The 72,089-nt window shown below is 41.7% G+C and overlaps 5 protein-coding genes across 5 annotated transcripts; 2 read left to right on the top strand and 3 right to left on the bottom strand.

Moving 5' to 3' along the window:
• Positions 1-2,523: 2,523 nt before the first annotated feature.
• rad21l1 (RAD21 cohesin complex component like 1) lies at positions 2,524-11,826 on the top strand (the record flags this gene model as incomplete). Its single annotated transcript, XM_080732961.1, has 11 exons — positions 2,524-2,670; positions 3,493-3,622; positions 4,109-4,208; positions 4,364-4,467; positions 4,602-4,706; positions 5,400-5,561; positions 6,380-6,585; positions 7,112-7,181; positions 7,963-8,111; positions 10,461-10,535; positions 11,635-11,826. The coding sequence occupies 11 exons, from the start codon at positions 2,524-2,526 to the stop codon at positions 11,824-11,826; spliced, it is 1,440 nt and encodes a 479-aa protein (XP_080589087.1).
• A 6,801-nt stretch (positions 11,827-18,627) lies between these two features.
• snpha (syntaphilin a) lies at positions 18,628-24,581 on the top strand (the record flags this gene model as incomplete). Its single annotated transcript, XM_080732957.1, has 5 exons — positions 18,628-18,671; positions 19,294-19,425; positions 21,533-21,682; positions 22,364-22,697; positions 23,586-24,581. The coding sequence occupies 5 exons, from the start codon at positions 18,628-18,630 to the stop codon at positions 24,579-24,581; spliced, it is 1,656 nt and encodes a 551-aa protein (XP_080589083.1).
• A 4,029-nt stretch (positions 24,582-28,610) lies between these two features.
• Positions 28,611-37,843, bottom strand: LOC308291985 (peptidyl-prolyl cis-trans isomerase FKBP1B-like). The gene is made up of 5 exons (XM_080734167.1): positions 37,762-37,843; positions 37,606-37,653; positions 34,677-34,789; positions 32,908-33,082; positions 28,611-29,215 (listed from the first exon to the last, which is right to left on the bottom strand). Exons 1-4 carry the CDS (start codon positions 37,796-37,798, stop codon positions 32,951-32,953), a joined length of 330 nt encoding a protein of 109 aa, XP_080590293.1. The 5' UTR covers positions 37,799-37,843; the 3' UTR covers positions 28,611-29,215; positions 32,908-32,950.
• A 3,189-nt stretch (positions 37,844-41,032) lies between these two features.
• On the bottom strand, positions 41,033-62,459 carry mfsd2al2 (major facilitator superfamily domain containing 2a-like 2; the record flags this gene model as incomplete). The annotated part of the gene is made up of 13 exons (XM_080732956.1): positions 41,033-41,207; positions 41,782-41,925; positions 45,132-45,244; positions 46,704-46,787; positions 46,920-47,003; positions 50,836-50,957; positions 52,171-52,261; positions 54,853-55,034; positions 56,223-56,301; positions 58,728-58,860; positions 59,682-59,806; positions 62,065-62,184; positions 62,373-62,459. 13 exons carry the CDS (start codon positions 62,457-62,459, stop codon positions 41,033-41,035), a joined length of 1,539 nt encoding a protein of 512 aa, XP_080589082.1.
• A 1,833-nt stretch (positions 62,460-64,292) lies between these two features.
• On the bottom strand, positions 64,293-66,158 carry fam110a (family with sequence similarity 110 member A; the record flags this gene model as incomplete). Its single annotated transcript, XM_080732955.1, has 2 exons — positions 64,293-65,079; positions 65,607-66,158. 2 exons carry the CDS (start codon positions 66,156-66,158, stop codon positions 64,306-64,308), a joined length of 1,326 nt encoding a protein of 441 aa, XP_080589081.1. The 3' UTR covers positions 64,293-64,305.
• Positions 66,159-72,089: the final 5,931 nt, after the last annotated feature.

Here is a 72,089-nt window from a genome sequence, read left to right as displayed (position 1 = left end):
AGAAACACTTATTTGTCTTATTCTTTTGTAATTGTTTTGAAGAAAAATACTGTAAATACATCATAGTCATTGAAGTCAAATAAAAAGATAAGTAAGTTTTCAGCTTGATACAGTACCATTTACAAAACAGTGTTTTTCTCAGATTTATTTCCTCAGATTTCCTCAAATTGATTCTGAGCCAATCATTTGCTTCTTCCAGACTAGAGACGACCTTTCAACAGTAGAGGGCGCCAAAAGCTTGTGTACTTTGTAACTTAGGCTATATAAGGAAAATTTCCCCTTCATGCAGTTTGTTGGATAAATTAATGATAACGTATCGGAATGATACTAGAGTACATTATTATTATTATTATAAGTCAGAAATACATTTTATTGTGTTTCTGTATTAGGGTTAGGAGAAGGCTTTGTTTAAGGTCTTGTGTGCCTATGTGTACTTTGGAAAAAGAGTACTACTGATGCCTGATCAATGGTTGTGAATGTGATAATCGTTTTGAGCTGGGTGCCCCTTGGGTTGCGGCCAATGTGGCCCCTGAAGAATTCAGTTGAATAACCTTGATCTGGTCTACAGTATCTAGCCTATCAATGTATGTCTAAGAAAGATAATGTTTGTTTCACCCATCAAGTTCAGCACCTTCATCGTATAGGCTTACAGCAGTGGTTCTCAAACTGTTTCATGTCAAGGACCCCCGCTCTCGAATTGACACTTATTGACTGCCATTTGAAGATATTCCAGGGACCCCCAAGAGTTGTATGGCTCTAGCAGTGATTCCCAACCATTTTAATTTCAAGTACCCCCAGTTTGACATACATTAGGCTACAGACCTAGCCTACTACAGACCCCCATTTAATGGCATTTCTATCTTTGAGACCCCACTTTATATTGTAAAATCAATGTTGAACCGGGTCCATTTGGTTACATTTGTACACTCTTTGAGTTACATACCCAAAAGGGTCCATTTGGTTCCTAACTAATATTTAGCTGGGGAGTAGGGACCCCCTGGAGCTCCCTCAATGACCCCTGGGGGTCCCCGGACCCCAGTTTGAGAACCAATGATGTACAGCACCTGAAAATTGATGAGGAAATAATGAATGGAATTGTAGTTGTTATTAGGAGCATTATTGTGGAGCACTATACAATTAATGCCATGAATATCGTTATGTTATTTAAGTTTAAAAGAGTTGGTTATGGGCAGTGTGTGGACCACCAGCTTCGCGCAAGATCAAAGAACTATGACCTAATTGATTCTCCGTAGCAGTGCCAAAAAAAAGAACAGATCTACAAGCTTCACACGTCTTTCGTTGCCGTGCGTTGATAGCTTGTAGATCTGTCCTTTTGGCACGTGACCTTGGCTCGCGACGGAGTGCGCATTAAACGCGGCAATTTGAATCCAGGAGGTAGGCTATTATTGGCTATTATTTATTGTCATCATTGTCCAGCTGGCCAACATTAAAAGGTGAATTGGGATTCATAGTTGTTAAATTTGACAAGTTAGTGTAATATGAGGATAAATGCCAGGTGTCGGAACAACAGGGACGACATTAGCGTATGTAAAGAAACATTGTGTGTCAAATAAACGTAGCTAGTTCATTTCATTTTAGCAAGACAATATGCGGCAGCCATATTTAGCATTATGTACTATGGTGAACTACAACAATGAACACACCGTGTCTGCCGACGGTACTTTTAATAAGAAGTGAATTAGTACATATTGCTATAGTAATATAGCTTCTGTAGCCACAAAGGACTCCCAAATGAATTCAAAGGACGGGTTTTAAACATTACTATTGACTTTACTGTACGACGCTTGCCGAAAATGGCAAGCTCACAAACATGTAAGCTAAGCTTGTACACCTGCTGTAAATCAAGCAGTGATGGAAAATTACTCACATTTTTTACTTGAATAACATTATCAATACTGCTATATAGAAATATACTCTACTGTTACAAGTAAAAGTCCGGAATTAAAAATGTACTTGAGTAAAAGTACAAAAGTAGTCCTACTGGTATCAAAATGTACTTAAAGTACCAAAAGTAAAAGTACTCATTATGCAGAATGTCTCATTTCAAGTTTTCAAATGAATACAAAATATTTTCAAAATAGCAGATCTACAAGCTCGTTACAAGTAAAAGTCCGGAATAAAAAATGTACTTGAGTAAAAGTACAAAAGTTCTGGTTCTTAAAGTACCAAAAGTAAAAGTACTCATTATGCAGAATGTCCCATTGTGAGCTTGTAGATCTGCTATTTTCAAATGGCTGAAATGTATAGAGAGGTGAAGTGGTTAATGTATGTTTTGTAATAATAATCAATAATCAAAATGGAGTAAAAGTACAATATTTGTCTCTGAGATGTAGTGGAGTAGAAGTAAAAGTATTGGAAATTGGAAATACTCCAGTATAAAGTACAAATACCTATGAATAAGTACAATACTTGAGTAAATGTTACTTTACACCACTGATCAAGCATTATCCTGTTGTCACAGAACCGGACTGAACAGAGTCGTAAACATCTGGAGGGTTCAACATGATGTTCTACACACAGCTGTTTGCGTCCAAACGTGGACCTTTAGCCAAAATCTGGCTGGCAGCTCACTGGGAACGTAAAATCACTAAGGCCCAGGTGTTTGAATGCAACCTGGAAACCACCATTGAAGACATCATCTCCCCACTGGTAAAATACTTCAATAGGCCTACATAGTACATACTAGTAATATCACAGTGATTGATTGAAACATTGGTAGTTATTATGCAATTTATGTAAATTGGTTAACACATTTGTTGTTGTGCGGTACACAACATGGGGTGGCCCACCTCAAAGACCCCCTCTAATCATTGAGGGGTTTGAGGGGGTCCCCAGCAAAAGATTGATGGTTAAACAATTTGTATAGGCTAATGTACAAGTAAATACAACTGGAGAACATACAAGATGTCTATTTATTTAGAGTCTAGACCAGGGGTTTTCAAAGTGGGTGACGGGGCACCCTGGGGTGCCGTGACGGCAGTCTAGGTGTGCCGCAAGATCATTTGATAATATTTGAGATTTATTTGGACACTTAAGTGTCGCAACATAATTGCTAAAATATGCTATAAATATAAGGTGCTGGGAGTGAAAATTATGAATATAATGTAGGGGTGCCTCGGATAAAAAGAAAATATTTATAGGGGTGCCCCGAGCCAAAAACTTTTGGGAACCCCTGTTCTAGACAGTAAAGGAATTCTGGACCAAACGACAGACCGTATTTATTGGACCGAGTCAATGTTATTAGATTGGGGTCCTGGGTCCCTGTGCATAACAAGAGTAATGCATATATCAACCTGTGGGGGTGCTTGAAATTAAAGAGGTTGAGAATTATAGATGTACCAGTGGTGCTAAATTTCATTTTTACCTGGTATCCATCCTAGTTATGTTGTAGCACTTTGTTTTTTTTCTTTGCACTCTACTTATTTGACCAGAATGACCACTTACCCTGTCATTTTCGGTGTATTTCTATAGATGAGAATCGGCTTGCGGACATCTAGTCATCTACTCCTGGGAGTGGTACGGATCTACTCAAGGAAAGCCAAGTATCTCCTTGCAGACTGCAATGATGCTCTGGTCAAGATTAAAGTGGCATTCAGGCCAGGTAACTTATCTTTGTCTTGTCGTCACTGTCACTGTCAACATTAGCATGTTTGGAAATGTACACAAGTAGGCTAATAGTTGTGTGCTCATTCAAACCTACTTACCGTAGTTCAGGTGTTGTGTGAAAGAATCTGTTTGTGAAAAGATAAAAAATTATCCATACACCGAAGCTTGGTTAAGATAGTTACTCATCTTTTCATGTACAATACCAGCCAATCCTGGCATTTTGTTTTTATATTCATCTTATGGTAATTTCCTGCACTAGCTGGAAGTATGCGTTGTGATATTATATTTAGAGTGTTAGCCTATCTAAGTATCACAGCACACAACTGAATAACCATTTTGAGTTCGGTGTTCGGATTTTGGGTGTCGTAGTTTCCTGAGCTGGTTCTATAAAAATACAAGTTATTGAATATTGACTGCTGTCTTTCTATGACTGCCTCCATCCTCCCCCCAAACTATGCACCTCCCAATGTCAACACACCAGGACAAACTCAAACTGATATGCCTGCCGAGGCGCTTGAGGCCACAACAAAAGCCATCACCTTGGTTGAGGAATTCACTGACTTTGACACTCTGCTGCCAAGGTACTATTCTCTTTCATTTTTATCTTTTGTTCATGCCATGTCTTCTTTAATTATACAATCTGTGTAGTGTTTTTACATTGATAGTGTAAAGATGTCAAAGACTAGTACACATTTCTATGCCCCTTACAACTGTTCTTTCTTCATGTGGACACAAGTAACATCGACCTGTTGGAGAACTATGCACTCAACCAGTCTCGAAAGGAGGAGATCACTCTCAAAGAGGATTTTGGAAACAGCTTTCTAGTACTGCAGGATTTTGGTAAGAACGAATGTTCCTGTTTGTTGTTTTTTATTTGATTCTGGCAGTAAACTTCTAGGGGTGCCGGTCTTGTGTGTCAAAGTAGTCCCTGATGATATTGATTCTATAATTGTGCTTTCCTCTGTGTGCTTTAGGAGGTGAATCACATCGCCCGCTTGGACTGCTGGATATGACCTTCCAAAGCCTGGCTGACCCTCAAGATAATTTTGGGGATGAAGACATCGGCATGGACGTGCTTGGTAGTGGACAGACTAGAGCGTGACAGTGGACACTACAGTTGGGCAATGGACTGACTAGAGTTTAGCGGTGGCTAGACTAGAACTCCGCAGTGGACTGACTAGAGTTCAGTAGTGGATGGACTAGAGTTGAGTCTTAGGGAACTATAAATTTGGGATATTATTATTATTTAATTTGGCAGTGGACTGACTAGAGTTCGGTACTGTATGGACTACAGCTCGGCAGTGGACTGATTAGGGCTCGGTAGTAGACTAACTAGATCTTTGAGTTTGAAGAAATAATGTTTATTCAAAACAGTTACTATTGCCATACCCATAATATACAGTAGTCCTCATGGTTATTTTGCTGTCACTGCTAATTGACCATATCTCATACAAAATGGCTGCGTGTGAATATGATACCCACCTCAACTCATCTAAAAGAGGAATGACCTAATTGGATCTTTTTTATTTGAATGACTACAGATTGGATAACAAGCTCCAGTGATAATGCTTTTCAAGAGGATAACATCACAGAGGAGCCACCACATGAACTGCTAGATACCTCCACTAACATTATCAATGAGGGTAACGTCTCTTGAATATTTTACTCAAATTGCTCCCATAATTACAGCTGCATTTGCCTGTCATTGGTGTTAGTATTAAATGGACAGCTAAGTTGGTGATTAGGACTGAGACGGTTCTTGTGTATTCCAGAACCTATGGAGGTAGATGCCCCCAGACCAGATCCTATGGAGGCAGACCTTTCAACAATGAGTGAGACCACCCTGGTTGCCAACGAGGAGGAAGGCATGAGTGAGACCACCCTGGTTGCCAACGAGGAGGAAGGCTTTGCCCTGGAGCCTGTGACTATGACTCGTAAGCTTAAATCACTCCCCCTTTAATTGTTGTTCCTTAATTGTATAATTGAGAGACATTGTTATCTAGCATACTTTGGAAGATTTAGAGGAGTGTGGAATGGGAGATAGAAGACAAGTTTGCTAGTGAGTAAGCCTTGCCGAGCCATGTGGCCCATAGGGCAGGAGCCTATCTCCTGTTCATGTTGTGTGAGGCGGATGCACGTCCCTTAGCCATGATGTGCAAGTACACCCCCTGGACATGATGTCGCAACGTACCCCAATCCAACCCTTGATGCTGAGTGCCAAGCAGCGAAGCATTGGGTGACATTTTAGTCTTAACACTTTGGCTCCCAGACGTCTTACCTGGTTACCATGGTTACCAGGTAAACAGGTGCTGCCGCTGGTGAGCGAAAAAACGACATATCCCATGATGCTGGTGCTCTCAGGTGTTTGGGGATGGCGTTCCACAGACATGGGGCTGTATAGCAGAAGACCTGGTCGCCCATGATGCGGAGGTTGGTGTCGGGGATAAGGAGAAGGTTGGTGCTTGAAGAGGGTTAGGGTTAGGTTTGCGTGTCCGGTTTTGGTTTGAGAAGTTCTTTGAGGTAGGGGGGTAGTGCCGTAGATCAGATGCAGGTTGAGGGAGATGGTGGTGGCTGGTTTGCGTCTTTGGCATGGCCTGGCTGGGGATTAGAACCCCGACCTCACAATCTCTAAAATGCACAAGGTCCTATTTGACAAGTGTGCCTGTCAATATTCTCTGAGAAACCCACTCAGAGAAACTATTAATAATTAATAGAGAAACAAGCAAATGTCCTACATTTTCTCCCCCCGCAGCGACCTCTGACAGAAAGAGGTTAAGGAGGAAAAGGAAGCTGGTGGTGGACCAGGACAAGGAGTTGTCCAACGAGGCCATCAGAAAGCACATTGCCGACTACTCTGACCTGATCGGCCCTTTGGACATGGCGCCCCCTACCTACAAGCTCATGAAGTGGAAGGAGACCGGTCAAGCAGACAAACTCCTCAGCCGCTTCACCGCGGATGTCATACATCCACAGCTAATGAAGGTCCAAACATAGTGTAGTTTATTTGTTAACATGGTCGCCACTCTTCTGGAAAACGTACTAAAGTAATGGAATTTCATTTCACGCATTTCCCTATTCTGGTCAAGTTAGGCAAAATAAAAAAAATATTTTGGATCCTTTGTCAATCAGCATTCATTCAAAAATGTCTTTGTCGAATAGCAAATGCCCCTCAATCGTCTACATGCTAAACTGATCATGAACATTTCAATGCGGGTAAAGTTTTGGATAATTATATTAATGAGAGAGAGTGGGAAGCCTGAGTTAAACCTCCCAACTTACAATCATATGCTCATAGATGCACAATGTGATCCTATCATATCAGCAGCACGTGTAAGTCAGCATTAGCCTCTATCCTGAAAGCCTTTGAAGCTATATTCATTGTTATTTTTATAATGCAGCAGTAGTTATAATAGCAATGAAGTATTCATGTAAGTGCAGTATTTATTTTTTTATTTTTTTGTATTTACCCATTTTGCATTTGCAGCTCTTTCCCAGTATCATTTCGGGAGCGAGGGTCATCAGAGTGAGTGATGAAGACGAGCACAGAGCAGGAGGTATGAAGGTGTTAAATGTTAGAGCAGTGGTTTTCATATCAAGGTTAATTATTTATTCAGCACTTGAGCCACGGATGTGCTACCATAGGAGCATAGATAACAGTCAAACGTTCATCAAAATAACAATTATTATACTAATCTAATTGTGTATGTAGACTTCTTGTAAATTAAGTAATGCAAATGTTTGACAATAAATTAACTCTTGAGAGCGGTAAAATGAACTATAAGGGTCCATTTGGTTAATAAAATTCCATCATTTAGCTGAGGACCTCCTGGAACCTCCTCCCGGACCACTGGTTGAGAACCACTGCGTAGTTGGAGCTTATGAATCGGCATAAGATTCACTGTGTCTTAATATTTATAGTGCTGTCGTGTATTTTATTATTATTTTGTATTATTACATTATCGTCGTTGTCTGGCGAAAACGTTGTGTCTCCAAGTTTCAAATGTGTACGTTCTTTCGCGAAGTAAAGCCCTGCTTCATCATACAAGGCCGTCGCACAAAAGTAGTGAAAACAGCAGATCTACAAGCACACAACGCCTCGCAGTGTGTGCTTGTAGATCGGCTGTTTTCACTAGTTTAAATCATTTTTAAAATGATAAATGCAAACGAACGGTTTTTTGACATACAAGGTTTCCACCCGACAACGACGTTATGTTTTTGCTGATTTTATTTATCTCAATTGTACTGCAATTTTTCAGCATCTGTTGAACTTGTTTTTAAATGTGCTTTATGAATCAAATTGACTGGAGTGACACGACGTGTATTTGTACACTGTAGGTCAGAAAGAGGGGAGCCTCCATACTGCAGAGCTCAGTGCTCTGGATCAGACTGTGGATAGTGAGAGAGAGAGACTGAGGCCCAGTGCTGAGCTGACTCCCCCTGAGCACGTGAGCGACCCACCCGAGAACTGCATTGAGCCAGCACAAGTAAGCTTTAGTAAGCATGTCTGTCTGTGCACTGACAGTCAACAAACACTAAGGCTAGGGCTCCACCAAAATGACGGCGTCGTGCCGGCGTCGGACGCCGTCAAAAAATGAACCGGGGCGAATTTGAGCGTCCGACGCGGACGTTGACGTCGGCAGTGGAGCACCCTTCATTGATTAAAACGGGAGCGTTCCCTGCGTTGACGTTGACTCGACGCTCGACGCGCTCGGTGGAGCCGGGGGCTAAGCAGATGCAACATCCCCAGTTCCATTCTGAACTGTGCTGCATGCACCCCCCCCCCCCCCCCCCACACACACACACACACACACACACACACACACGTGGGGGGGGAACATACTGTTCTCTTGGTGTATACAGTACCACACACACAGCACCATACAAAGGCAACTCATTGTAGATGAGTCAACTCATTGCTATGATTATTGCACATATTTCTTGAATCTTGAATGTACACAGTCTGTGCACAGACAGGTGACAAATAGAACTACATAAAAGTGTCTCATGAAGGTCACCACAAGCCACCAGAACAGCTTCAATGCACCTTAGCATAGATTGTGCAAGTCTCTGGAATCGAGGAATAGAACACAAACTTAACTTCCCTCATTTATGTTGATGGTGTTGTGGAGCGCTGTCAGATATTCCATAGGGCAGGGGTCTTCAACAGGGGGTCCGGGACCCCTAGGGGGTCCTCAGAGTTACTACAGGGGTCCTCCAAATCTTTGTATGATAGAAAGTTTTTTTCTCCACTTTTATATGAACCCTAGTGTCCTCACTCTGAGAACTTAAGCCAAAAATAGCAGATCTACAAGCTCACAACGCCTCGCAGCGCGTTGTGAGCTTGTAGATCGGTTATTTTTGTCAAAGAGTTTTGGTGTAGAGGGGGAAAAGAGCAGACTAATTACAGAGTGAAAGGTCAAGTGTATTGTATTGATGGTTCAAGTGGTTAAATATCTGAAAACACGCATTGACATGAATCCAAAATACTGATGATTGTGCAGTCAAACAAACTATACAGAATCTATGAACAGGTTGCTTCATCTCTCTCACAAGTAAGGGGTCCTTGGCCTGAAAACGTTCAAGACCCCTGCCATAGGGGTTCAATTGGGTTGAGGTCTTGTGACTGTGAAAGCCATAGTTACAGTAATACTCATCAAACCATTCAGCGAACATTTCTGGATAGGAGTATTCATTGTCATCCTGGAAAAGAAATCATAGGAATAGGATAAAGGTGATTACTCATTGATCTGCAGTGACCCTTCTCTCTAAGTGGACCTTATAAAAGTCTGGCTTTCCGAGGCTAAGTGGACCCAAACAATGCCAGGAAATGGCCCCTCAGCATAACAGACAGACTGTTCTTGCTGATACAGTCTGATCACATCCTGCATTTAGTCCCCTGACTAAATCTGCTTTCCTTGTCTAATGCAGTGGTTCTCAACCTTTTCAGGCCGTGACCCCCCAAATAATCATATTTTAACTGGGGACCCCCACCCTGAAAAGCACTAAGAGTTGAGGCATTACATTTTGTATAACACAGTTCTATTGTGAAAATAGCATCTACATGCTCACAACGCCTCGCTGTGCTAATATTTGACAATTTGGCCAATGTTTAATTTGTCATTTTACTTTCAATTGTCATTTTAGAAGCATGCATATACCCTCTGTACACTTAAACTTCATGTTGGTTTGTTTACTGTTGAGTGAGAAAACAATGATGCACATTAAGTTAATCATTTGGAGACCCCCCAAAATAATTTGGGGGCCCCCCTGTGGTTCCCGACCCACAGGTTGAGAACCACTGGTCTAATGCACAAGGTTTAAGGTCATTGAATGTGCATTTTTGAACAGAATTTCTATTTGCTAATGTCTTTCCCATAGATTGAAATGGAGATGTCACTTAAGTCAATGTTCCTATTGAAACACTAGATAGTTGAGCAGTCTTTGCGTCTAGATCTCCCGCCACAATAACGAAACTCTTCACTTCTTAATGGTGTCATGTCGTATGGAAGTATGGAAGCAGATTTGTTTGTTGTGTTTCTGCACTTATAATATTAATTTGTCACCCGATATGAACATGTGTGTATTACTGCTTATAAATATTATTTGTCTCCGCTTGTTGAGGATGAGAATGGGTTGGACTTCTCACACTCTGGCCTTCCATCAGAGGATTCCATGTTTGTCCATCCGTCTGGACGGAACAGGGAAAGTCAATCGACCATCATCCCCACTCAGGTGCTTACAGTAACACACACACACACACACACACACACACACACTGTGAGAAGTGCATACTTGTGACTGACTGCGTGATTTGATGTTTTCCTGCACTGCAGTCTGAGCTGGACAGCCAGGACCGTGAGGAGAGGAGGCTAACCCGAAAAACCCAGAAGCTACTAAACACTCTCAGAGTAAGATATCAAAATAATAAACACTCATGATACAGTCTACATGACCTTCGTATATGCAACAATAACAACTTCCAAACGATCTCCTCTGAAACAATGCACACTATGGTTAAATTGTTCTCCTTTGTATGAGGATTTCGCTTGCCAAAAATAGCAGATCTACAAGCTCATAACGCACTGCGTCAGCGATGCGTTGTGAGCTTGTAGATCGGCTAGATTGGCTATTTTCGGTTTGCGACACCGTCGTATGACGAAGTGTAAACCAGGCTTCATTTTACAATGAGGCAAAATATAAACACAGTTGTTGCTTGCCACCCAGTAGCATGCCAACAGTGATTGAGACCGCTTGACAGACAAAAATCCACAGTCACTGTCCGTATGGATTTGAAGAGTCAGAGTAGGATTAGAGCAGGGGTTTTCAAAGTGGGTGACGGGGCACCCTGGGGTGCCGTGACGGCAGTCCAGGGGTGCAGCGAGATAATATGATAATATTTGGAATTTATTTGGACACTTGAACAAATATTATTTAGTATAATTTTAAACTTGAAGTACAAAGTTATTTTCAGTCAGTTCTAACCAAAATGGCTATTATCTCAACGTTTTCCTTGCAACAGAATCACTAAAATATTGTCACTGTCGGGCAGAAACCTCGTATCTCCAAGTTTCTAATTTGTACATCTTTTGGTAAAGCAAAGTCCTGCTTCATCATACAAGACCGTCGCACAAAACTAGTGAAAACAGCAGATCTACAAGCACACAACGCCTCGCGATGCGAGGCGTTGTGTGCTTGTAGATCTGCTGTTTTCACTAGTTTAGTACATTTTATAGATGATAAATACAAAACAAACAGTTTTGGACATACAAGGTTTCCACCCGACAACGACGATATGCTATAAATATAAGGTGCTGGGAGTGAAAATTATAATGTAGGGGCAGATAAAAAGGTTTGGGAACCCCTGGATTAGAGAATGGTAGTTGGAAATTTAAATCTGTGTGTGTGTGTGTGTGTGTGTGTGTGTGTGTGTGTGTGTGTGTGTGTGTGTGTGTGTGTGTGTGTCTGTGTGTGTCTGTGTCTCTATCTCTGTCTCTGTCTCTCTCACAGAACCTGAGCAGTGGCAGCAACAACGCCACGGTCAGCTTCAAGTCGCTATGTGTGCGGAGCTCTCGCGCGCGGGCATCGTCCACCTTCTTCTACCTCCTGGTCCTGAAGAAACGGCAGGCCATCGAGCTGCACCAGAAGGCTCCCTACGAAGACGTCCTCGCCACGCCTGGCCCTAAATTCCATGAGTCATAGGATGCAGCAGTGTTACAGTACTGAGCCCTGGGCTTGGCTGCCAGAATGGTTTGGAAAATGAGTCAGAGAGACCCCCGGGTGAAATTAAGTTGACTTAAAGAGGTTTGTGGGTTGACAAAAAACAAAGAAATATTTGGACCTCCTCCTGGGATATCTGGATATATGTCTTGACTATGTGCTCCTCTTGCTTTTTTATTTTTTATTTTATTTGATATCAATTATTTTGTTGCCCACTGGCATTTGCCAAATAAAATAACAATTATTTAGTTTTTGTGTGGTGGTGGGGGTGTGTTACTATTTTATGTCTACCGTATGTACAGTTTGAAGTCGTGTTGAAGGCTGAATTTAGCCTATTTACGTTAAATTGTAGTTTGTGTATGGGATAAAGTATCTCCTCTCAAAAGAAGGTTAATAGACCTACTCATTGACCTAGCATTAATTATATGTTTTCATTTCATTTCATACAAAATTCTAAGAAGTTAGGAACTACATTTTCTGAAAAACGCATATTCCATTTCATCCATGGTGACTCTTTGCAAATAGTGATATTAATGGCTGCTGAAAACAATTCTATAAATACATACATTTCAGTATGCAGTTTTAGGTGAGGTGAGTTTTGAGAGGGGCTGCTATATTTCCACAAATAAATTAATATTAGCAGTATTATATTATATTGACATTTCTATACCTTGACATGTTGCTATTGTAATGTTAATCATTTTAAATGTTTTGCAATTGTGTTAATATGTTCTCAAGCTTAGAGGAATATCACTCAGGTTTGGGTAGGAGATCACATTTTAAGTTAAAATCCAGTTGCATTCCTCTTTAAATATAGGTAGGCTATTTATTGTATTTGTTTACATAAATTTTGTATTAATTAGATCTGGAGAGAAAAAGGTTTGATTTGAACACGTTTGTGGCTTTTCTAAATTCTGTAAATAGATATTGTGGGGTTGGGTTAGCTTACATTAGGCCTATACTGTATATAAAAATGATTAACAGTTAAAAAATGTTTACATGATATACAATTGTTATACATTGGGTATTGTTATAATAAAATAACACATTTGTTGATAAATTCATGTCATTTATTTCCCCTGAACAGTCAGTTATGTTTTTCAGCTATTTTGCTTAAATTCACTTTGCTGTCTAATGCACCTGACCTGATGAATCGTTCACACAGATGAGATGTACATTACATTGGCGTCGTGTACAGTATGTATGTAAGCCCACAGGCACAGCCCACCTGTTCATAATTTCCCAGTGATTACCAGACGCTGTCTCTTTAAGCGGAGCCACTAATGCAGCAGACGCAGTTACAACGTATCGTCTCATAGCTGCAGGAATGGAGCCTCATCAGCATCAGCACCGTTTTGTTCCATCTTTTCTTCCACATGTGACTGCATGCTCACAGCCACAACGATGCACAACTTCAGCGATCTGACCAAATGGTACTGTATAACATGTTTGATTTCATTTCCATTCGTAGGCTTGAAAGAGCATGATCTAGTTTTATATGTGCAGATGATGGTATATCCCGTTGAATACTCGTATGTAGGGCACAGCGAGGACTGAATTAGTTTGTCAGCTATTTCTGAAGATTCCTTAAAAACGGCAGTGTTTTACATGCAATTAGTCGTATAGGGGGGCAGTTTGTTGATTCACACACATATAGGCTACAGCTACACTTTTCGAAGCTACACTTTTTTTTCTCCCTCTGACTGTTCCGCCGATGGGCTCCCCTGACGACCAGTGTGGTCAACGTGAGGCTCGTAAAGACGGTAAAGTCCATCTCTTAGTGGAATACTGGTATTGATCGTTCAAAAGGCAAAGTGTATCATCTTCATCTCTCAGCGCTTTGATGTAAACAACAGACGGGTCCTCCAATTAAAGCATTTCAGATGTTGGCATCGGTGAGTTGCAGCTAATGGAGCGTATGGACGTGCGTTAACTCTCAGCTGTGTCCCTTGTGGCTCACTGATATTCACACTTACGTAAGATGACTGCGTATTATTGCGTATTTGCCACCTGTTGCGCAGAGGTGAAGGCACATTGCCTGTTGTGTCCCAAGAGAAACCGACATATAGGCCTATTAGGCTATGTATAATAAAGCCTATACAGGCTACTTTTCTTAATGTTATGAACGTAAATAATGCCTCTCTTTTAGTGGTTAAAATTATGTTTATCCTTTTTCTACTAACAATAAAGTAGGATTATCCACATAAATAATTATGTAATTTTCTCCAGCTGTGCACAACAGTGTGATCAGATCAACTTAATGACACATTACAGTAGGCTGTAGGCCTAGGCCTACTCTACTACAAGGATAACAAGATAGCCTAGGCCTACTTCCATTTGCACATTATCCATTTGACAGCACACATTATCTTATATTCTGTATATTCTAACTACAATAACAATATATCCTATATAGCCTAGTCCAACTATAACTAGTAAAGCCTCTATCAGAGTCCAGGGTGAAGAGCTATTCACTTCACTGTGTTGTAGTTTCCTAGCTATCACCTAGGCTTTGTTATGTATTTTTAGGTGATAGCTAGAAAACTACACCACGGTGAAGTGAATAGCTCTTCACCCTGGACTCTGATAGAGGCTTTAGACGCCTCAGGGCGACATGTGACCTCGGTCGCATGTAATGTATATCGGACCAGTTACCCAACCCATATCTAGACCCCTGGTACCCATATATGGAGATCCATGTACTGTTTAAGGAGATATATGCTGGGAGAGCACAAACATGCTTATCTCAGTTCTTCATTATGTGAAAGTCCTATGACGTCTATGACATCTGACATCATACCCTTTTATGCCCATACATGGAGCTCCCTGTCTACAAACAGATATGGGCTGTCTTGGCCATATTATGGATTCTGTTAGTGTGGTATGTGGCCGATGTGGCCTGCATATATGGGCATTCCCATATGAAGTCCTGTTAGATATGGGCGTATTATTGCATCAGAGAACTCCATAGGCCTATATGGGCATAAAAGGGATGCTGTTAGTGTGACATCACAGTGAAGCCAGAGTGTGATGTCAGAGCGGCAAACACATAGAACCACAGTGTCAGTAGCAAAAACAATAAATTGATGGCATTTAATCAAGCTAAAAATGTAATTTCTTCACTGTGTCTACAAGTTCTATCTACCTCATGTCTACACGGTCAAATCCTAATTTATCCTTTCAAAAATATCTTGAAAATGAGTTCATGTCAGCAAGTAACACCACCACAAGATGGAATATAAATTAAGCGTTAGTCTTTTTTAGCTTTAGTGAGCAACTGAAATATTCAATGCATAAATAACTTATACAGCAAACACATGGTGGTGAATTAATTACCAGCCACAAACATGTCAGTCTTGAACTGTCTGTCTAGTCTGGCTGCTCTGCAGTCAGACAGATAGAATCATTGTTTGAAGGTCCTATTATTCTTTATACAGATCCCCCATAGCTTCCACAGTCACTAGTCTTCCTGGGGTCCATATAAAACAACACAACATAAAACAACAACTGACACTCTTCAGTATAAAAAACATTACACTATTAAAATGCCAATGATAATTAACAATATATAGGAACATAGGTGAAACATCATGTACCAACATGTTGATCATTCCAGTTGTGTGGTCTCTCTCATTAATATTCCTTAAAGAGATTTTTGGAATAAGTATTTGCTTCTGATTTGTTTAATATAGGCCTATAAGGATAATAGGTTCCACTGGTGGGTGCACTGTAGATAACTGATTTTTATGCATGCATATACAGTATATCTACATTTGGAAAGTTCCTTTTATGAAATGTTTTGCCGCTACATTTCCCGAGAGATAGAAGAGCAGAACACAAACTCTGTTAGTCTGTGTACCGGTGCTGACTATCTAACTGTCATCCATATTGTTCATAATTTTACATATCATTTTAAACATGACTTCTTCTATAGCTTCCCGATGAGGTTCTCTAGTAATCACGCATTCACAGGAATGATAAGGTTTCGTGCAGGGCTTGGGGAGCTCAGATAGGCCATTAGACACACCTCCTCTCTGCTGCGTGAATGCCCTCAATATAACTCTGTTCTTTTCTGGGCTGGCAGGAGAAGAAATGGAGGCATCACACTGCATTAACATTAAAACTGTAAAAATCAATACATCACAGTAACACTGTTACATCAGTGACATACAAACTACTCATGCAATGACGGGTATAAAGTTAAAGGAGTAGTTCACCCCCAACATGATTTTTTTCCGCTATTTATTACTCACGCCACAGAGACTTGAGTTCAATAATATTTATTTGTATTTGTCGCATTCCTAAGACAAAGATTTGATTATAGTAAATAGGTCCCCATCCGGAATCAATGGGGGAACATTTATTGTAATCAAACCAGTAAGACTCCCTAATCGGGAGATAAGCGACCGTCAGGTCGCAGCGTGATTTTAGGGCAAAATGTGTAGGAGCAGTGTACAAAAAGCAGTGTAAAAAAATCAGCCTGATGGTGGCGCTATATGGGACAGATCCATGTTGATGGCATGAGTGTAGACATACTGTGTACTGATTTGCGTGATTTTAGGGCAAAATCTGTAGGAGCAGTGTCCAAAAAATGTGTTTGAAAAAGTCGGCCAGATAGTGGCGCTATATGGGACAGATCCATGTTGAAGACATGAGTGTAGACATAATGTGTACCGATTTGCGTGATTTTTGGGCAAAATCTGTTGGAGCAGTGTCCAAAAATGTGTTTGAAAAAATTCCCTGTGAACAGCCTTGTTAGGGTGGTCATTTTTGCACTTTTTGGTGGCGGCGGAAGGGGGTCCCTGGGGGTCCCTGGAGCTCCGGGGGTCCCAGGAGGTTGTGGAGGTTGTGGATTGGCAGGCAAGGAGTGTGTGTGCAAGGTTTGGCATGGATTGGGGCAACGGTGGCAGAGATATGAGTTGGGGAAAAGTGTGACGTGACGGACAGACTGACAGACTGACTGACTGACAGACTTACTGACTGACAGACAGCCGGTGGAGGTTTTGGTAGTAACTGCGACCTGACGGTTGCAATTATTGTCTTAGGAATGCGACAAAAATCTAAAAATATTATTGAAAAAAAATCGTTTTGGGGGTGAACTACTCCTTTAAGGGAGTTCTGAGAAAAGCAGCCTGTGTGTTCCATTAAATTCAACAGTTTTAGTCGTCTCACTTAGTAGCAATTAAATAAAATAAATGTATCCATGTCTGAATAACATGAATCTAAATGATAAAGCTGATGTCAACAGAAACTATATTCATTGCTTTGCCCTTTCAAGTTGATTTGAAGGTGGATGACTTTTATTTTGGGCTATAGGACCAGGGTACGGATGTATGCAGGATGCAGCTGCAGTGAGAGTGAACTCACTCCGTTCCCTTGTGTCAGCACTGAAAGGAGGCTTTATTTGGCCTCGTGGTGGCTAGACTATTTTTCAGGGTCCCTGTCATTTGCTTCCAGAGAGGCGACACGTGAAGAAAGGCCATCTTATTGTCTATGGTTTGCTTCATTGTATTTCTCTACAGAATGATAGTCATATGAGCTGTTTGTGTATTGTGTACTCTGATGACCCACTCGCTGTGCTGGGGCACATTGTGCGTTGTCTTAACTATTTTCTGCATTTTTGTTTGCATTATTATGTAAATGAGCGTTTCCTATATTGTGGGTCCAATTTCAAATTATTATTAGTTTTTAAATCCATGAAAATGAATAAATCCACACGCTAACGAGTCACAACACGTCGCAATTTGTTGCATTGAGCTTGTACCGGTAGCTCAGATATTTTCACTATTTTCTAAATAGGGCTTATCCACCTCTTTCCGCGGGAATTTACTGGAGAGGTTTTTGCACCACACTTCCGGTTAACAGCAGACATACAAGCTCACGTCGCGTCGCAGATGCAGCCTGTAGATCACACTCGGCTGCGGCACCAGAAGCTCCGAGCAACTTCTGCGCAACGCACGATGGGATGTTGGAAAGTTGTGGATAAGTGATTCATTGTATTGTACCGGTATGTATTTTTTGTACGTTTGGGTCCCGGCCCCGGGGAGACATCAAGGGTGCGTTCGGAAACCCGCACCGGGTGTGTGCTCAGTGTAGTGAGTGCAGTGGGCGTGACGTTGTAAAGTGTGTTCAGTGTGGCTTATTTACGAACGACCAGTTGAGAGGCAGCTGTGAGTGAGCTTTTTCACTCTGAACTCTGAAGATAAACTTTCTGAAAAGCAGCAGTTGCTAACGTAACGCTGCTATTGAAAGGAGATGTAATTCATAACATTGGCAGTTTACATGTTGATGTGTGTGAAACTATCAAGCCCAAACGACCAATAAAGCTGTAAATGCTGCATTTTGCACAATTTGCGGTCATTTCCTCCATTGTTCACAGCAGAGAAGCGCTCGAAACACGGCCATGAAAACCAACCAATCAAAACACCGCACCGACACACCACACCGTCAAACCTCATCTTCTCAGTAGGGTCGGTCAGTGCGTGCACTCAGCACACCGGTGCTGGATTTCGCCACGCACTGGATTTCCGAACGACAACGCACCAAGTGAACCGAATAAACGAACGACAACATGGCACACCAGTGCGTTGAGTGCGCATTTCCGAACGCACCCCAAATGTCTCTTTCAGGTCTCAAGCCACTGATTTTAATTGCTGTTACAATGCAATGACATGTTTCTGCTTGTTATTGCTTGGTGCAGTTCAGCTCTGAGGCCTCCTAGGCTCTGTGTCTCTCTCTAGAGACGGGACAGCCGCAGGGCAGGAGACAGTCAACGCCACACAAATGTCTCTCCCTCCCTCTCGTAAGACCCCTGCAGGTCAGCGCAGGTATTGCTCATTCTGTCTCTCACTTAGGGGTGGGCGATATGGTGATAATTATCGTTGAGACGATACAATGTCTCCACGATATGCTTTTTCAGAGGTATCGTATATATCGCAATACAATTGAGGGAGCTTTGTAAAATATCCTGTTTAATCGTTAATACAGAGATTCATTGCAGAATTCAATTTAAACCTGCATTTTGGTCTAAATCAGAAGTTCTCAAACTTTAAATTGTCAAGGCCTCCACTTAACTCTGACAGTATACAAATGAAACCAAATGGACCCGTAAGGGTCCATTTGGTTTCATTTGTATACTGTCAGAGTTACATACATACTGTCAGAGTTACTACATAAGTTCAATTTAGACCTCCCAAAAGGAACCCAGAGAGTCTAGTTTTTGTCAAGTAACTTGAAAAATAACCATAAAACCAACATGAAAAAAGAATCGTGATACAATCGTGTATCGTGATACAGCTTGGGAAAATATTGTGATATTGTATTTTTCCATATCGCCCACCCCTACTCTCACTTCTGGAGTCAGTGATATTGAGTGTGTTGTTGTTTGCACAACTTTTAATGACAGCATAATGGGTTTGGTTTGTCTGTAACGTGATCTCTCTGTGCAAGGCGCTCAGTGGGCACCGGTGGCGGAGGAGGTCGATATTCCCACAGCGATGCATCCAGTACCAACACGTATCCTGGCCGAGGCAGGGGTATGGAGGGCAGTCCCACAGCCCGGACATATCCCAGTACACCCAGGTAGGATGTTACTTATAGAACTCCACTGTGCTCAAAAGATGGGTTAGCAAGACGTGTCCTGTTAGAAGCTAACCTGGATAATGACGCTGAGATGCTGTCGCGCAGAAACCTCGTGTGTTCAAAACCATTACTTTGATTACTCGGGGGCACGGTGGCGCAGTGGTTAGCACTTCACCTCACAGCTAGAAGGTCATGGGTTCTATTCCTGCCGGGGGACGCTGTGGGCACTGGGGGCGTGTTCCTCCCTCCACGTCATCAGCGCCCACACCCTAGGTGGGGTTGGCGATAGGGCCTTTCTGTGTGGAGTTTGCATGTTCTCCCCGTTTCTCCTAGGGTTGATACCCTCACAAAAACATGCAGTAATCCTGGTCTCAATAATGCCTCCCCCTGGCCAGCCGGGGCGCCTGATGGACGGGAAAGGAACTGGTTTGGAATAACGGGTTCCTCACTTGGACTCCTCATGCATAGAAGGAAGCATGAGGTCAGTCCGTTGTCTCGCCAGGTGCGGCAGAGGGAGAGCAGAGCCCAGGATTACATAGGCAATAGGCCATATGCACAGAAGCCATTTTGGCTAGAAGTTGGATGGTCTTCTCACTTCCTTCAGAGGTGTTACCAATAATACTAATGAAGGCTCTGTTCCATTCTGCTCAAACAGAGTCAGGGTGCTGATATTGTGCATGTTGGCTCACTGGAAACACTCTGCTACACCAGGGGGTCTCAAAGTGTGGCCCAGGGACCCTCGTGCTTCCTTGGGGGTTTCAAATGACCCCTTAAAAAGTGTTACTCTGAGAATGTTCAAATGGAACCAAATGGCAGGCGTAAAAGGTTTGAGAACCACTGTGCAACATGAAATGGAACAGAGCCTTTATTAGTATAATTGGTAACACCTTTGAAGGATATTAAGGAAGTGAGAAGACCATCCAACTTCTCTCCAAAATGGCTGCATAGAGCCTAATGGGTGAAAATGGGTTACAAAATCGTGGGATAAAAATTATATTAAAAAGACAAATATTACTTGCAATGGAGAATATAATCTGCGCTCCAATGCAGTTATTATTTAGTCACAAGCTCCTGTAAATACTTTTCATTCGTTAAATTTTCATAAAAACCCACAGACAGACTTAACCACTTTGAATCTGGCATCCCTATTTTGGGAAGGTGAAAATAATTTGAACATTCTCAAAATCAATAGAGTTTTATCAAAAGTATCAAAAATGGGCGATCTTCAAGCTCACAATGCATCACGACGCAATGCATTGTGACCTTATCGATCTGCTATTTTAATTACTCTTCCACAACCCTGTCATACGTCAAAGTACAATATAGGTCATTCATTTATGGGAGAAAAATAATAAATACGAAGCTACAAATTTGCAAAACGGCGATATCATGAGAGCAAGAAAAACAACACAGTCCAGAAAAACAACAGAGTCAACCTTTCTGTACTGTCCAGTCACTACGTCATCCTTGTGTGCTGCAACAGGACTTGTGATTAACCCATTCAGGCCTAGAATTATTGAATGCTTTAACCAGTGAAAAATAGCAGATATACGAGTTCACAGCGCGGCACCGAGTGCAGCGCTGCGAGCTTGTAGATCTGCTATTTTTGAAAAAGTCGTTAAAATGTGTGCAAATCTTTGAATATATGTATTTTAAAAGCGAACGTTTGTAACTCAAAGTTTGCTTCTGGGTGGTCCCTGGAACTAAATATTTTGAGATGGGGGTCCGTGGCCAAATAAATATCATTTTGGGGGTCCTTCACATGAAAAGGTTTGAGAACCACTGACATAGTAGTCTCTCAAGAACAGACTAACTGAGCTCCAGTTAAGTGAAAAGGACCTTTTCTTTGACGATGGCTGGCCAGATTGCTGTCATAGAAACATAGTTTTTTCCAAAAACCTTAGAAGGATTCAAAAGACACTTATAGAATCGGGTCAAAATTCAAATTTTCACGATTCTTCAAAAATAGCAGATCTACAAGCTTGTATATCTGCTATTCTTCAATAGTTAAAGCATAAAATAATGATACACAATAATGTGTACCCGTTCTGAGCTCTGAGGTAATATGTGAAGCATTTAAATGCAAATGACTCCGGTTTAAACTCAGGCGACAGGCACGGCAGGCCCCCTGCAACGATAACCATGGAATCAGGCCCCCGACCCCAGAACAGTACCTCACGCCCCTGCAGCAGAAGGAGGTGTGCATCCGTCACCTGCGCGCCAGGTTGAGAGATCATGTGGACAGACTGCAGCACAGGTGAATCTTGACAGATATTGTGAGTGGATATATTTCCGACTGACACAGCTACCAATTGAAAAGTACACGATTTCTTGCTAAACCAATTTCATAGGACATAACTCATTAAAATACATATTAAATGTTACAGCTGATTCATCTATTTTTGTATTTTTTGTTTCATGATCTGTTTCCTCACAAACAAGTGGCTTTTTTTCTAATATTGATTAAATAAGAGGTAAAGAAGGCCATTTCTCATGATTACATTCATTGTTGAAGAGCAAATATGGAAAAGCAATTTTGCAAAATGATTAATACTATTGGATTACAGGACAAAACAGACTCAGTGGATTTGCAAACAAGTTGATCCAAAGTTGCAGGTTAGATAGATAGATAGATACCTTTATTATCCCAAGGGGGAAATTCAGTTGTCCAGTTGTAGCACAGCAGTATACAGTTATTTAAAAGATAGTAAAGAAAAAAACAAAAAAAAGAGCAGTACAGTACCAATAAAGAGAAGGTGCATCAATAGAGGGGGCGAATAATATATAAGTATATATACATAAAGTGTCTTACAAAAAGAGACCGTAGCAGTTTCCACTGGAATCGTTTGTTCACAGGGAACACTGTCATCTCTTAAATCAGTAGGCCTACTGCTGAATCAGCAACTGTAAAGATTGCATTTCTTCTCCTATCCGTCAGGGACTGCGAGATAGATGAGCTGAAGACCCAGCTGTGTCGGATGCAAGAGGACTGGATCGAGGAGGAGTGCCACCGCGTGGAGGCCCAGCTGGCCCTCAAAGAGGCCCGTAAAGAGATCCAGCACCTCCAGGACGTGGTCGAGAGCGTGAGGACCAATCTCGGCAGCCGGGAGCCACCAGAGCCTCACGACCACAAGCCATACCCGGGTCTGCAGAGACCCGCCCAGCCGGGTGGGAGATCCCGCTCCTGCGGCTGCTCTCCGGCCAACACTCTGAGCCGCGGTGCCACGTACACACGGCTGAGCAGCGAGGCTCTGGCTCTGCAGGTCAGGCACGTGCACACATCAGACATGAAAGGGGGCTTGAGCCCCTGCCCTTTTAACACATATGGTGCCAACCCGAGTTTCCAGAGTTTGTATAGGTACCTTACCTATGCCAACCCTGAGTTTCCCGAGTTTGGGCCGTTTTTGAAGAAAAACATATTTTTTTCTCTAAAATTATTTTTCCAAAAATGTAGTAGGCATGATCGCGATCGCGAAATTGCATGTTTAACCCCCATAACAAACCCCATCTTTCAAACATGGCAGCCATGTTTGTTTACATAATGTAAAAACATAATGGCTGATATCTCATGAATGCCTGAATGGATTTCCAAGCGGATTTTTTTGTTTGAAAGCTGTGAACAGCGTGCACACACGTGGTGCATGATCTAGGCATGGGAGTGCATGATCCGTGCACTATGAATTACATGGAAGTCTATGGAGACCATGGCATCTTGGACCTTCAAAGAGATTTAATTGATTGCAACACAAATGTGTTAACAGTCTGTAAAAAGTGCCCTCTCCAGACCATGAATGCAGTTTTCACTATGGTGAAAGAAATGCAAATGCCCTCTTTCCATGCCATACCCGAAGGCAGCATTCAAGAGTTTCAAGCCTTTGTCCAAACTCTCCTGAACTTGAATGCAGCATTTTATGTTGAAAGAATTGCCCTCACGGTGTAAAAATCCATCCCGTACACCACATTTCCAGTATTGCCTTTTTTATGCTTAGTTCAGTGTGGTATCAAGTACTGAAAATAGCCGACCTCCAAGCTCACAACGCGTCGCAGCGCGACGCGTTGTGAGCTTGGAGGTCGGCTATTTTCAATATTTTCACCAAAAGGCCCTTTTAGAAATGTCAGCCCCTGCCTCTCTTAACATTCTCTGCACGTCCCTGCTGCAGGTGGAGCGCAACGCAAACCCTCCGGACCTCAGCGGAGCGACGCGACCGGCGGGACAAACCCACCTGGTGCTGGAAGCGGCCCTCTTGTCGGAGCAGCTGCCCCCCACCCCCACCGCCGCGGCCCACGGCCGAGGCCCCCCCGGCGCCATACCTCACTCCCCCACCTTCCAGAAGCTGTGCAGCGGGGGGGCCGTGTTGCCCATCTCGCACTCGTGCCACACGCTCAGCGGCGGCTGCAGATGCACCGGACACGTCGGCTACCTCCCCCATCACCATCATCATCTGTTCCTGCACTTACCTCAGGACGAGTCTCCCGGTGCAGCCGCAGAGAGCGCCCATCCTCCTCCTTCTCCTCCTCGTCCTCCTCCAGCGCCTCCAGAGAAGAAACCAGAGGTTCGCTCGCAGGCCTCCAGCCCGACCATGACCTGGCTTTCCGACGAACGTGGACACGAAGAGCTCAGCGTCATTTCTTTATCGGCGGACGTTTCTCACTCGGAGGCGCGAGCGTTCCCGCCCTCCCTACCTCTGTCGTCGCCGTCTGACCTCTCCTACAGCGTGGAGCCGAAGCTTCCCGCTGTCGCCGTCCAGCCGGCGGAGATGGCGAGGGCGCCGACCGTGCCACAGACCTTCCAGCCACAACCTCTAGTTCAGCCGTCGCAGAGGCAGGACGCTACGGTAGTGGAGCTGGAGGAGGAGGAGGAGGAAGAAGAGGAGGGTGACGGAGCAGACGGAGACGGGGAGGAGGAGGCGCTCTTGCCACAGCGGTGCCACTGGAGCAGGTACTTCCTGGTGGACCTGCTGGCGCTGGCCATGCCCGTGGTCCCCACGGTGGCGTGGCTGTGCCAAGGGGCTCAGCGCGAGGTCAGGCCCATGTATCACATCGGCTCCCTGCTGAGAGGCTGCTGCGCCGTGGCGCTGCATTCGCTGCGTCGCAGAGGCGCAGCAGCCAGAGGCAGAGGACGTCCCACCAACATGAACGGATCGACGCCTATCTGAGACTGCATGACACATACAGCAGCCATGAGGACACACTTGCAACTAGGGCATTCACCAAATATTCGAATATTCGAGTATTCGAATATCAAAGTCACTATTCGACGTTGTTCACAGAAGTCGAATATTCACTTATTTATTTATCTTTTATTGTTTTCTCTTTAAAAAATATATAGTTTATAAAGTTTGGCTAGATAGGAAGTCATAAGAATGAGTTGTCAATGCCCCTGGTGGATGAATTTCTTAATGCTCTATACCAGGGCTTCTCAAACTTTTTTAGGCTGTGACCCCCAAAATAAACATATTTGAACTGGGGACCCCCACTCTGACAAGCACATGGAATTGTAGGTATTACATTTAATGTGACTCGGTTCCACAGATAAATATTGTGAAAATAGCAGATCTACATTGTGAGCATGTAGATCGGCTATTTTCACAATGTTCGCCTCTTGCTTATTTAATATTTGACAGTTTTGCCAGTCCTGTCGAATATTCGACTATTCGAATACTTTGAGGTAGAATAATTCGAATACTAAAAATCACTATTCGTGAATGCCCTACTTGCAACCATGACACATGCAGCCATGACATGACACACATGTAGCCATAATGACAGACACGCAGCCATGATGACATTATGCACACAGCCATGACAAACACGCAGCCATAACATACATGCAGACATGATGACACAGCACATGCAGACGTGATGACTTTGAAGTATGTTTTGGTTGTTACAATACTTCTTTTGTTGAAGTGCGGTTTAGCTTAAGTAATATTACCTTAATTTCAGTTCATTTCAGACATACCTACTACGGCCCATTCTATATGATCATCAGATTTACCATGATGTCCTTGTGTTTTGTGCTAATCTTCTGCCTCAGATGCAACTGTTAAGTAATACGAATATTTCATGATTAAAATAGACTTCAATGCCGCTGCCTGCATTTTAAGTGGCTTAACTAACCAGGTTATTGTTGCATGTAGCCCAAGAAATGTTCTACCCAGCCAATTATTCTTCTATCCAGCTGAAAAGCATTGTTAGAATCTTGAACCTTTTGATACAAAGATGTATTTACATACATGAACCTTTTGTACCCCAAGAGCTCTCACGCACGTCCACACAAGAGCCAGGAATGAATCATTAAGACCGATTTATACATTGTTGTAAGAGGGTTCCGGACATAGCCGATCAATGTATTGTGGATACAACTCATTGTGAGATTATTGATCTGCTGTCTTCTGCATTAATACTGCGGGTCAAAACAGAGGACTTCATATGCACAATGAAGTTCATTTATTAGATCTGTATGACAAAGGCAAATCAAAGTAAAAAGTTTCTCTCCGCCATTATCAACTGACCACATGCTCGAAGATGGAATAACAAATATTCCACAATATCTCAACATAGCCACCTAGAAATTCTTGGTAATAAACTTCTGAAATGTTATTTTTCCCAATGACTTCATATTGAAGAAGATTCATAGATTTTTAAATATAGTTTTTTTTTAATGACAATGAAAATCATGCCACATTAGACAAGGGGACTCTAGATGTGAAATTACTATTATATTTTGAGATTGCTGGTGCATCTAAACTAAATATTGCTTTTGTGTCATTGTCTTGTCAGTAACTTTACGACATCAAAACAAGTATATACCTACTCAGCTGTCAGCACTGAAAATCAGACGTAAAATTTTAATTTATTTAAGACTAGCAAAGCTAAACGAGTAAATAAATGCCAAAACTGTCTGCAAGAAATGATTTTGTCTGTAAACCAGCCAAGTATGTTTTTGTGCAAATATAACACGTTACAAAGCAATCAAAAGCACAAAATTGATGTTCAGTTCTGATGCCTCAATGACCGAAAATAAAAAATTCTGGAGCAATGCATGATTTTTTTTGTTTGTTTTTTAAGGAGGGAGCCAAACTCAAAAGCCTGCTAATAGTTTTGCAATTTGGCTGGAATACTGTGATAAAGACTGCATACGCTTTATGATAAATACTTGTACTTATTGGCCATTGTTTTTCTTTTCCAAAACGTCATGTACATGTTAATGGGGTAGCTCATTTTCAAGATGTCACTCAAAGTTTTATCTTTCAGGGAATTTTAGTGGACGCGATAGTTTGTTAATCTGGAGACAGTACGAGACACATTTAGGAACTGGGAATGCCATCATTAATACCAAATAGCATATAAAGAAAATACATAGCCTACACTGTTTATTTGACACAGCACATTGCAATCTAAAGTTTCAGTTACTTTGCATTCTTTTTCAAGGATGCACTTTAATAGCTCCATATGTCATTGGCCCTTTACTGTGCAAATACTTTAGCCTAGTCTCTATTATTTGCAAAGTAAATGTTTTAAACCGATGTAACACAATGACATTTGATGATTCATTAACTGTTACAATCACATAAGTTACATTATATAGAATATTTCAGATGAATATGCTTGATATTTCCTCTTCCCTTAAAAATGTTTGTCTTTGACCTTGTCCATAATACAAACAGCATTTTACTGTAATCTGTTTCAATTATAGATCCAATAGGGAGTGAACGCTTCAATAACTTAAAGGAGTAGTTCACCCCCAAAATGATTTTCTTTTCCTATTGATTCTCATGCCATGGAGACTTGAGTTCAATAATATTTTTTGGTATTTCTCACATTCCTAAGACAAAAAAGATATAGGAAATTTACCCCCCATTGATTCCGGATGGGGACCCAAATGCATCTGGGCAAATTTATCAAATTATTGTCTTTAGAAATGCGACAAATACTAAAAAATATTATTGAACTCAATCTCCATGGCATGAGTAATCAATAGAAAACAATTAATTTTGGGGGTGAACTACTCCTTTAAGCCTATTTCAAGAACAGCAGATCTACAAGGTAATTGTGACATTTTGCAGAGGGAAAAATAAAAATGTTTTGGGGAATTTGGGGGGAAATCTTTTGCCTATAATCACATACAGTAGTATCTCGATAGAAAGTGGTTAAAGTGAATATATATCTACAGGGTTCACACACATTTTTACCAATTAATTTCCAAAACTTTTCCAGAATATTTAACCCAATTTCCAGGACTATATAACAATAATTCAGCTCAATAACAGGTCGCTTACTCCTATGCACAATGCCCAAAGACAGGTAGTGTATGCCAGTGGTTCTCAACCTTTTCAGGCCGCCCGTGACCCCCGAAATAATCATGTTTTAACTGGGGACCCGGCACCCTGACGAGCACTAAGAGTTGAGGAATTTTGTATAACACGGTTGCGAGGCGTTGTGAGCATGTAGATCGTCTATTTTCACAATTTCTGCCTCTAATATTTGACAATTTGGCCCATGTTTAATTTGTCATTTCAGAGTTATTAACAAAATCAATAACCAAAAACAATGCATAGCTATTTTTTTCAGGACCCTTGATAAATTCCAAAACTTTTCCAGTACTGGAAAAATATTTTTTCTAATTTCAAAATATTTCCAGGAATTTCATGACCGTGGGAACCCTCTATCCAAGTGTCCAACAGAAGGAAAGACAGGAGTTTGTGAAGAAGTTCAGTCTTTAATGTGCGTGGAGGACGGTTACAGTACAGCTTTGAAAACCTCCACAGCCTCATAAACAATTCTTTGAAATAATTATGGGCACAACCCAGAAAGAGCGTTGTGCAAAAAACTGTGTCAACATGTCATACACAACTTTAAAACCTTATGCCAAAGAGCAATCATTTGGCCACAAATGCTCAACAATTGTGTCTTTGCATTTACCTGAAAAGCAAGAGATAAAAACCAAGTCTTCTCTACCATGTTCATGAAGACTTGCAAGAGTAAATGTTAATAATTTCAACTGCTATGTAAGTAGAGCCAATAAGGAAATCTGTAGTAATTTATCATTACAGCGACATTGTGCCATGATTATCTTTAAACAATTTCCCTGCTGTAATGAAGTCCCTCCTTTTTTATTTATTTTTCTAAATTAAGACTAGTGTAAGATGCGTCACACAAGGAATTTGTGTCCACATGTGAAACAGACATTTATTCTTTTTTTTATTTTTCATTATTCAAGACAATTTAATACCCGCAATCAACACAGTTGCTAATGGAAGGCCACACAGAGCCACAGGAATGAGACCAATGATTACTATCAAACTATCAAAACATGATCCTGATGGCAGATACAGTCAGCAATTTTGAAATCAAATTACAAAAAAAAAAAAAAAAAAAAACTAAACAATCACCATAAAATAAAATAGAAATACATAGAAGTCTATAACATGATACATGGAAGGTATGGCCTATGACTCTTTAATGGCAGTGGTTCTCAAAAGCTTTAATTTAAAAATCCGCCATAACTCTGGGAGTATACAAATCATACCATTTATACACACTCAGAGATACAGACCCTGTAAGGGTACATTTGGACTGCCTCAGGGAAACCCAAGGGGTTCCCTGGACCCCACACCTTTGGAGAACCACTACTTTATGGTATCTAGAAGAGGATGAGGTTTTTAACACAAAGTGACGTAACATCATATCTAAATGGAAAGAGTGAAGTAGTGAAACTAGTAGACAAAGGTCCTATGCAGGAATCATCCGTTAACCTTTTCCTCCGTGTTCCCAGATAGGAGTCAACCTGCGTTGAGAGACAAACAAAAGGAGTCAGGTGTGTGACCAAAGATGAATTTACAGTTCATTGTAGACACAAAACAGATGCTAGCTCAGTGTTTCTCAACCTTTTTGGGCACACTTTTCATGTCCCAAGAATCCATGGGCACACAAACATAATACGGGGGTGTAAATATCGTCACTGTCGGGAAGAAACCTTGTATCTCCACGTTTCAAATTTGTACGTTTCTTCGCAAAGCAAAGCCCTGCTTCATCATACAAGACTGTCGCACAACAGTAGTGAAAACAGCAGATCTACAAGCACACAACGCCTCGCACCGCGAGGCAATGTGTGCTTGTAGATCGGCTGTTTTCACTAGTTTAAATCATTTTTAAAATGATAAATACAATATTGGCTTTCAAGCAGTTTCAAGGGGCACACTTGACCCTTCTCAGGGGCACACCAAAGGTCCCCAGGCACAGTGGTTGAGAAACACTGTTCTAGCTAACAACACAGCTACTGTTGCTTGTAGATCAGTTCTTGTCTGCAAGCAATATGCTATACTACAAAGTATGAATTAAGCTATAGGGATGCACACTTGCCTTGTTGACTGACATTGGTATACAGTATTTGCAAATAGGATGACATTCGCCAATGCCAGTGAGTTGCCGATATTACGATAATAAGTTGTTTAATAAATTCTTTCACAAGATTTGTTTGTTTCCCTAGCACAAGAGGAGGAATGACTAATATCAACTATTGGCCAAATTGTTATTTTAAACATCTTTATCTCCGTATTGGTGCATCCCTATTAAGCTTTAAAAAGGGAAATTCCTCAGAACACCAAAGCTTGTTAATCACACAATTTAAAGTTACTAGCACTACTAAAGGTTACAGAACTGTACGTGTTTAGATCATGAATGCAGCGCTACTCAAACACTGAACTACAGGCCTTAAGAAAGTGCTAATGATTGCAGCAAAGCCAACTAGCTGTAAGCCGTTATTGCTCCCATGGTTTCACAGAATAAAAACCCTGGGCCCGTATTTATAAAGCCTCTCAGAGGAGGAAATCTCTCCTGAAAATTCTCAGTGTTGCAGATCTGGTTCACAGTATGAAATCATTACCCCGAGCATAAATGAGGACACGAAGGAGAATCAAAAGCGACAGCACAAATCGGTGTGGATGCTAGGGTTGCAACGGTACTTTACTTGCACCAATAACACTGTTAAATAAAAAGAAAACACATCCTCTGCTCTGCCCCGAGGAGCGCAGTAGAGATGTGACGTTCACCAACGATTCTTTTGAACAGCTCTTTTAAAAGAACGATGTGATTCGGTTCTCAATCGCGGGAGGCCGGGAGCAACGGATCATCCACAGGGCGAGGCACAGCCCATCAGACTGCATGATGTCTCGTCCCCACTCGCAGGGCACGTTCCAGGAGACTAGTTGTGGCTTTATAATGTCACAGCACGCAGTATGCGGAAAAACAACGATTAGCTAAACAAGAAAACGCAGGGCTGTTGTAACACTAACAGTGTTGTTGCTTTTTTACAAAGCTGAATTTTTAATATGGTCAGATGGTTGTTGTTGTAGCTTGAGGTAGCATTGGCTGCTACTTTGGAAACGCACACGAGTTCTGGGCAAACCTCGCCCATGGAAGCTTTTGATGGGCTGAACCGGAGCTCTAGGGAGCTCTCCTTTTTTTTCGCTTGGACCGCGCAGAGGTGCGACCACCTAAACCTAACCTCAGTGAAACTATGCCTAAACCTACTAACCTGCCGACGGGCGTGAAAACAAACGGCTCTGCCCAGAACTCATGTGTTCCAAATCAGGCATCCCAGACTATTGTTATTTACACATACAGTAAGTGGTGCTTTTGTGTGCATTAAAATGCATTTATTTTTCCTGCGTCAAACTATGTAGAGGACGTATACACTTTAAATGCATATAATTATCAGGGGAAAAAAGATATGATGATGAAAAAAAGGGCTTCTACCACTTTTTCGAGTCACGTGTTCAAATACTGGATTCTGATTGGCTAAATTCCGGAGGTTATCAGAGGACAACTGCCGCAAAGTTGTGTGTCCGAGATCAATGCGCCTCAGTGTACATCCGGGGACTTCCCCCAACCAACAAATGACGGTGGCAACGGTCCTATGTTTACTAACGTGCATGCTATAGTCGCCGATTTATTTGGATCCAATGCAATCCGCCAACTTTAAAGCCCCTTTTCTCTGAACCTATGCCTTTCTGGAAGCGAACAGCCTCTATTTACGGCCGGAACGGTACTTCTAACTGACGTTAGCTTAGCTGTAAGCTAGACGCATGGATTAGTATGGAGTTGGCGCCATCTGTTGGTGAGTAGAAGATGTTGTTTGTGGAACTATCTGCTGTCTCGCGGAAGTTTTATAGGCAATAATGATTGTAACTTAAGATCCTTGCAAGTTACAACTATGTGTTTTCTTTCATGTATACGGGAAAAAGTGGTAGAAAAGCTATTTACCACTCGGGGTCGGACATTATGCTCTCATAATGTCCTGAGTGAGGTTGTTATCGGACTCGGCTGCGCCTCGTCCGATAACCTCACTGCGGACATTATGAGAGCATAATGTCCTCTCACTCGGGGTAAATTGCTTACTTACTCTAAGGTCAGAATAGTTCTAACCCTGCTTCAAATTTCAGTGTGACTCCAAGGTGTGTTTCTGAGGTGCTTTATAAATAACAGGCCCATGGTAGTTTTTCAACCCACCAGAAAATCACTATTAACACATTACACCAACAAAGCTATGTATAGCTACTACACAACAATGAATGCTGCTATTAGTTTTGGGTAAACCCTTCATGTTATATTACTCTTTGAATTTGGAAGAGCTCCAGCACCACAGACACTGATGGGTTGGGGTCAACAATAACGATGCAACATGAGCGAGAATTCGCTGTGTTCACTTTGTTTACGCGATTATGAGTCCTGTTCCGTCATGCAATGGAAGTGAATGAGAGAGGAAAAACAAATCACTACATCCTGTTCCTCGCTTAAAACAGATTACATGATTTGACAATATTTGGACACAGTATATCATGACAAATTGGCTATATAACAGGGTTCAACTACAGTCGAACATTAACAACACATTATCCACATGAAGCCAACCATCAGTATTCCTGGCCATGTCATAATAGGATAAATCAGTGGTTCTCAACCTTTTCAGGTCGTGACCAACAAAATAATCACATTTAACCACCCTGAGCACTAAGAGTTGAGGCATTACATTTTGTAAAACAGCAGATCTACATGCTCACGACGCCTCGCAATTTTCACAATTTCTGCCTCTAATATTTGACAAATTGACCAATGTTTAATTTGTCATTTTAGAGGTATTAAAAAGGTATTAAAAGTCACTGTAGAAATGTGCAAATACCCCATATACACTTAAACTTTGTGTTGGTTTGTTTACAATTGTGTGAGAAAACATTAAGCTAATCATTCGGGTAACCCCCCCAACATAATTTGGGGACCCCCCTGGGGGTCCCGAACCCACAGGTTGAGAACCACTGGGATAAATGAACATTCAGCTATTACAGCAGAAGCAGCGGTGTGAGCTTGTAGAGCGGCTATAATCGGCGCAGAGATTTTGTGTAGAGGTAAAAAAAAAAGGATGACCAAGTATAGGGGTAAAAGTGGTTTAAAAGTCACTACCCTGGACAAGTCATTCCTTACCCTGAAAATTTGAGTGGAATTATACAAAGTGAGTGCAGAGGCTTCAGACTTCCAGGCCGAGCAACTCCACCTCAAAGATGAGAGTTGCATTAGGGGGGATGACGCCCGGGTGGCCGTTCTTTCCGTAGGCGTAGTCGGGGGTGCAGGTCAGCTTGGCACGCTGGCCAACACTCATCTGTGGGTGTGATGACAAAGCAGGATAAAGAATCAGAACTAATAACGCTCTATAACTAAAAATAACACTTTTAAAAAACACCTTAAACAATTTATTTTATAAACAGTTCATCTTTTACTCAAGCAGGACAATGCCCATCGCAAGTTGATGGTGTCATTTGCCCATGTGTGGTCTAGCCCTATGGAATTTATGGAATGCATGTGCAAATACACTTAAAGCTATACTGTGTAAGTTCAACTAGTGGTCAGTAGCGGTATTGCTTTTTTCGGCCGTTTTTTCGGCCGGAGTCGTCGCGGACCACCGCCGCGGACCACCGGAGCGGCGCCGCAAACCACCGCGACCGATAGTAATCCGTGGAGGGGTAGAACGCATGGTAGAACGTAATTTTCTGGCCAGGATTTGTGGATTAAGAGGTTAAAATCCTTCACCATGGTAAACACTGTAGCCAAGCGGAGGCGCTTCCTGGAGACCAGAGCAGATAAGCTGTGATTGGCCGGTAGTGTACCATGTGTGCATGATCGGCGATGTGATTGGGCAACGTATACACAACGTATACAGATGATGCAGATTACGTCATTTTGGCGCGAAATCCGGTCCACGGCCAGGATCATAGAAAACATATAAAGAGAAGGCTTCAGAAGCTGAAAATAACGGAGTGGGTGTTCTAAAACTTTAGCGATTTAACAGTTAGGACAATTTTAAGATTTGTTTTATAAAAAAAGTTACATGGTACAACTTTAATACTTCTTATGGTTAATATAAGCCTCAAATCAATATTCTTAATGTTTTATTTGCACAGACATTCCATACATGGACCACACACGGACAAATTATAATCTTGCGACGGGCATTGTCCCACTCCCTATTGAGTAAAAAAGAAATAGATATATTTAAGGTGTTTTTATAATGTATTAAGGCATATAAGGCTTATGTGTAACTATGTGTAACATCTTCACTTTTCAGGGAATGGAACAAATAACTTTCAATGTAGTCATAGTAACAATTGGTTCAATATTTTAAAACAGCAAAAGTATGAGATCTACAGGACATAAATGACTAAATATAAAACAAGCATTAGTTTATGAAAAAACAAAGCTTAAAGGAGGACTTCACCACTTTTCAACCTATCTTCATATAATAGGTCCTCACTAATGTTCATGATAAAATAGCACAATTTTCTTCTACTCAGTTTGGGTCTCATAGGAGAGCTGTGGGTGGGTCAAATCCTTCCACTGGTGACATCATCAATGGGAAATGCAAGCCAATAGAAACTGCAGGCTTTCTATTCCTGAAAAGTTGCAATGTTAAAGTGGAAGCCATTGTTCTCGTGATAATAAAAATCTAAATATCTATTTTCAAAAATATTGTTGAAAAAGAAATCTGTCAAACGATGATGTCACCGGTGGAAGGATTTGACAGCTCTCCTATGAGACCCAGACTGAGTAGAAAAAAAAATTGTGCTATTTTATTATGAACATTAGTGAGGACCAATTATATGAAGACGGGTTGAAAAGTGGTGAAGTCCTCCTTTAAATATGGAGATGCAAGGTTTTTGCCTGACAGAGATCATATACATTTCATCATACACATGTACCCTTGCTACGCCCTCATCCCAGCCACGTATCACCTCCCCTTGTCCCATCCTGAATTTGAAAGGTTTTCCACGATCCCGCGAGGAGTCGAACTTCTTGCCATTTGTCAACTTGCCTGTTAAAGACAAATGAAAGCTGGTTAAAGCGGCACTATGACACTTTTGTTGATAAAAAAATGTATTGTGTTATTTTGTCCAATCTGTATGGTACAGTATTTTAAATTTACAACGGGTACACATTATTGTGTATCATTATTTTATGCTTTATCTATTGAAAAATAGCAGATAAACAAGCTCACAGCGCGGCGGCACCGAGTGCCGCGCTGCGAGCTTGTAGATCTGCTATTTTTTTTTATCGTGAAAATTAGAATTTTGACTCGATTCTATAAGTGTCTTTTGAATCCTTCTAAGGTTTTTTTTTGAAAAACCTATGTTTCTATGTCAGCAATCTGGCCAGCCATCGTCAAAGAAAAGGTCCTTTTCACTTAACTGGAGCTCAGCTAGTCTGTTCTTGAGAGACTACTATGTCAGTGGTTCTCAAACTTTTTCATGTGAAGGACCCCCAAAATGACATGTATTTGGCCACGGACCCCCATCTCAAAATATTTAGTTCCAGGGACCCCCCAGAAGCAAAATTTGAGTTACAAACGTTCGCTTTGAAAATACATATATTCAAAGATTTGCACACATTTTCACGACTTTTTTCAAAAATAGCAGATCTACAAGCTCGCAGCGCTGTGAGCTTGTATATCTGCAATTTTTCAATAGTTAAAGCATTCAATAATTCTAGTCCTAAATAGGTTAATACATTAAAACCTTTACAATCAGGGTGGTTGTATTGTGTCTCACTTCTCTTCTATCAAGACATTTTAGATCGTGTTTAAGGTCTTGTCTCACCAATACATAAGATCTGACAAGGATGTTAACCCGATGGTCAAGATTGCAAGCAGGCAGGCAACCGGTTTCTAAACCGTGGTAGAAGAGGAAAGTTAGTTATATAGTGCTGCTTTAACAGAATGAAATGGCTTGTTAACACTCCGAGCTGGCTGACGCTCATAGGATTAGGATCAGAATGTATGGTCACATCACAGGTTTATGGTGTCAAGAAGAAGTGGGTGAAACTCATACAAGCTCTAGAATTTGTAGTTTTCAGGAAAAGGAAGAAGAATAGAGCAGGGGTTCCCAAACTTTTTCGTCTCAGGGCACCCCATCATGAATATTTTTTTAATCCGAGGCACGCCTACATTATAATTTTCACTCCCAGCACCTTATATTTATAGCATATCGTCGTTGTCGGGTGGAAACCTTTTATGTCCAAAACCGTTCGTTTTGTATTTATCATCTATAACATGTACTAAACTAGTGAAAACAGCCGATCTACAAGCACACAACGCCTCGCATCACTAGTTTTGTGCGACAGTCTTGTATGTTGAAGCGGGGCTTTGCTTTACCAAAAGACGTACACATTTGAAACTTGGAGATACGAGGTTTCTGTCCGACAGTGACGATATTTTAGTGATTATGTTGCGAGGAAAATGTTGAGATAATAGCCATTTTGGTTAGAACTGACTGAAAATAACTTTGTACTTCAAGTTTAAAATGATACAAAATAATATTTTTTCCAAAGTGTCCAAATAAATTCCAAATATTATCAAATTATCTTGCGGCACCCCTGGACTACCGTCACAGCACCCCAGGGTGCCCCGTCACCCACTTTGAAAACCCCTGGAATAGAGACAAGAAAGAGCAAAGGAAACAAGAATAGAATAGGACAACAAAATAATGTTCCTGAAACAAGTAGATTGGAAAAAACATACACACTGTATGACCATTTAGCTTAGCATATACATAGACATGTGTGTATTGTACATGATGTTAAAAATAGCAGCATCAATACAGAAGACAGCAAAACAAAATAGCAGAGCTTGAATGAAAGCAGCCTTCTCCCTCCATGGTGCTTCTGATTAACCCCTAACCAAATGATAGACCTAGTAATTACTCTGGTCTGGATGGTCTAATTTGCCACCAACTATGATAAACACTGAAACCGCCTGAATGTGAAGGTAGATGATCAGTCTATGCTACTTCCAGTGCTGATATCATGATATGAAACTAGATATCATCTGGGATTTTTGTGACATAAAGTGTTCTCATGGTTTCAAAGGGCTACATTACATTTAAGTGAGGTCATTTTCTTAACTGACTGTTCCATCATTTCCTTTTGCCCACTTTTAAGACATCGATGATTATCTATAGAAAATCTCATTGTGTAATATTCTGCAAATGCCGAATAGTAATAGTGTCGTTAATGATAGATGAGTTTAATTAGTCGCACTGCCTCAAGATCAGATCCAATCAACCCAAAAAGGAATGCATTTCCATTGCATGAAAATAACTCGGCAAACTGGTCTGTGGAATCAAGGGATTTGCAGATGTACAGTATAGGGCTAGAGCAATTTGGTGAAGTAGTATTATCATTATTATGCTCTTAAAATCTCAGCCTTTATAATAATGATGTTGAATCTGACATCAAATTCCAGATGATCAGGGACTACAGTTGTAATTCATAATAAATAAGCGTTTAATTGAATATGTGGTGTAGAGTGAATTGCCTCTCGTCTCGTGAGGACATTAAATGTTACAATAATCCCATCCATCGCGTTGCCGTTAATTAAACAAACAAACAGCACGGAATGCGGAAACTGACAGCTAATAGCTTAGCAGCTAAAGCCCGAGCTAAAGCTAAAGCCTCAGCTCGTGCTAATGCTAACGTTAGCCAAGGCAGCTGCAACAAAAGCGGTCGCTGCCCAAAAAGCACAGATCTGCAAGCCGTCAACGCGTCGCTTTTGTGACGCGTTGACAGCTTGTAGATCCGTGCTTTTTGGCGCGAGCGGCACCGCCGTACTACCGAGGCGTAAACCCAGGGCCTCACCGTCGTAGTGAACGACGACTTGCTGTCCTTTCTTCGGAAACGTCTGTCCTGTAAAAACGAGACAAAAAAACAATATTTATTTTAAATAAACCACATTATGTGAAGATAAGGTGTTCCGTAACAAAGGGGTGAATGAATTAGGGTGTAAATATTTACCGTCTCCCGGGGATAAGGTCTCAACTTCGACTCCCATTTTCTCTCCCGTCCGAACCTTTTTTTTTCCTCGTTTCTTCAGCAGCTGAACTGAAAAACTAGGTTTCCGGTTTACGGGAGTTTCAAAGTAAAACATTGGTTTGATAGTCAAAATATTTATCTCACAGAACTAAACTATACATATTATTTTAGGAGTAAATAAGAAATACATTAATATTTTAAGAGAAATAAATAAATGAATGAACACACACACACACACACACGCACGCACGCACGCACGCGCACACACACACACACACACACACACACACACACACACACGAATAAGACTTATTTTATTAAAACGAGAAAATGTGTAGGCCTATAACCAAAAATAATAACAATAATAAAAAGGATATATTTTTTGTTTAAAAATAAATAAAAAATAGGGGAAAAGATGTATTTATATATTTCCAGTTATTTGTGATGAAATGCAGATAGATAGATAGATAGATAGATAGATAGATACTGAATATATCTATAAAGTTGGCTTTTATTTTGGAGGCCTCATAGCTTGTTTCAGTTCATTTGCGTGTGTGTGACGTAGCCCTCTCATCCCCAGCCCACACATCCATCCATCCACACATCAGCCAGTGGCGTCAGTTCAGCAAAAGCTAAGGTATGGCAACATGACTGGTGTCTCGCACGCGCGCCTGATGAATTCATTTTAATGTATCTTTTCCACTGTAGCCAAGATATGGCAGCTGCCATACCTTGCCATACCCAATTGACGCCTCTGACATCATCATGGCCCACATTCATGCTCCGCTTTATACACCCCACCCCGCCCCCACAGAGCCAGCTTTGCCCTCTGCGAGCCGCCATGTACGTCAGAGCTTGGATTGGGGACGAGCATAAAAAAAGGAAAAGAAAAGAAAGAAAGAAATACAATAGACCGGGCGAATGTATTCAGACAATTAGACAACATTTAAGATTACAATATACAATTCATTCTGACAGCTGAAATACCTTCGCTTTCATTATGAACTCATCAACTGTTTTAATTTGTAAAAATGTAGGTACAACCGCTAGAACTGAAGCAAAACAAATACAATAAAATGAAATAAATCAAAACATAAAAAAACATGTTCACAAAGTCACAATTTGGTTGTTACACATAATTAAATTGACAAGAATATATAGGCCTATTATGCCTATACATAATGTACAGTAGGTCTACTGCTTCTGCATTCCCGACTGTGATTTACTTTTTGTTGAACACGTCCTGATGAAGATTACAGTTACAGTAGGCTACACCCCAAACAGGGATCATCACAAATCACAATGCTGGCTTGTGGTGGACATTTACCGGTATGTCAAAATTGTATTTTTGTCACAGACACAAAATGAGTAGATAAACACATGAGCTATAGCCATAAATGACCATTACTGGTCTATAACTACGACTACAAATGTACAACTACAAATGGATCCATTTGTACACTTGAGAACCAGTGTACCAGTGGGCTCCTAATGTTCCACACCAGGGACGTGCTGGGTCCCTGATTCAGCCCGGGAAAAAGAGTTAGAGAGGCCCTCATTGCGCGCTATAGAGAGAGATCTCTCTATAGCGCTGCTGCTACTCAAAGATTTGCAATTTCAGATCATGACAAGTGACAAGCCAGTGGGACAATTACTGTACATGAGTGTATTTCATCGTTGTCGGGTGGAAACCTTGTATGTCCAAAACCGTTTGTTTTGTATTTATCATTTAAAAAATGATTTAAACTAGTGAAAACAGCCGATCTACAAGCACTTGCTTGTAGATCTGCTGTTTTCACTACTTTTGTGCAAACAGTTTAATTTTTACTTTTGTGCAAACGGCCTGGACCATCCGAGAATGAACCGGCCGTTCGGGAGTTGTCCCGCTTTTCCCAATGGCCAGCACGTCCCTGTTCCACACACAGTGTCATCATAGTAAATCAGTGTCATACACAGGGACGTGCAGGGAATGTTAGAGAGGCAGGAGCTCTCCAAGCTCACAACGCGTCACGTTGCGACAACTGGAGTTGTGGCGTAATGGCATGAATTACTACACAGAGAGGGCAATTCTTTCATCATAAGATGCTGCATTCAAGTTCAGGAGAGTTTGGACAAGGCAATTCTCTTGAATGCTGTCTTCTGGTAATAAGTGGAGAGAGGGGCATTTGCATTTCTTACAACATAGTAAAAACTGCATTCATGGTCTGGAGAGGGCACTTTTTACAGACTGATAAAAGGGCAGGAGCTCAAGCCCCCTTTGATGTCTCTATGTAAGAAAACCCAGAGACTGACATTCAGTAATTGGGTCTTATGATCAAAATAAGAGCATTATAATGGTGTGTAAAAAGAAAATTGCCACGGACCATGCCAAGTCTTGCCAATCACAAGTTGTCTGTGTGTACCGACATATTGATGACCCCTGACCCCAACGATCTCCCTCGTTAAACCCATGTGACTTTGGATTTAACCTTTGACCTATCACATGAAGACCCAGAGATATATTCAGAAGAAGTATTACTGTCTTTGGGTTTTGTTGACCGCTGCTGATATGAAAGGACCCTGTGTTTATTATGACACTGAGGATGTGAATTTGACCCAGAAACACTCATAGACGTGCTGTGTTCTACAGAAGAGCCTTTTGACAAGTAATTCAACTCAGCTGAATATTTGTGATTGCTGTAGTTGTGACGATGTGGCAACGATTTTGATCTGTGCAAGGTACCAGTCTTCGTGGCTGGATGTGACTTTAGATTTCGTTTCATATTTGACTTCCCACTCTTCCCACTGGACTGTGGTTGCAGCTGTGCCCTCTCCTCTGGTAGAGATGCAACTTCTGGTCTTGAGGAAGAAGAAACAACATGTTTGTTATGGTCATTATTAACATATGCGGATTACATACACACAGACAGACTCACAGAGACTTCTCGTATTTATAGATAGATATTAACACATTGTTAGATGATTAAGAATTTTGCTAAATGATCATTCTAACCACTTGAATCGTAGCGTCCCTATTCTTGAGCAAACAGTCTGTGAAAATACCCAATCTACAAGCTCACAACCCGACATGTTGTGAGATTGTAGATCGGCTATTTTGATATTAGATATTAGAGGGAAATAATGGCTGAACTACAGCTACGTCAACTACGTAGTATATCAACCACTGAAACCATTATCTTTTCAGGACAGAAACATGGCATGACAGACATGTTCATAGTGTATAAATCTAAATCTAAGCTCAAGCAGAACAAACTCACTGGGTTGTGGTCAGTTGTGTCTGGACCTGTTGTCTTTCATTGATCGGATAGAAATGGAAGAAGACCAATCCAACCAACAGCAGCACGATGGACACCGGCGAGAACAGTATAATCAGAGCCAGCACGACACTGTCGCCCGCGTCACATGATCCAGCTCTGTAGCCCGCAAAGCTGCAGGGCAGGAGAACACAAGACTCAGCTACACACGGATCAAGTAGGCATACACGTGATTTAAGCCTAAACCAGTGGTTCTCAACCTTTTCAGGCCACAACCCCCAAAATAATCATATTTGAACTGGGGACCCCCACCCTGACGAGCACTAAGAGTTGAGGAATTACATTTTGTATAACACAGTTCTATTGTGAAAATAGCAGATCTACATGCTCACAACGCCTCGCAACGCGAGTCGTTGTGAGCATGTAGATCGTCTATTTTCACAATTTCTGCCTCTAGAGGTATTAAAAAGTCTTGAATTGTCACTTAAGAAACATGTAGATACCCTGCACATTTGTGTAGGGTATTGTTTACTGTACTGTTTACTGTTGAGTGAGAAAACTATGTTGCACATTAAGTTAATCATCTGGGGACCCCCCAAAAGAATGTGGGGACCCCCCTGGGGGTCCCGACCCACAGGTTGAGAACCACTGGCCTAAACTATACTCCGTCAATGGCAAAAAAATGACAGTGTCGCTGGCAAACACAATCGCGTCTTATCGGCTAGTGACCCCGTTAAGCTTGACTCACTGCAATGCCAGGGTTGAAATTCCAACAGACAGGCCCCCTCCAAGCTTCTGGCAAAAGGAATAACAGGAGAAAAATAGCGGCTCCAGGTCCTGGCAGGAGGGGTTCTTCTTGGCAAAGTCATCTATAACATCTGGCAGCATGGACCTAAATGCAGATTAGCGGGCAAATCAGATTTCAACCAGAAAGCAACCGCACAATTATTCTCAAACTTTTCAATTTCAAGGAATCCCAGTTCAATATGTATCAGGCCACAGATTTATGTATTAGGGCACGGATTAGTAGGCCCCCCCATTTGATATGATTTTTGTCTCTGGGCTTCCAATCTATACTAACGTAACGTCGTAACATAACTCAGTCCTGAGAGTGTACAAATGGAACCCAAATGGACAAATAAGGTCCCATTTGGTTCCTAACTCTAATTTAGCTTGGCAGTGGGCAGGGACGTGCTGGCCATTGGGAAAAGCGGGACAACTCCAGAACAGCCGGTTCATTCCCGGCCGGTCCAGGCCGCCCATTAGGAAAAAAATAAAAATAAAATGTCGGCCTTCGTTCCATTTTGGGGGCTGGCGGCCAACAAAGTAAATCGTCACTGTCGGGCAGAAAATCTCCAAGTTTCAAATTTGTACATTTTTGAGCGGTGGTCACAACGCTCCTATACGTGGCGGTGTGTGTGGGTATGTCTGTCTGTCTGTCTCCGTCCGTGTCTGTATGTAGCCTACAGTACCTTTTATGACCACACATGTTAAGGGAGGGGCGCTGTTGTTCAGGATAGGCCAGGCACACTCACACACACACGTTCACACACACACACACACACACACGTTCACACACACACACACACACACACACACACACACACACACACACACACACACACACACACACACACACACACACACACACACACACACACACACACACACACACACACACAGGGGGAGGGGAGGGGGGGTCTCACACACACACACACACACACACACACACACACACACACACACACACACACACACACACACACAGGGGGAGGGGAGGGGGGGTCTCACACACACACACACACACACACACACACACACACACACACACACACACACACACACCACGACCACCGCTCAGTTCACACGGGTGTGATTTTCTTCACAAAGCAAAGCCCTGCTTCATCATACAAGGCCGTCGCTCAAAAGTAGTGAAAACAGCAGATCTACAAGCACACAACGCCTCGCACCGCGAGGCGTTGTGTGCTTGTAGATTGGCTGTTTTCACTAGTTTAAATCATTTTTAAAATGATAAATACAAAATGATAAATACAAAACAAACGACAAGGTTTCCAACCGACAACAACGAAATATAACTCATGTATTTGGCCCACTGGCTTGTCACTTGTCATTATCTGAAATGGCAAATCTTTGAGTAGCAGCAGCAGCGCTATAGAGAGATCTCTCTCTCTCTATTGCCCACAATGAGGGCCTCTCCAACTTTCTTTCCCAGGCTGAATCAGGGGCCCAGCATGTCCCTGGCAGTGGGCACTAGCTGGAACCCCCTCAAGAACCAGTAGTACAACAGCATAACAGTCACACACTTATGTTAAATGTTCCATTTATATAGCTCCTTTATCCAAAGAGCTTTACAACGTGAATCACATTCACTCATTCACACACATATTCACACACTGATGGTGGAGGCAACCATGCAAGGCACCGACCTGCTCATCAGGAGCAGTTAGTGGTTCAGTGTCTTGCTCAAGGTCACTTCGACACAGAGAACCTTCCCATTCCCTAGCGGCTGCTCTGCTGTACCTCCCGAGGCACTGCCACAACATGCTTAGAAGGCTTAGAAGGACTGACCACCTGACAAAATAGATCTGTCATTCCTCAGACAGCCTTCCGGGCAGCATAGACTAGAGTCCATGTGAAACATGCATGGGCAGAATTGTGCTTTGAGTCTAATTCGGGCAGACAGGGGCCCTTAACACAGAGGTAGAAAGTAATTAAGTACATATACTCAAGTAGTGTGCTTATTGCTTAAGTACAATTTTGAAGTAATTTTACTTTACCTGAATATTTCAATTTTTTTACTCCACCATATACATCTCAGGCAAATATTGCACTTTTTACTCCACTACAATTGTCAGCTTTAGTCACTAGTAACTTTGCAGATTGATGCCCCATTTGCAGCTCATAACTATTTTCTAAAAGAAAACACATTTTTAGCCCAAGAAATGTTTTTCATGCAAAACAAATGCTTGCAATGGATTCAATCTACTATTACATTCCTCTTAGAGCCGCATCCCACTTCCAAGCCCATTCACGCCCACTTCAACTCATAGGTAGGTGCTAGAACGTAAGGAATACCGCCCATAACTCTATCATTGGCCCCCCGTTGCCATGGTGACCGCCGTCCATTGGCTCGTATTCCCAGCTATGGGACCGGCGGATCCAATTTCGACCGAGGGGGGCGTAGCCAGAACACACACACACACACACACACACACACACACACACACACACACACACACACACACACACACAAAAATAGCTAATAGTTAGCTCACAACTTTCCACTTTTCTCTTTCACCTCAATCGCAGTAACATCCGTATACACCACTTGGCTAGGACTGATCACGTGGCACACGGAGTTCTTAACCGGAAGTGCGTCCGGCGGTCAAATATGTCCGACCGGAAACGTGCGCTGCGCTACAATAGTTCCGCCACAATAGTTCCCCCCCCCAAAAAATTATTATTTTATTTATTTTATTTTATTTTATTATTTATTTTTTTTTACTTTTTTGGGCCCAAACTTTTACCTCATATAAAAAAAAAATAAGCTCAATGCTGTCAGGCGGTCAGCATGACTGTATATATAGACAACATTTTAGGCCAATAAAAAAACAATATACCAAATTTCATACTTAAAGGAGCTATAGTCAACTTTTTCATTGTAGGTGTACATCCTAGTCTACAGACTAGGATGTAAACAAAGTACGGGCCCTGTAAATGTAAACAAAGGGCCAAAATGATTATTTTATCATTATTTTACGCTTTTTGTGGTCATTTTTTAATTGAAACACATATATGAAGCTTATTTTTTTATAAAATATTTTCGAAACATTATTTTTATTTTAGCATCCGTTTTTCAAGAAAAAGTTGACTATAGCTCCTTTAAGCCAACTAAGGCCTGTTGGCAGCCGGACTACTTCTACTCAAGTAACATTTTAAATACAGGCCTTTTACAGATTATTTCTACACTTTAGTACTGCTACTTTTACTTGAGTAAAACAGCCTGCATGCTTGTTCCACCACTGCTAGAAAGCAGGGCATCTCTGCACTCTCCGTGTCCTTTGATTGCTGACTCACCAGGGGAGTAAAAAGAGGGTGGCCAGGCTGCATCCCATCAGCACACACATCATCATGAAGACTGGCAGGTTAGTGGGCATGCAGGCGATAACTATCACTGCAGGAATGAAGACCTACAGGACACATAGTACAGAGGATAATACAAAGTTTGGTACCACCCAAGGTTTTCTTCTTCTTCGTACATGTCTCTAGTTTATATTTTGGTATGATAACCCTTTCTGAGAAGTAGCTTAATTGATGTTATCACCCGCTAGAGTCGGTGTCCCATTAACTTTACATTACAGGGAAAAAAAGGTAAAAAAATAATCTGCTTTAAGTAGCATATCAGGGGTCAAACTAGGGGTTTTTCATGATTCTGAATCCATTGCAAGCATCTGTTTTGCACGAAAAACATTCCTTGCTCTAAAAACGACGGTTTAGTGGTTTGAAAAAGGGATGAAAAGTGATGAGTCATCACGTTTCACACATTTGAGGGGGCCGTTTTAGCCCAAGGAATGTTTTTTTGTGCAAAACAGATGCTTGCAATGGATTCAGAATCATGAAAAACCCCTAGTTTGACCCCTCATAAATTATTTTTTTTACCTTTTTTTTACCTGTAATGTAAAGTTAATGGGACACAGACTCTAGCCGGGTGATAACATCATTAAGCTACTTCTCAGAAAGGGTTATCATACCAAAATATAAACTAGAGACATGTAGGAAGACAAAAATGTAAAAAAAAACGTTACCAATTTGTGAAAATATCAGTATTAGCCCCTGGTCTAACATAAACACATCCATCACACACACGCAATAGGGCTGGGCAATACTGTATAACAGGGGTCTTCAACGTTTTCAGGCCAAGGACCCCTTAGTCGAGAGAGAGATGAGCCAGGGACCCCCACAACCCATAGATACCATATAGTTTCATTGTTTGACGGCACTATCATGTCAATTTGTGTTTTCAGATATTTAACCACTTGAGCTGTCAATACCTAATACATTTGACCTTTCACACTGCACTTAGTTTGCCCTTTAAGTACCTTTGCCCTTTTCCCCTCTACACCAAACCTCTTTTGCCGAAAATAGCTGATCTACAAGCTCACAACGCCTCGCAGCGCGAGGCGTTGTGAGCTTGTAGATCTGCTATTTTTGGCTAAAGTTCTCAGAATATGGACGCTAGGTTCAAATCGTTAATATAAAAAAGGGGAAAAAAAGTTTCTATCACACAAAGATTTGGAGGACCCCTTGTAGTAACTCTGAGGACCCCCTCGGGGTCCCGGACCCCCTGTTGAAGACCCCTGCTGTATAATATTATATCAAATATTATTATTGTGATATGTCTTAAACGTTTTTTTTCCCCCCAGTGTTAAGCAATTGATTAGCCAGATTTCATACTTTTTACGTGTCAACACTTTAAACATTTATCGTCTCAATATTGATAGAGGTAGGCCTATTTGCTCAAAATATTGTAATATTTAATTTAGCATATTTTCCAACAGGCAATGTGGAGAAAATGGAACTAAAAATAAAATGCATTTAATGTGCTGTATTATTGTACAAGCAGTAGATCTTCCATGTTTGCTTGCTTACTGATAGCCCAACGATAACTGTGGTCTTCTTGCCGATCCGTATGAGAACTGCTTGCCATAGTGGAAGTGCTATGCAGGCGGTAGCCTATAAAAAGGATTTGCATTGTTTTATTATTATCTTTTTTATTTAATAAAATCCACAATGAGTTTGTAAAGCTTTGTAATTAATAGAAGCAGACTGTATTCTTCAGTGTAACTTGTGAAAACATCATCTCACCAGAAGAACCAATAGAAGGTGTTTGAACTGAGCCCCCAGGCCAGCTGCATGAGTGCAGAACAGTGCAAAGTTACCCAAGGACATCTGAGATGAGGCAGAAATAAATGACAACTATTAATGTTCCTGCCACAGAGTAGCGAAGCAGCGGGTCCAGAGACAGAGTAGTCAGGGAATTTTAATAAAACCCTGGGAATAAATTCCTTACCAAACAATTTCTTCACCAATGTGTTCGTAAAGGTGTCTAGTAACATACCTAACAAAGATTGAAATTCAACATCCCTAGAAAAATATTTGACAGCTAGGGTGATTCAGGGTCTCATTCACTTACTATGCATTGTATAAGGGAAAGAATCACTCCAAAAAAGATGCTTTAATTAGCATGTTAGGGGTCTAACTAGGTGTTTTTAATTATTCTGAATCCATTGCAAGCATTTGTTTTGCATGAAAAACATTCCTTGGGCCAAAATCAGATGCAAAAAAACGATGGTTTAGTGATGAGTCATCACTTTTCACAAGGTGTATGGCAGGGGTCCTCAAATACAAATCTTGAAGGTCCACAAATATTATTTTGAAACAGGTCCGGGTCCGGGGAAAAAATTAAACAATATATATATATATATATATATATATATATATATATATATATATATATATATATATATATATATATATATATATATTTATATTCGCTTATTTTTATTATGTCGGTCAATCTTAAATAGTAGGCTAAGATACAAAAAAGTACCAACCAGGGGTTGACACTATGGTCTCAGAGGCACTTGTCCGTCTGGTAAGTACAGGTCATGTTCTACTTGCCCTCAGTCATGGCCACTTGCCCTCATTATTGTTCATCTTACATAATTAGGGATCCCTTTCTTAACTTTTTTTTGTAGTTTGTCGATGCAGTAATGGTCTTTTACCGTTTCTTTATTTATTAAAAGGGTCCTTAAATTATGACTTGACTGTCATCTGGGCTGGGGACTCCTCCAAAATCATTTGGGGGCCTTACTTGATTGAAGAGAAACAACCCATTAAAGCAGGGAGAACAGAATGAGCAGAGATATTTTGCGCTAGTGATATGAAAACAAGGTGTCGCGCGTCAGAGACAAAGCGGCTCGTGGCTCACTCTTGAGTTGAGTACAGCGTGCGGCTCGCTGTCGCTGCATATCCATGCAGAAAGAGAGGCAGCTGTCACGGGCCGGGGCCGTCGTAGCTCTGGTCCATAGCGTTAGTGGAGTTAGGGAGAACTCCATTAACGCTATGGACCAGAGCTAGAGCCGTCGGGACGTGGCACGTCGCGACAAACTCTGGAGATAAGATTACAATCCTGCAAACGTATCCACGTTGATGATGTTTTGCGTGAATGAAACGCCACTGATGTATAACTAGTTGCATTTTTGGTAGCTGAAGCTACTGCTGCTGTTGTGCTCCGTCAACTTCCGCGGTCTGTGGTAACAGCGGTAACAGCCTATCAGCGGCAGCGCATCGTTGTCAGAGATGACAGCCCATAATAATCTGTTGCCCGGCATCAGCCAATCAGCGTCTCTCTCTCTCTCTCTCTCTCTCTCTCTCTCTCTCTCTCTCTCTCTCTCTCTCTCTCTCTCTCTCTCTCTCTCTCACACACACACACAGCGCATGCAATGAAAGTGAATGAATACAATGAGAAGTGGAAATGAGATATTTTTCCGTTTTTTTTCTTTTTACTATAATTCGTCCTGGGTCCGGTCGGCGGTGCCTCGCGGTCCGGACATGGACCGCGGTCCGCCTATTGAGGACCCCTGGTGTATGGGATCCATTTTTGGACCAAGGAATGTTTTTCGTGCAAAACAAATGTTTGCAATGGATTCAGAATAATTAAAAACACCTAGTTAGACCCCTCACATCCCACTTAAAGCATATTTTTGGGAGTGATTTTTTCCCTTATAGTGCAGTGTATAGTAAGTGAATGAGACCCAGAATTACCCTAGCTGTCAAACATTTTGCTAGGGATGTTGAATTTCAATCTTTGTTAGATATGTTACTAGACACCTTTATGAACACATTGGTGAAGAAACTGTTTGGTAAGAAATTTATTCCCAGATTTGACAGGTATTCTGCTAATTTTCCCTGACTAGGGGCAGAATTACAGAAGTGCTTTACCCCTATAAAGCACTTTAATCAAAGAACAAGGAACATGAACATGTCCAGCATAGGCCTACAGGCTGACATGAAACACAGACATTAGGGCGGGGCAACATGACAAAATCAAAATCACGATTATTTCAAACTTTTCCCTCGATTACAAAATGAACATGGTTGCTCAGACAAATTGGTTTAGTCGATTACAAGAACTCTATTCGAATTTTGTTGTGTCGATTTGTTGATATATATAAGAAAAGGGGAGAAAATGCTTCTAAATGATACGATACGCCTAAGTCAGTCATTTGTTTTAAACGTCGGTTTCATTATATTTTTGGTTAATAATTGCCCGTGGCTCCAACAGACATTCTGGAACACTGATGAGATGACACATTGGAAAATGAGACGTTGAATCTGACACACATTAAGAGAGCAGACATTCATAAATACACACCGGGGAATGGATTACTCACGGGAGGAAGCACAGCTGGAGGTGACATGAACCAGAATTAACATGGAAACAAGAGGATTGGATAACAAGATGACTGGGGGGGGGGGGGGGGTGACAGGCAGGACATGGGACAAGATTGATGGGACGTGGTGAGTAGGGAACGACGACAGGCCGAGGCAGGGACACAAAAGCAAGAGTGCGCACATGCACACGCACGCACACGCACACGCGCACACACACACACACACACACACACACACACACACACACACACACGCACACGCACACATGCACACACATGCACACACACACACTGTTCCAAACTGAAATCCTTCCAAAATACATTATTAGATAGATAGAATTTCAAACCCACATTAAAAGTGAGAATAAAGTCTAAACTGAGCAAAGGCCAAGTGCGCTTCTGAGTGACAGTGGGAGAACGTATAGGTCATATAGTGGACTGGGGAGGAGAGTCACAAAAACACCCAAAGAAAACATAAAGTCCAAAAGAATCCAGACAGAAAGAAATTAAAAGTGTGAAACATACTGTACATGCAGGTACAATAAGCAATAACACAGAGTAAATACTTTTGCATCCTTTGTGTGATATGTTGTTATTAATCCCACTAATAGTAGAATGAATGTGTCAGACTCAATACAGCCTAATTTACGCTCTGTCATATGACGGTGTTGCATAGCGAAAATAGCTGACCTGCACAAGCTCACAAAGTGTCACGGCTGTGACGCTTTTTGAGCTTGTAGGTCGGCTATTTTCGGCACGCCACGACGCGGCCATATACGACAAAGTATAAATCCAGGGGCGTCAATTGGGTATGGCAGGGGTATGCAGCTGCCATACCGTGGGTCCAGGGGGGAGAATACAAGTTACTTTCAAATATAAATCCATGAATGTCTCCTTGTCTATCTGTGCTGGTTATGTTGTTAAATTACATTAAAATAACTACAAATGCAAAATTTAACAAGGTATTATAATTATATTCTCCACACTTTTATTATCCCTATCTTGACTGAATAGTATATTCCCAGGTTCGCAGGTCAGCTGCACAGGTGCAATTCATTATTGTTAATTGTGGCACGTTTACTGTATTATGCCAAGTTTAGCTGCACTTGAACAACTGTTCCAGACTGCCATATCCAGCCCAAGAAACCATAGACATTTTTTGGGGAAAAAATAGAATGTGCTTCTTAAAATAAATGTCATGCCTGTTGCTAAGGTATGGCAACATCATGACTGGTGTCTTGCACGCGCGCACCAGTCATGTTGCCATACCTTACCTTTTTCTGAACTGACGCTACTGTATAAATCAGGCGTAGAATGTACGTTACCTGGAATGCGAGGGCGCTGAAGACAAAACCAAGGACCAGTCGTTGATAAGGAACGTGGAACAGCAGCATCTTGAGGGAGGTGAAATAAGACAACTGCACTTTCTCTTGTGAACAGACCGGGGCTGAAGATAAAAACAAAATTAAATTAAATTAAATCCAAAATCATGTAGTAGTGGGACTGAGTTACTAGGGCCCAAGGTGGAGGGACCTTAATTATTTTATACTTTAGATATTGAAAAATAGTAGATATACAAGCTCACAGCGTGGCACCGAGTGCCGCGCTGCGAGCTTGTAGATCTGCTATGTGAAAATATGTGCAAATCTTTGAACATATGTATTTTCTAAGTGAACATTTGTAACTCAAATTTTGCTTATGGGGGGCCCCTGAAACTAAATATTTTGAGATGGGGGTCTGTGGCCAAAACATATCATTTTGGGGGTCCTTCACGTGAAAATGTTTGAGCACCACTGACAAAGAAACATAGGTTTTTCAAAAAACCTTAGAAGGATTTGAAATATTCAAAGACCTTTTTTCACGATTTAAAAAAACAAAAGTGCCGCGCTGCGAGCTTGTTTATCTGCTATTTTTTAATAGTTAAAACTTGTGAATGGATCCTTGTACCCAGGGCCCAGAATTTGGTGCGACACCCTTGGAAAGCATCAAACAACAAACATAATAGTACAGGGGATAATACACATTTTGGTACCACCCAAGGTAACAGTAAAACTTTTGGATTTTCTTCTTCCTACATGTCTCTAGTTTATATTTTGGTATGATAACCCTTTCTGAGAAGTAGCTTAATTGATGTTATCACCCGCTAGAGTCGGTGTCCAATTAACTTTACATTACAGGGAAAAAAAGCTAAAAAATAATCAGCTTTATGTAGCATATGAGGGGTCAAACTAGGGATTTTTCATGATTCTGAATCCATTGCAAGCATATGTTTTGCACGAAAAACATTCCTTGCGCTAAAAACGACGGTTTAGAGGTTTGAAAAAGGGATGAAAAGTGATGAAACATCACTGTTTTCACACATTTGAGGGGGCCGTTTTAGCCCAAGGAATGTTTTTTTGTGCAAAACAGATGCTTGCAATGGATTCAGAAGCATGAAAAATCCCTAGTTTGACCCCTCATATGCTACATAAAGCTGATTATTTTTTACCTTTTTTTCCCTGTAATGTAAAGTTAATGGGACATCGACTCTAGCGGGTGATAACCTCAATTAAGCTACTTCTCAGAAAGGGTTATCACCTTGGGTGGTACCAATTTGTGAAAATATCAGTATTATCCCCTGGTCTATAACAACTATGAAGGAATGTTTACAGTGGACTCACCCTGATGCTCCTTGACCCCGAGGAAGACGAGCAGACTGCAGAGGAAGAACAACGCGCCCATGACCAGAGCAGAGGTCAGGAAAGCCCTTTTCTGCACAGTCAAAATCCTGAGTGTGAATTTAACTCTGAGAATGTACACGCTCAGTCTCAGTGTTAATTTAACTCTGTGTACAAATGGACTCTCAAGAGTTAAAATGAACACTCATTTTACAGTGTGAAATAACAAAACACACACACACACACACACACACACACACACACATGTGTGCACGTGCGCGCGCACACACATACACACACGCACGCACACACACACATCACAGATGCCCTATCACCTGCCTAAAATAACAACTGCTCTTCTAGCATTGATCCAGCTCAGTAATCATCTCATATTATATTTTATATATAACTAGAGTATACACTAAAAACCTGTTTAATGTGAAGTTAGACAATTTATCCAAATGTATCTACTGTTATTAATCATTATTTCAATGTCTATTAAAATGTCCCTGCCATTTAAATTGTCTCTTTCTCACATGCAGTGTAATGCATTACACACCTAGTTTTGAGCTATAATACAATTACCACAATGCTGTTACGTGTCATGTCAACTCTATTTAATAACCTTTCTCTGAGAAGCCGCAAACTTGCTGTGCGACTGCGTTCACGTGCACCTGTGTGCACATACATGTTCACGTGCACCTGTGTGCACAATACACATACATGCATAGCATACACACAGGTTCAACAATGCTTTTGTTGAGGTAAGAAAAGTAAATTATAGGGTAACCAGATATCCCTGTGACTGCTATGCTAAAGGACGTGCTAAAGCAATGCTGTTGGACTGCTGGGGAAAGTGTTCATCTTAGGAGAGTTTACAGCCAAGGTTACACAGTAAAATCCTCAGTGTTGATTCACCAATCTGTCACTCAGGAGTGTACAAATGTAACCGACCAATAGTCTGGCTGCCCCTGAGGTGCGGTATGAAATGTGTTATATCGTGTTTTTTTTTTCTTTTCTTTTTTCTTTTGCCTAAAATATTGTACATACAGTCATGAGTCCACCTGCTGACCGCCTGTCAGCATTGAGCAATTTCTTTTATCGGGGGTAAAGGTTTGGGGCCCATCACTTACTATACACTATACTATAAAGGAAAGAAATACCCCCAAAACATCTGCTTCAAGTAGCATGTGAGGGGTCAAACTAGTGGGTTTTTAATGATTCTGAATCCATTGCAAGCATTTGTTTGGCATGAAAAACATTCCTTGGGCTAAAAACAGCCGCACAAAACTATGGTTTAGTGATGAGTCATCACTTTTCACAATTTTGTGTGGGGCGTTTTTAGCCTCGTTTTAAGCTTAATGATGACAGGCGGTCAGCAGGTGGTTTCATGAATTTATATACTGTATATAGACAACATTTTAGGCCAATAAAAAAACCATATACCAAATTTCATACTTAAAGGACAACTCCTCCCTAAAACACGTCTAGGGTCATTTTCCTACTTAGATTGATCCAAAAAGACTGTCCATGGGGTCTATTAGGCACAAATGCCCATGTTGTCCAGTTTCCCCAGCAGAACCCAGCAGCTCTCATAGCATAACGGAGCCTATAAGCCTATTGCTTTTACACGATTTGTTGTGGTTAAAAGTTTTTTTATTTTTCATGAATGTGTTACCAGTTGTCATTACAAACACATCCATGCCATCGTTGTCCCACAAAAGTCATCACACACTGCTAAAACGATGTTATGCTTTTATGTGTTTTGCCAAGTCCCGGAAAAGACACGCTGTGATTGGCCAGTACAGTCACTTTGATTGGCAGTTGTGCCGAATGCTCACCCCAAAACATGATTTATGAGATTGTGGTGGCTTGTGTGAGACAACCAAGGCATGGATGTGTTTGTAATAACAACTCGTAACACATTCATGAAAAAAGAAATCACTTTTGACCGCAACAAATAGTGTAAAAGTGATAGGCTTATAAGCTCCATTCTATGCTATGAGAGCTGCTGGGTTCTGCTGGGGAAACTGGACAACAGGGGCATTTGTGCCTAATAGACCCCATGGACAGTCTTTTTGGATCAATATAAATAGGAAAATTAGCCTAGAAGTGATTTAGGGCGGAGTTGTCCTTTAAGCCAACTAAGGCCTGTTGGCAGCCGGACTACAATATGGGTCCATTTGGTTACGTTTAGGTAACCCTGACGAGCACTAAGAGTTTGGGAATTACATTTAGCATAACACGGTTCTATTGTGAAAATAGCCGATCTACATGCTCACAACGTCTTGTGTTGCGAGGCATTGTGAGCATGTAGATCTGCTATTCTCACAATTTCTGCCGTTAATATTTGACAACATGGCCAATGTTAAATTTTTCATTTTAGAGGTAGCCTATTAAAAGGGTCTTAAAAGTCCTTAAATTGTCACTTTGGAAATGTGCAGAATGCAGATACCCTCTCTATACACTTAAAATGTAAGTTGGTTTGTTTACTGTTGAGTGAGAAAACAATGTTGCGCATTAAGTTAATCATCTGGGGACCCCTCAAAATAATTTGGGGACCGCCCTAGGGGTTCCGACCCACAGGTTGAGAACCACTGGTTTACTGTCCCTCCAGTAATCTGCAGTGACCAGGTTCCTGGCTGAATTTGAACTAAGCGGCATGTATTGTATTAACATCAATACCGTGCCCTCTAGTGAAGCGCTGTGTGTTGCCGGTAAAGCTGGAGTTTGGAACATTCCCTGACTCTGGATCGGTTGTTGTTGTTGTTGTTGACACGCCCCCTCTCTCTCTGCGTTGTACACGGCAACAACCTCAGCCTGGATCAGTGAGGCCACCAGCATCGCCACCATTTCCACGCCCATCCCTGTCAATGAGAGGCAGGGGGGAGAAGCAAGCAATGTATGCCAGATCACTCATAATTAGGGGTGCAACAGTTAATTAAGACACAGAACGGGTACACATTATTGTGTATCATTATTTTATGCTTTATACTATTGAAAAATAGCAGATATACAAGCTCACAGCGCGGCACCGAGTGCCGCGCTGCGAGCTTGTAGATCTGCTATTTTTGAAGAATTTGAATTTTGACCCAATTCTATAAGTGTCTTTTGAATCCTTCTAAGATTTTTTTGAAAAACCTTTGATTCTATGTCAGCAATCTGGCTAGCCGTCGTCAAAGAAAAGGTCCTTTTCACTTAACTGGAGCTCAGTTAGTCTGTTCTTAAGAGATAACTATGTCAGTGGTTCTCAAACCTTTTCATGTGAAGGACCCCCAAAATGATATGTATTTGGCCACGGACCCCCATCTCAAAATATCTAGTTCCAGGGACCCCCCAGAAGCAAAATTCGAGTTACAAACGTTCGTTTTGAAAATACATATATTCAAAGATTTGCACACATTTTCACGACTTTTTCAAAAATAGCAGATCTACAAGCTTGTAGATCTGTTATTTTTCACTGGTTAAAGCATTCAATAATTCTAGGCCTAAATGCGTTTTAATCAAAGAATCGATTTAATTGATTATAAAGAATAATCAATAATCGATAATTTAAGGAAATAATCAATTATTATATCAGTTCCAAAATAGAGAAAAGAGACGATCTACAAGCTCACGATGCGCTGCGCTGCAGATTGGCTATTTTCACAGCAGGACACCGTTGTGCAACAAGTGTCAAATAAGTAACCAGAAACTGGTCATCATCAGTACATGCCCTGATGATGACCAGTTTCTGGTCGAAACATGTCGGTTTTTAACACAATGAAATAAAGCTGTTCCTCCTTTTTAAACTTGAGTACCTGGATCACTTTTTTCTTTTTTGATGACTTGATCCCGTCGATCCAAGAGCACCTTTATACTCGTTTTTACTATTATATTCTCTGACGAGCACCTGGTTTCTCTCTCTCTCTCTGAATTAAGTAAAACATCAATTTAGTTAAATATATTTAAAAAAAAAACAGCCCTATTCTCTGATTAAACGGTTTGTATAAAATGTCAGGCTTCATTGACTGACCGACAGACAGACAGAGGAGGTCTTACTGTACAGTACTTACTGTACGCTGTGGCGGAATCTCTGTCTCTCTGGTCTCCACCCAGGAACATGTTCAGAGAGAGGTAGGGCACGTTGTAACACTGTTAATGGATGGAGAGAGATACATGTTCATTTAAAGGCTATGGTAAAGTGATATGGTTTGGGTTAAAATAAAACAAAACACTCTTTGTTGAAAGGTTAAAGTAATCATTTCTATAGAGTGTTCAGTAACAACTCTGTCTCTCCAGATATTCCCGGAGGGTTGCCAATTTCAGGATATATATATCTGCATCCAGTTTTTTTTGTCTGTTCATTTCTTTGTGTCAGTACTTCCAATTTTACTTATTGTGGGCTCGCCTGAAAGGCGAGAACACTATGTTATGTTATCCTCATTATTGCCAGACCCATGAAATGGGTAGGCCTACATAAGCAAATGTCGGTCTGTCCGGGTTTTCTATATAAAGGGTATATATGATGATGACATGATGATGACATGCCTACAAAAGGCATGATGTCATAAATGATGATGACAGACAGGGGGTCTGGCACAACCAGGTTGACCTGGTCTAGTTTATATAGTGAGTTCCGCCGCATATTTCCGCCGCAGACAGTACAAAGGCAGGGCCCTTAGCCAATCTGGGAGTGGTGTTAGCTGGAGTATTGGTTGAGCTTCACATGACAGTTTGCAAGCTGCAGAGTATAGTCATGAGCGAGCCCACAATGTTTCATAGGAACAGTATTCCTAGTGTATACTGTATTTGTACACTTTTAGAGTTACAAGCGGCTGAACACTGAGGATTTTAGAGGGTGTTGTTACAGTTAATGGATGGCGAGGTAAAACTCAGGGTACCACAGTCGCCATGGTGACGGTGCCAGGGAGCAAGAGAGATTGTCCTGGGAATGTTATTTAAAAGAAGAACGTGTCACCATGTTGACATGGAGAGGAACAAAAAGATGACAGGTTGCATATTGAGGTACATGTTTGCCAGACCCATGAAATGGGTAGGCCTACATAAGCAAATGTCTGTCCGGGTTTTCTATATAAAGGGTATATATGATGATGACATGATGATGACATGCCTACAAAAGGCATGATGTCATAAATGATGATGACAGACAGGGGGTTGGCAGAACCGGGGTCTGGCACAACCAGGTTGACCTGGTCTAGTTTTTTTTAAATGAGGTTGTCTTGTCACCAGGCCTGGAATTTCGTCATTTTAGGGGCAAGGCCACTTGGACTTTGGTGTTGTCCATTTTTTGAGGGCACAAAGGCCAAATGCCAGGGCAGGGAGGCCATCATATAAAACAAGATTTTAGTCCATTGAAAGAATTTGTAGAATTTAAGGCTTAGGGATGATAACCTAATATGCAGTGAAATAGATAAATGATGGTATTTGCAATCTGAACCATGTTCAGCCCTGCACCAATCAAAGTCACTGGATTGGTTTAAAGATTCCCCCGTCTCAGGGGAGTTAAGATTTCTGAATCTCAACAAAAGACACTGGTGTCTACATGACAAGAAAGGGCAAAGAGACACTGGTGTCTACTGTCTACATATTGACAAGAAAGAGACAGAGGAGAAATTGATACAGTCAGCTGGGGCATTAAGGCCACTGTGGCATCAGGTCATGCCATTGGTTGGAGGGGCACAAGGCCAAACTGAGGGGTAACGGCAGCCATGGCCTTCATGGCCTCCCTGAGATTTCTGCCCTGCTTGTCACACATAAATTTGACCATAAATTTGACCAGAAATCTTTAGCCAAAAATAGCAGATCTACAAGCTCACCACGCCTCGCGCTGCGAGGCGTGGTGAGCTTGTAGATCGGCTATTTTCAGCAAAGAGCTTTGGTGTAGAGGGAAAAAGAGCACACTGAGTACGGAGGGAAAGGCCAAGTTTATTAAGTATTGATGGTGCAAGTGGCCTGAAAACGTTGAAGACCCCTGTATTAATGGTTCACGTGACGCACCGCACTCAAATTCCTCTCTCTTTGTACGCACCTTGGACATGTAAAGAATTGGGAAGACGCCTCAGGGCGACATGCAACCTCGCCCTTTATTCTTGTATTCTTATATATCGGACCAGTTACCCATATATAGTACATCCCTTTTATGCCTATACATGGAGATCCCTGTCTGAACCAGCCACACAGATATGGGCTGTCTTCCTCCATATATGGGCATTCCCATATGAAGTCCTGTTAAATATGGGCTTAATCTTGATGACATCATGGATCTCCATATATGGGCATAAAAGGGATTCTGTTAGAGTGGTTCCCATGACTTCACAAAATACAATATCATTTATGGAACCTCCTTTGAATACTTGAACCCAATACTTAAATAGAAATCTTGCAAATCCTGTGGAATGAATATAAATAAGTTAAAAAAAACCTGCTTGAAAATATCTTCATGCATGCAGCATGGGGGAAAAAATGAGGAAAAGAGGTAGATTGATGTAAGGAGGCAAGGCAGTATGGAAGTAAAGGAAAGCACAATGGAAGGAAGGAGGGAATTAAGCAGCCCTTACACTCATGAGGGTCTCGAACAGACAGGCTGCAGTGAGGAACCATGGGACGGAGACATCGTGGGACATGTTGCCACGAGGCAGGAACCACATCAGCATGTAGGACAGAACGGTAAAAGGCGTGGACAGAATCACCCTGCGTCAGGGACGTGCACACATAGACATGAAAGGGGGCTCGAGCCCCTGCCCTTTTATCCATCTGTAAAAAAAGTGCCCTCCCCAGACCATGAATGCAGTTTTTACTATGGTGAAAGAAATGCAAATGCCCTCTTTTCATGCCATACCTGAAGGCAGCATTCAAGAGAATTGCCTTGTCCAAACTCTGCTGAACTTGAATGCATCATCTTATGTTGAAAGAATAGCCCTCATTGTGTAGAAATCCATGCCGTACACCACATCTCCAGTATTGCCTTTTTTATGCTTAGTTTAGTGTTATAAAAATATTGTGTTATCACATATTGAAAATTGCAGGCCTCCAAGCTCACAACGCGCCGTGCGACACGCTGTGAGCTTGGAGGTCGGCAATTTTCAATGTTTTCACCAAAAGGCCCTTTTAGAAATGTCAGCCCCTGAACCTCTAACATTCTCTGCACGTCCCTGCCCTGCATCACACACATTACAGTGCTCTGTTGCTCTCCACAATAACCTTGCCTTTTTTCCCAAACCTGAGGTACATCATCATCATAACTATTATATTTTCGGCTGGTCTTTTGTGCCTTCTTGGCTTTGTCATAATATCATATCAGTGAAGTTGTCACAACTTTGTGACAATGTCATAGTCCTGTCAAAAGCCATGTCCACCTGTAACATGTTTAGGATCATTTTTGTTTGGTCTGTCAAAAACCTGTAAAGGTTTAAATGAAATTACAGTTGAACAAAAGTGCTCTGTTGAATATAATGCTGGCGTCTTTAAATTTGCACTCAAAATGAAACGTATTCATTGGTTGCTCCACTCACCATGGCATGAGTTTACCAATGTGTGTCCATCTACTTCTGCTCACCAGGTATCCAACCAGTGAGTCAGTCACAGCGTCCCAGAACCGGCTCACAAACAGAATCATAGACGCATAGAAGGCTTCCATCTGAAAAACAATACAATAATCTTTGTTTATCTTCTCCTCTGCCTCTGTTTGCGCTGATGCTAAAATCAAACACCAGTGTTTTTCTTCAATTATGAATTGTTATTGGCCAACATCAATGTACATGCTTGGCAGAGGTGTAAAGTAACTAAGTACATTTACAGTATTATACTTAAAGGGGGCTTGTCACTTTAAGAATCCTCTTAAAAAACAAGTTAATAGTTTTATGATGTCATTGTGGGGATGCGCAATTATAAGCAAATCAAATTAATTGTCTGTATAGCCTGACTGTATGAGTACTTACTGTACTGGTCAGCTGTTGTAGGGGGGAGAGGGGCAGATGTGACATGAGCTTCAGACTGTTTCAGACCGTTTTCAGAGAAGCTCATGTCACAGTGTTATCTGCCCCTCAACCCCTTTAGGTGACAGTACCCCTTTAAGTACAATTTTGAGGTATTTGTTGTGACCGAAGATCGCAGTTTACTATGAGAAATGTCACAGCTTGTCCGAGTCTGTGTAGACGTGTATCCGTGTATCTCTGAAGGTCAGGCCTGGCACTGTGGTTCCCCTGACACATCACTGTGACATCACAGGTGATATCACAGGTGACATCACCTATGTAAAAGTCCATACATATATGGGTATTCCCCAGAATCCCTTTTATGCCCATATATGAAGATCCCTGATGTCATCGATATACATCACTGGCCAGATGGCCAAGACATGGCTCATATCTGTGTGGCTGGTTCAGATAGGGATCTCCATGTATGGTTTGTTGTGATGTCATGGGAACCACTCAAACAGTGTGCCCTTTAGGGCGAGGTCGCATGTCGCCCTGAGGTGTCTTACTAGTACTTTACTTAAAGGGGCACTCCACCACTTTTCAACCTATGTTCATATAATTGGTCCTCACTCAAAAATAGCTTTTCTTTTTTTTCTTTTTTTTTTTCTCAGAGGAGGGCTGTGGGCAGGTCAGAAACCCATAGTCTTGTGACATCATCGATTGCCAATCCAGCTTATAGAAACTGCAGGCTTTTTATTCCTGAAAAGTTGCAATTTTAAAGTGGAAGCCATTGTTCTCACGATAATAACAATCTAAATATTTTTTTCAAAAATATTGATTATTATTTTTTTTTTGAAAATGATGATGTCACAAGACGATGGATTCTGAACTTCCCACAGCTCTCCTAGGAGACTTGGACTGAGTAGAATTTTTTTTTGATATTTTATCATGAACATTAGTGAGGACCTATTATATGAAGACAGGTTGAAAAGTGGTGAACTACTCCTTTAAGTATTTCCAATTTCTGATAATATTGTACTTTTAATCCACTACATTTATTTGAAAGCTTTACATACATTAAAGGAGTAGTTCACCTCCAAAATGACTTTTTTTTTCCCTATCGATTACTCGCCCCATGGAGACATGAGTTCAATAATATTTTTTTTGTTTTTGTTGCATTCCTAAGCCAATAATTTGATTGTAATAAATGTACTCCCATTGATCCCGGATAGAGACCCAAATGCATTTGGGTCTCCATCCGGAATTAATGGGCCTACAAAGAGTCTCCTCAAATGATTGGCTTAGGAAAGCGTCACAAACTCATTTTTGGGGTGAACTACTCCTTTAAACACTTCAATCCTATACATTTTGGCCATATGAAAATAGCCAGCCAATCTACAAGAGTTTGCAGATCTGCTATTTTCAAAAGATTTTTATACATTTGAAAACTTTGCATTTTGATACCAATACATTTAGAGTACATTTTAAATTCCGTACTTTTACTTACAACATAGTATTTCTACATTTTAAGTAAAACATTTGAGTACTTTCTCCAACACTGATGCTTGGTCTCATTCATTTCCAACTGATATTTTAATGATTATGTAGATTTGACCTTGCCCATGACTGTACCTTGAAATGAAATGTAAGCATGGCAATTCCATTCAAATAATGTGTTTCTGTTTACTCTAAATTATTAGATATTAGATGATGGTTGCGGTCCTGAAATGTGTGTAGGCTACTGTCTTTGTACCTTCAAAGATATGGTGACACTGAAGGCTGTCACTAAAATAAGAAGTCCTGCTACTACATGTCAAGCCATGAACAGATGTGATATAACATTCTCTTCACTTTCCATGTATCTAAAGATTAAAAAGTGAATAAAGTGAAAGTCTATTTGTTCAAGGATTTTAATCTATTTGTAATGTAGTGTACTTTTACTCCTGTTGTTAAACTGTACGACAGCTTTACTTCTTACCTGAACAATATCCAGTAAGAAAATCTGAAGTGAGACGTTCATAGCAACTGTTGTTATCTGATATGGAACTCCACCCAGCCCATAGAACAGTTTAGTGGCCAAAGGGATGCCTGTTGTCCCCTGTATCACAACAAGGAAGATTTAATGGACCACATTTTAACCAGTTGAAATAACTTGTGTATCATTGTGTATTTTGAAACTTGAGCATAGTTCCACACAAAAATGTCAATCAACCTGCCGTACAGTGTCGCTTGCCAAACTAGCTTTAAGGTCCATGTAAACAATAATCTTTAATCTATAAATCTTACCTTCTGACACCGAGTTGTCTTGCACAGGTTCTGTAAGTTAATCTTTAAAGTTAGCAGGTGATCTCCAAAGGTCTTGAAACAACTCATCTTTATGAATGACTTGGAACAACTACTGGTACAAAAGTGATCTACTTGAAGCTTTTAAGGCAACAAGTGGTCTTTATACACAGGCACACACGCACTCACGCACATGCACACCAACCCTAATCCCTGTGGCAATTACAGTACGATCTGGTCAAACAGCATTTTTCAGAACACCTCCCACCTGCCTATAAGGTTCAATAGTTTGACATTTTAAGACTATAACACAAAACATGTACCCCTGAATGTTAATAGGTCTACTTAATTGTTTGATGTTTCTTCTATACTTCAATATAGATTTTATCTAGACAGTGCGAGTACATTGCAACATTGCATTTTTGTCCTCAGGGTAACAGACTGAGAATATAGCTGTTAATAATAAATAAATCACTTAGGGTCATAGACTGACAGAAGTGCTCCTGAAGAACACAAATGATTAAATACTTTGGAACTTTACGTTTTTACAGCTGCAGATATGTAAGAAGTTACCGTTTAAAACAGAGATCATCATCTATATGGACTGGCCTGACCTCTAGTGGATGGAAACTGACATTTCAATGTAAACTCAGTTGTTAATCAGATGCTGAACCTTTGTTAAAGAGTACTGGCAAGTGGTCTGGTAAGAGCAAAGAAATGTGATACTAATTAGTAACAAGCAACAAGTAGACATGAAACCGGTCATTCATCTAAATAACAACTCACTGGTTCTCAATCTCAATGTGAGCTACACAATATGACCATCACAGGTAAGAAAGGTTTGAAAATAACCTTATTTCTTGATTTACATTTTCTTTTTGATCAGTTCTCACACTTTACACTTTTCCTCTCCATCCATCTATAATGCAGTCTCTGAAGTGAGCTGGATCTCTGGGACCTACTGCGAACCGGATCCCATCGTTCATTTCAGAGCCGTTCAAAAGATTCGATTCGTTCGCGAACGTCCCATCTCTAGCTTGAACCCTTTTAATTCATAATCAATGATTCACAACAGAAGATGGCAACGATTCATCTGATACTTGTGCCATTAAATCTTTAATGTCACTCATTTAAAGACATCAAGTGATTTTCCTGACCGTGACATTCTAACAGCAGCAGAGTCAACGAAAACCTTTTGAAAATAGTCGACATAACATGGAACAAATATTTTAAGTCTTCCTCAGAATGACATAACACGATCAAGTATACACATTATTATTTATTTTTTTTACATTTCCCCCCTTACTATTTCAGAGGACCAAATGGCAATAAATAACCCTGGATTACCATGTTTGTGGTCAACAATATAGCTCAATTTATAAACAGCGTGATCATAAATTCTTATAGGACAACTTTAGTTTTTTACAACAAGGGTTCATATTTTAGATTGTAATTAGAGAAAAGAAAAAGTGAGTGTTAAAATGTTTTCATTTGCTTCGTTCTATTGTTTTATTGCGTTTACCGTGCCAAAATGTGGGGCATGCGTACGCATGGGGGCATGCGTACAAGTGGCTAAATATGTCTTTTTAGACACAATAAGCCAGCAGTTTCTTTATTGCTATTTACAGTAACACTACTAGTCCCCATAAGTCACATCCAACCATGAAAGGTTGCGTCGTATCTTGGGAATGGGCTTATTCTGTGTAAAATTACATATTTAGCCACTTGTACGCATGCCCCCAGTCACTGAAATAAGAATCTCTAAAACAATAGAAATAATTTTAACACTCATCTTTTATTTTCTTTAATTACAATCTAAAATATGAACCCTTGTTGTAAAAAAACAAAGTTGTCCTTTAAGCTCTAACCCCCTAAGCCTCCCTTGTGCCGTACGCATCAGTATCATTAGTGTTTTAACAGGTAGCTTGTCATTAGACTACATGTTTGTGACCTTTGTGTTGTCCTTGGCCTGTCGGACTCCGTACAGCCATTTGATGACTCTCGCGTTTCTCTCGATGACAGACACGCCGTAGGGAACGCGCTCTGTGACGTCGCCGTCGTCTTCCCCGCCGTTGTCGCCGCCCTCCTCCCTGTCGGAGCCGCCGCACTCCGACCCCGGGGCGCTGGCGCTCCGGAAACGCGCCAGAGACACAATGTCGGAACTGGCCTTGGTCAAGTCCTGCATCTCGGACGGGTCCAGGCCGCACAGGCTGAAGAAGCGCTCCAGCTCCGTCCCCGCCCGGGAGTACCGCTCGCTCATGTCCGACTTAGACCGGGAGAGAGAGGGACGCTTCCTGGAGCTGGTGGAGGACAAGCGGGTGACGGCTGGGGAGGCGGGGGGCAGGACCGGCAGGGGAAGGGGAGGTGGGGCCGGGGCCGAGGAGGCGGAGGCGTCGACCGGACTGGAGGCGTCGACCGGGCTAGAGGCAGGGTGGTCCGTTTTGGGGGGAGCAGAAACAGGTTTCAGAGGAGAAGGACCGGGCGACTTCCTGGGGTAGAAAAGATGTTGGTTCGAATTGGCCGGGCGGAGTGGAGACTGCGGGAACAAGGACATGGGCTGAAGAGGCTGTCGGATGTACCGCGGCGGCCTGCAGGGAGGCGTTGTCCGCGCCGGTCGCGCCTGAGGCATGACGTCCACCCTGCGCACCGTCACCGCTGCCGGAGAACCGGGACTCTCTGCCTTGGACGGACCGGAGGCTTTCAACCTCACCTAGGGGCGGGCGATATGGAAAAATACAATATCACGATATTTTCCATGCAAGCTATATCACGATACATGATTTCATCACGATTCTTTTTTCAAATTGGTTTTCATGGTTATTTTTCAAGTTACTTGACAAAAACTAGACTCTCTGGGTTCCTTTTGGGAGCTCTAAATTGAACTTTACAAATGTAACTCTGACAGTATACAAATGAAACCAAATGGACCCGTAAGGGTCCATTTGGTTTCATTTGTATACTGTCAGAGTTAAGTGGAGACCTTGACAATTTAAAGTTTGTGAACTACTGATTTAGACCAATTCTACAATGAATCTCTGTATTAACGATTAAACAGGATTTTAACTACTGATTTAGACCAATTCTACAATGGATCTCTGTATTAACGATTAAACAGGATTTTTTACAAGGCTCCCTCATTGTATCACGATATATACGATACCTCCGATAAGGCATATCGCGGAGACATTGTATCGTCTCAACGATAATTATCACCGCATCGCCCACCCCTAACCTCACCTTGGCTGGACTGGACCAGTCTGGACCCGGGGGAGGAGGACCCGGCCTCTCCTCTCCCTGCCCGGCGTCGTCCAGATCCGTGCTGGTGAAACTTCTCGTGGTGGCGGTGGAGGCGGTGGTGCAGTTAGAGGCCAGCGCGTCCTCCGAGGTTACCGTCGAAGAGGTGGAGAGGTGAGCGCTCACGTCGTTCACGTCGTTGATCAGGTTACTGAGGTGCGCCAGGTTGAAAGGGACGTTGCCTTGCTGCGCGTTCTGTTGCGTGGGGGTCTTTCTGGTGGGCCGCATGGCCGCGTTGGCCGTGACCGGGGGCTTGCGCATAACCGGAGGTCTGATCGGCTGCTGCTTGGAGAGCGCGACTGGACTCTTGACGTATTTCGCCTTGTCCGCCTCCAGCCTTTCCACCGCACTCTGCCTTGGTCTCTCCGCTGCCGCCGGGCTCTGCCGGTAGAATTCCGGCCCTACTGGACCCTTGGGACGCAGGCGCGGGGGCGTAGCGAGGGCTGCGGTCCTCAGCGGTCGCCCCAGTAGAGGCTGGACGCTCTCCACAGGCATCCCGGCGGGGATTGGGAACTTTTTCGATTTGTCCCGGTTCACACTTTGGTTTCTGAAGCTTTGTCTTCAGCCACTCTGGAATGAACAGACCTCACTTTGTGCTGCAGATGTGAAATAGCGTCACTTCATTGTTCTCTCATAAACAGCTGTGTGTCATTCTTGGGTAGATATTAGCCTCCTGGCAGCGCTCACATGAACTCAAGTGCTCTGACATTTGCACTTCCTGTGAGAGAGAGGGGGAAAAAGAGAGACACTGCTTTAACCCATTTAGAACGGGTACACCATATTGTGTATCATTATTTTATGCTTTAACTATTGAAAAATAGCAGATCTACAAGCTCACAGCGCGGCACCGAGTGCTGCGCTGCGAGCGTGTAGATCTGCTATTTTTGAAAAAGTGTGAAAATTTGAATTTTGACCCGATTCTATAAGTGTCTTTTGAATCCTTCTAAGGTTTTTTGAAAAACCCTATGTTTCTATGTCAGCAATCTGGCCAGCCATTGTCAAAGAAAAGGTCCTTTTCACTTAACTGGAGCTCAGTTAGTCTGTTCTTGAGAGACTACTATGTCAGTGGTTCTCAAACCTTTTCATTTGAAGGACCCCCAAAATGATATTTATTTGGCCACGGACCCCCATCTCAAAATATCCAGTTCCAGGGACCACCCAGAAGCAAAATATGAGTTACAAACGTTTGCTTTGAAAATACATATATTCAAAGATTTGCACACATTTTCACGACTTTTTCCAAAAATAGCAGATCTACAAGCTTGCAGCACGGCCTGCGCGGCACTCGGTGTCGAGCTGTGAGCTTGTATATCTGCTATTTTTCACTGGTTAAAGCATTCAATAATTCTAGGCCTAAATGGGTTTTAAACAAAACAGTAACATGACCAACACTCCTGGAATGAAACGGAGGAAAAAACATAAACAAGGTAGTGAAAAGAGCAGTCAGCAGAAGCTTTTACCTCCTCGGAAAAGTGAGCGTCTCTTCGTCAGACAATTCAGAACTTGAGGAAACGTAACGACTGAGACTCAAACCAAAATCAACCGTCATAAACCCTCCCCCTTCTCTCGGGAAACTTAAAGACGGGGCCCAATCACCAGCCTTTAATGTTATACATCCCTAATGTGTTCATTGGTTGCCACGCAGGAGAGTCACACCCACCCATCAATCTTATCCCTAGACAAACGCACAATAAAAAGTGAAGACTTCATTTTCAGTCTCCCATGGGGCCTTTGTGTGTGTGTGCGTCTCGCAGCAGATGTCAACAATCTTTTGTTTGTGAGACGTACTCAGACAGAGCGTCACGCACGCGCACACGCACGCACACGCACACGCACACACACACACACACACACACACACACACACACACACACACACACACACACACACACAGCTGTTAGAGGGGAACAATACCTCCTCATCTTTAAATACAGCTCCCCGTTGCCTGGTTTGCACTGGACTTCCTCTATCAGCCCCACTGGACCAGTGAAACCATCTTTGTTTACAGTCATGGTTAGTCATTGGCTCACGAACAATAACAACATTGACATGTGCTTTACACGTCGCTGTTGACTTGCAAACTGTCATTGTCCTACGTTTTTGTGGCACCTTAAAGCAGTGTTTCTCAAACCTTCACATTTCAAGGTCTCCCCTTAAAGGGATATTTCACTTTCAAAAAACTTTTGGTCATGTTATCGTCTATTCAGGCTTTTATGAACTCCCTGAACAGTTTTGAATTTGCTTGATTCAATATTTTGATATTTGATGTAAATGTTACCAGGGCCTCCAGGCCGAGGGCCTCTCCACACACACACACACACACACACACACACACACACACACACACACACCCAACTTCAAACTTCATTTTAACCATGATAGATTCATTAAAAACACCCATTATCTTTTCTGGTGACTCATACTACCCTGCTAATACGTGAGCAGGCCGTGTTTTTTCAATAACCTTTTTTCATAATTATTTTTTGTATTTCATTTTTTCCATTTTCCCAAAGAATTATTAAAAATAAATGAAGGGTAGTATGAGTCACCAGAAGAAATAATCGGTGTTTTTAATGAATCTATCATGGTTAAAATGGAGTTTGAAGTTACAATGGGTGTAGAGAGAGGCCCATACGCTGTTTCCCTGTTGAAAGTGGAATATCCCTTTAACTCTGACGCGACCGAGTATTTCCCGGTGAGTTTAAGGCGCAACGGTGGGGGCTTGGGAATGTGGGGAACACGCACCACTGACTATTGCTGATGATGGAGAGGTTATATAGCTTAGCCTTTTTATGTATTGAGAATGAGAGGCACTCTTGCCGATTTAGTAAGAGACTCGTCGCCAATTGCAAGATATTTAAAATGTATTTGGGGCCATGATTATATCCTTTTCTTCCCACAACTAGACTAAGAATGTATATTGTCTGTGTTATTGTTTACAACCACAATTATTCACGTGTGGCAAGATGGCAGTTCACTAGTTTTTATTAGAGTGTAGGCTTAGAAGCCTTTTCCGAAGTTAATTTAATGTTTTCCATTTAATGATTTCCTTTCTCCTCATCTGATCTTGCGCTAATGCACGCAACTGTTTTTGCCATGTTTTACAGGCCGTGTAGGCTTTTCAGAAGTTAATTTAATGTTCTCAATTTAATGGTTTCCTTCATCGTCATCTTCCGCTAATGCACGCAACTGTTTTCGCCAGGTTTAAGGTCTTATTTTAGTTGTTTCTCATAAGCTCGCAACCCTCCTTGCCCATCGGCCCCCACCGTTGCCCCTTAAACTCACCGGGAAATACTCGGTCGCAACTCTGACAGTGTACAAATGGAACCAAATGGACCCGCCAGGGTTCATTTGTTTCCATTTGTACACTGTCAGAGTTACAGACTTGTAAAGGTCCATTTAGACCCCCTAAAGGAACCCACAGAGTCCCTGAAATCCACTTTGAGAACCACTGACTTAAAGGACGGCTTCGCGCATTTTCAAACAAGGGCTGTGGATAGTTCAGAAACCCGCCTACCAGTGACATCATTGATGGGGAAGCAAAGCTAAAAGAAACTGCAAGTCTATTCCTGTAAAGTCTAGTTATAATAGAAGCCATTGTTCTCATATTGATACAAAGTTAAAACTAAAATAGAACAAGGAATCGATTCCCGATGAAGCCGGTCGATTTGAAATAGTAGTACAAGTGCGTGGCACCAAAACTGTGTGTGTGTGTGTGTGTGTGTGTGTGTGTGTGTGTGTGTGTGTGTGTGTGTGTGTGTGTGTGTTACTGTGTTGTGTTCTGAACAGTGCACAGCCCTCCTCTGAGACAAAATGGTACCATATTATAGTGTGCATTAGTGAGGACAATGTTGTCCTTTTAAACAGAACCAGTTCCTGTAAGCAATACAATTAGTTCTGATGTGTCAACACACAAGTAAAGGGTATACATGATGTAACAATAAGCACCTAGTAGGTTAAAAAAAAACATTACAAGATGAGGATGATGAATCAGTCCTTAATAAAGGCAGAAGTCAAACTGCAGACAGAGAGAGAGTGTCAGTTGAAAAGATAATCTATGTACCCTACATTCTCAACATATTTGTCATTCCAGTTTTAGTCAGCCAGGCCAAACTCCTGCTGAGCACACACAGTGATCTGCCTGTCTGGAGGATCTTTACCTGCAGGACACAAGTTTCCAAGGTTTCAACTACTTTACTTCCAGCTCACTAACCTCTGTTTATCAGCCAGTGATAAGACAGAACAGCTGAGGCTAAAGTATTAAGTACATTTTATGGTGCACTGTAATACAAAGGTAAGACCTGTGTTATCAGTAATCACCAGCAACAACCACACAGGAATGCAAAACAGTTGGCTGGCCCAGCGAAATTAGAAGCTCTAATTTAGTGTTTCTGAGTCAAGTCTTTGCACGTTCTGCTTTGGAGAAGAATGGGTAAACATTAGCCTTGGCTTGGATCAAGACCACCATTGTATTTTCTATGATAGACTTGATCCAAGGCTAGGTACACAGACATAGTAGATGAAGGTATAAAAGCAATAGCGAAAGCCACAATCACACCAACCAGTCAAACAAGTGAAAATACCCCACATGCACACCTTAAAGCCAAGGCCTGGGTAGGACGTGTCCTGACAAGCACACAGGTCTGTTTGTTAGTTTGAAGATGTTTGGGTTTATTTTGTCCAGAGTCTCCTCCAGGCACAATTCGTGCTTTTCTCACTATTCTAAAGCCTTCCAACACAGAACTCACCTTGACACTGTGCGTTGAACTTGGGTGGGCCTCTGCTTGCTTCCAAGGCAGCGAGCCACACGACACGGCAGAGAGAGCTGTAGAATTCTGCTGCAGAGTGTGATGAACGCGTGTGAAACCAATGTTGTTCTGGTGGGCAAACCTGTTTGACAAGTCCAAGTGCTCCTCCTCCACTCCTCCCGCACAAGGAAGTAGGCAGACTTCCTGGGTCACGTGACCCAATGTCATTTCTTTATGCCCTGTAGCCTATGTTGTTTTGGAAGTTCAGACAGAGCATGCTGGACTGGTATTTGGTGCACAGTCAAATCTACAGTTGGTTTAACTCTGGCTATGGACAAATGTAACCAGTGTTTCCAAACAACTGGATACATTTCTTCATTCAGAGTTAAAACATGGTTTAAAAGATTAACAAAATGATGTATTGTCTATACATAAACAAATACAGTTGGCCGATAAGGGGTCCTCCCTATGTTCGACAGGTTTTATGTTCCCCAGGCTATATGTTCCCCACTCCCCCTCCCAAAAAAGGTTATATGTTCCCCAGGTTCTATGTCACCCACCCACTAAATAAAATGCATGGGTTTCCGAGGCTACCCACCCACCCACCCCACAAAAAGGTTTTATGTTCCCCACCTGTATGAGTTCCCAACTCATACAGGAAATGGTGGGACATAATCTGGGCACTATGTGGGCAATCCTAATTTAGGTGCCCAATTGCCCAGATGTCTCCACCCCAGTGGTGCCCACTGGTCCAAATCTCCAATCATAACAAAAGATGTCCCTAGTGCCCCCTGTCCCACTAGTATTCGTAATTTCTCCCCATTATTGTGTGTTTTGAGTTGTTATTAATAATTAGAAATGAATGTTTCTTGCATTTTTGCATGAGTGGAGAACATAGAACCTTTTTTTGTGGGGGTAAGTGGGGAACATAGAACCTTGGGTACATAGGACCTTTTTTGGGTAAGTGGGGAACTTAGAACCTTTTTTGTGGGGGTAAATGGGTAACATAGAACCTGGGGAACATAGGTACGGTCCCGCAAATAATACAGACCACTTATCTTGCTGCACAGCAAATGGCATAGCCTACAATAATTTGTAATTCATTCACACATTTTGGCAGCATTTTATTGCTGTTCATGGCCCTGCCTACTATGATGAATGTTTGTTCATGTTTTACTATGTTTATTGTGGAAAATAATCCAATAAAACAAGAAGCTGTTAAATGCAAATTTAATGTTCCCATAAAATCAACTTACAGAAACCAAAATGTAATCATAAGCTCTGGAAATGCACTTTGATAATGTCTTATATGTTATATACGGTAATATACCCAAAATAAGAAAAAGGAATTGTAACTAACACCCAAGAATATAAAAAACATCAACTGAGCTAAAGAAACATGAGTGTTTTTGATCAGAAACAGCTAAACAAGTACATCGATGATTTTGCAGTATTTCATTGTTCTGTAGAGACCGCTGTACAACTGATAATAATAACCTCAGGTGACCTACATAGTATAAAACTACCATGTTTTGTTATCATGTTTGGCCCTCTGCTATTTATAACTATCATAGAAAAGCATCACTAAAATGCGGAATTGATAAAGACTGGCCAAAGATAGACAAAACACAAACTGATCCATTTGGAGGAATGTGGGCGTTGTGCATTTCTTGAGAGA

Source organism: Nannobrachium achirus (assembly GCF_963921795.1).
Source record: "Nannobrachium achirus genome assembly, chromosome: 9".
NCBI classification, from domain to species: Eukaryota; Metazoa; Chordata; class Actinopteri; order Myctophiformes; family Myctophidae; genus Nannobrachium; species Nannobrachium achirus.
This window is presented reverse-complemented; position numbering and strand designations above follow the sequence as displayed.

What these genes read in the sequence shown, in the direction of transcription:
- LOC308291985 (XM_080734167.1), bottom strand. Translation starts at nt 37,798, where the DNA reads ATGGGAGTCGAAGTTGAGACCTTATCCCCGGGAGACG. An exon ending in AGTCGTCGTTCACTACGACG is followed by an intron (nt 34,790 to 37,605) that starts GTGAGGCCCTGG and finishes TGTCTTTAACAG; the next exon opens with GCAAGTTGACAAATGGCAAG. An exon ending in GGGATGAGGGCGTAGCAAGG is followed by an intron (nt 33,083 to 34,676) that starts GTACATGTGTAT and finishes TCACACCCACAG; the next exon opens with ATGAGTGTTGGCCAGCGTGC.